The sequence below is a fragment of the Periplaneta americana genome, chromosome 17 (assembly GCF_040183065.1).
Source record: "Periplaneta americana isolate PAMFEO1 chromosome 17, P.americana_PAMFEO1_priV1, whole genome shotgun sequence".
NCBI classification, from domain to species: Eukaryota; Metazoa; Arthropoda; class Insecta; order Blattodea; family Blattidae; genus Periplaneta; species Periplaneta americana.
In genome coordinates this window covers 11969173-12033668 of record NC_091133.1, presented here as the reverse complement: position 1 = coordinate 12033668, position 64496 = coordinate 11969173, and the positions used below count along the sequence as shown (strand labels likewise).

At 35.5% G+C, this 64496-nt stretch overlaps 1 protein-coding gene across 3 annotated transcripts; it reads left to right on the top strand.

Annotated features, from left to right (window-relative positions):
- The first annotated feature begins 22011 nt into the window (after nt 1-22011).
- On the top strand, nt 22012-61433 carry LOC138692670 (zinc finger protein 271-like). Of its 3 annotated transcripts, none has more exons than XM_069815790.1 (5): nt 22012-22224; nt 22848-23024; nt 28643-28740; nt 39984-40121; nt 50897-61433. In XM_069815790.1, exons 3-5 carry the CDS (start codon nt 28648-28650, stop codon nt 51950-51952), a joined length of 1287 nt encoding a protein of 428 aa, XP_069671891.1. In that variant the 5' UTR covers nt 22012-22224; nt 22848-23024; nt 28643-28647; the 3' UTR covers nt 51953-61433. The 3 variants fall into 3 exon arrangements, with proteins under 3 accessions (XP_069671891.1, XP_069671890.1, XP_069671892.1); XM_069815789.1 differs by having other exon boundaries at nt 22012-22723; XM_069815791.1 differs by lacking the exon at nt 50897-61433 and adding an exon at nt 40662-40872 and having other exon boundaries at nt 22012-23024.
- Nucleotides 61434-64496: the final 3063 nt, after the last annotated feature.

Sequence of the window (64496 nt, the reverse complement as noted above, 5' to 3'; positions counted from 1 at the left end):
TTATAACATGAATATTGACCTGGTAGAAAACATTGGAATGTTTTAAATTAGAGGAAAAGAGTGCTTGCTGTAAATCCACGCACACAACAAGAAGATTCGGATCTGTTTCTGCAGCAACCTTGTCAGCACGTAAAGTACTGTATCCTTGATCTGCCCTCATGATGAACAATCATTTCATTAGAAATTTTGTTTTTCGCATCTTCTGTATCAGCAGCACACAGTTTAATATACATTTTATCGCAGTATGCATAAGTGTCTGACCGGGGCACCCCAAATCTCAATTTGAAATTATCATGGAAAACTGCACTGTACATATGTAGGGATATATTAGTATCAGGGAATTTATCTCTGAAAAGGTTGTACATAATTGTGATATTTAAATCTGACGACAAACATTATTTGGTTACTTTTCACGAGAATAATAACTTTACTGTTTAGGAAAGGAAGAAATATGTGTCCTTATGTCTTCCCGTATTTGGTAGTTTATCAGCAAGTATTTGGGTGTCACTTTCAATATATAGCATAATGTCCTGCGACAAACGCGTTCTATTTTGTTTTGTAGTGACATATGGTATGTTATTCGACGAGACATATTCTCAGGAACTTTCCTTCTTTAAGGTTCTGTGATTTTCAGATACTGATGTGCAAGGAATTCTGACTTTTCATCGTACGATAAAGTGCGAAAATGGTCAAACAGCTGCCCTTTGCGACCACAAAATTGTTCGGAACTATTGTACTATTAGGGTCAATATTTAAAAATAAATTGCTTCCTTAACAGTATTAGCACTGAATATTTAACGAATTTTAATGAGCAAAAATAATGGAGGATCGCAACATCTTTATTACAAGCAATAAAGGTAAATATATATATATATATATATATATATATATATATATATATAACGTTGTTCCACCCACCTCATTAGGACGTGCTAATGCTGGTTTAATGACGCTCCTTGGACTTATATATTCTTTTCCAGCATCTCTAAGTTTCTTCCTTGCATTGCACTTCCACTCTGCAACATTTTGTTTTCGTTTCCTGCCCCTGTTATGTCTTTTACTGCAGATGGGACAAACACACCTTACTGCTGTCTGCCATCTGAGGAACACGTACAACGTTGTTCCAGGATAGCAAACTTTTGAGTGGAAAAATTTCACGTATTGCATTGATGGACAGTTGCAAGCCAAGGAGTATAGCAAGGTAACATGACATATAAAGGATAAATCGTAAAACAGCGAACGCCAGTAGGGAAAGTTATTCCCACCCTCGCCGCTCGGCACCTCGCTCGCCTGCTCTCTCTCTCTCTCTACTATCTACTTCGCTTCCGTGGATCACTGCCTACCGCTTCGCACGTATTTAATATTTTACAACACAATACAATACAACCAAATTTATGTGCATTAGACAACAACCACATGTAATGTGCATTAGACACTATGTTTTTTTTTTTTTCCTCGAACTAACACATACTTTGAATAAAACAACACTCACCTGTTAACTCTGCACTATCCTCGAAGTAACACAATAGTCATCAGAGCCTCGTTTGCTGTAATCATGACCCGCCACGTGACGGCTCATCACAACACGTCGTTCCGTCTATACTCGAAGCTGGACACGGACACAATGAAGCTCTACCAGCGCGCGTTAACACTTATGCCACCCCCGCAGTCAACCCCTACCAAGCTAAATTCACAAGCCCGCCACTTTCTACCCACGCTATTCGGTCATTGTTCCCTTGAACATAAATAGATCCATTTTTCCTTCTACCACCAACTCGCTTCGGTAGCTGAGAGGTCTAAAGCGTGAACAAAAAGCGTGCGTGCGTTACGTTAGGAAGATCGACATATCGAATACTGCCCTCTGCAAAGTCATAAGACAAAAAAAAAGAGAGAGACATGAAGCAAGGAAGAGAAAAGGAGAGGCTGGAGAGAGAGAGAGAAAACGAAGTTCGTCTTTTGCTTCGTAGATGCCGCATTCACTCTTTTTGTTCCACCCTAAACCCCTATTTCCACTCTTTCCCGCTAGAGTGTGTGGTGAGCTTGTAGGGGAAAAGTGGAAAGGGATCTTGAGCGGAGCTTAGCGTTCGCTGTTTTACAATTTCCCCCAACATTGTTACACAGAAACACGCCGAATGAAAATTTTGTAACTTACAACGTTGTTCCAGCCGACGCTTCAATTACCATGCAAAGTGATTATTTATTATACTTCTTCCGTAGACATCTGCATTCCCTTGTCTGTCAACTCGAAAGTCAGCAACGGGAACATCACCAAAAAATTGTTTTCTTTGTTTTCCATGTATTCACGTAGAACTATATCCTCGGGCGGATTCCCATCACTTCACAGTGTGCAATTTTCCCGATCTTGGTGAACAAAAATCAAATTTCGACTTGTTGAGTTATGCATAGGTGAATATGAATTCGTGTTCTTTATTTGAAGAAAGTTGTGAGTGATAGCTTTTACTGATTTTACTATATTTAGAAGGGTATAAACTTTGTTCTTCCTGCCACTTCTAGCTCCAGTTCTGTCGTAGAGAGAGAGGCTCACTATGTGGGTGAAAAAGAGCCAAATGTTAGTGATTTATTGTGTTCTGAAACATGGAATTTGTTCAGATAGGTACATTCTTACTAATGTAACTTCAATTACAACTTTATAAAGTATTTTCCTTCCTACAGTAGGGTTTAAATATTACAATTGAAAACTTATGTATATAAAGTTCTCCAAATATAACGTGAGTTTTAGTATATCCGGTCACGTCCGGTTACAACAATTCTTTTACCATTTAATACAGCATCATTTAGAGTGTTGAATCCTTGTTTTAAAGTTTGCGCGTTCTTGCGCATTTATCATTAATTAATTTTTTTCTGTGGTGGAGCGCACTGTAACTGTTCCATGTTTGGCCTAACAGCATAAAGAATCATTGACTAAGGAAGTTTTTAATCACTGTGAAAGTGTTTTAGGTCTACAATATTATTCACATGATATGGTATAGGCCTATCAGTTTAAAAATACATTGGACACATTTTTATCATATCTTAACAAACGCACAGTGAATCAGAACGCAAATGATTAGCTGGACAAAATTAATAACTTCTCTGCAGTCCAACGCATTGTTATGAAACTTTGTACAGGACTTACAGATAGCACATATGATTTGTGTACAAACTCTGATTACGTTTACACAAGAAGAACTACGGTACCCCTTTATAGTGGGTGCATTTAGACAGAATTAATAACTTCTTTCCTACCTAAAAGACTTTTATGATATATTGTGCGGAAGTTACAGGTACCGTAGCATATATTTTTTGTGCACAAACTATATTTACGGTTCCATAAGTGGAACTACTCCTTTTAGGAATGCATTTAAACAAAATTGATAAATTCTCTCCTATCTAACGGATTTTTATGAAACTTTAGACAGAAGTTTGAGGTGGAATATATTTTTTTGTCTACAAAGTATGTTTTATAAAAGGAATTGCCTCTTTATAGTGATGAATTTAGACAAAATTAACAACTTCTCTTCTATATAATATATTTTTATGCAAATTTGTACAACTAGTACTAGGCCTACAGGTAACATACAGATGTAATCGGAATGTGTACACAAAAAATATATGCTACCTCTAACTCCTGTATAAAGTTTCATAAAATCTATTATGTAGGAGAGAAGTTAATCTTGTGTAAATGCACCCCCTGTAGAGGGGTACTTCCTCTTTTGGAACTGTAAATATAGTTTATACGCAAAAAATATATACTACCTGTAACTTCCGTACAATTTTTCATAAAAATCTGTTAGATAGGAGAGGTCACTATTTTTGTCTAAAACCACCCCTTATAAAGAGTTAGTTCCTCTTACACAATCGTAGTCAGAGTTTGTACACAAAGAATATGTGCTATCTATAATGTCTGTACAAAGTTTCATAACAATCCGTTGGAATGCAGAGAAGTTATGAATTTTGTCCAGCTGGATTTGCGTTATTGTACACTGTGCACTTGTGTGGACAGCAATATTGTGTAGAACAGCCATTGCCACTATTATATCCATGGCAGTTTTAAAATAGGGAACCTTCTTTTCCATAATCCATTCTACCGTATATCTTGTGGCTATATGTGACCTATTGTAGTTTCTTTCTGTTGGGGTGACAGGATTGAGCAGAGGCGTGAGCAAGTATGGTTTTGAAAGGTAAGCACTGTCACCTAGAAGTATTCCCCTGGGTATTCTTCCTGTTTCAAACATCATTCTTCTCTCACACCTTTAAAATATCATGCTGTCATGGACAGAACCAGGTCATCTTACAACAATATCCCTTATTCTAAGATTGACATCCGAAATGATCTGCACATTCAATGAGAAGAATGACTTTCTGTTTCTGTACTTTCACCCAACCGAATGCCAGGAGATAAAATAGGTATGTGTGTGCAATTGATGGTTCCAATTATTCCAGGAATGTGAGCTATGTTCTAAAAATTGTGAATTGCCTGAATTTGCTCGTTCTCCATTAGGAATGATACATAATTTGGTCGTAATGATGAAGTCACATCCGAAACTTTATGTACATACCTACAAGCAGTGGCTCTAGGAACACCATTCAGGTCTCTGGCAACAAGCTGATAACTTCCAGTAGCATAGAACCGAAGCATTAATAGCAATTGCTGCAATGGCGTTAAAGGATGATTTCTGTTTGTAGGATATTCTAACCTCTGATCAATTTCTTCTAAAATTTTGAGAACCACTATCTTCGAAAGACAGCATCTTTCATGAAATTTTGTGTCATTGAAATTTTTAAAATGAACTGGCTCGTGTGCATCTACTTTCAGTATAAGCCATGGGGGGGGGGGCGATCGGATATCACAACATATAAACAGTGAAAAAACGTAAAAGAATGGTGTGTGCAAGTGCTTCTAGCACCTTATTGACTAATTTTTTAAGTGAAAGTTTTGTGATAACGATATGAAATCAGCAGCTGTTGAAGGAGCGGTCGCTTACCATATTGTCCACCACAACCAATCTTTCAGATCAATGGACTGTACTTCTAAACTTATCCAATGTACTTTTGAACCAAAATTTACTTGTGGCCTTAGCAAAACCGAGGCAATTATATTAAATGTTTCAACCTTTTTTGCCATTTCTCAACTAGTATCTGATTTACAGAAAACTAATTTTATTTCAATAATGACGGATGCATCAAGCCATAAGGACGTAAAAATATTTCCACTGCTTGTTAGGTACTTTACTCCTACTGAGAGGATTCAAATTGAATCGGTCCATACAAAAAGGGCCTCAGTCACGACTTTGCAGAAATCGAGTTATTGCCAGAATCCTAGTCCTGGAGGAATCACCAACCTTCTGTGATGAAAGGAACTCAGTCCCATGCTCTTAACGCGGAGAAATCGACGCAACAGTTTCACATATCCATGGAGAAAGGGACTCAGTCCGTGACTGAGGCCCTTTCTGCATATTGCACCCACAGTCTACTATATACAGTCACGAAGCTTGAGTTTTGAGGGTGCTAGAAACGATAGACTGTGACGGTTCTATTTTGCATTGTCTGTAATGAGGCGATATTAGCGATCCTAGTGGTGAGCAACTATCTAATGTTTGCATATTTACTACGTATTGAGCTTCGCGACTGTATATCCTAGACTGTGATTGCACCATTGGCAACACTGCAGACAATTGACTCGCAATATGCGTTTCTTTCTTGTTCCCGCCGAAACTCAGCTGATCTTATATTAGTACTGTTTGTCGTCTGCTAGTGAAAGGTTTATATTATAGTGTTTTGCAATGGAAGCACATGGTGCCAGGTTCAAGAAGAGATTGAGAGATACATCATCATGGAGGAATAACGTAATTAAACGTGCAAGAGTCAAGGGTTTGGAATACATTAATTACAAAGGAGCTAAAATCCAGGCAAAGAAAACAGGACCCTCTTGCAGGTAAATTCATTACTATTCTAAATCAGGTTACGTGGCCATAGGATCTTGGGGAAAAAATGCAAGTGGAAATTCCCCTTCCTGGTACAACTGTAATGCTAATCAGGGAGCATATACAAAGTTTTTCGACCAAGGAAAGTCACTACGCGGGAAAAGCAATGACATATTAGGATGCAAGACTTAATGTTAAAATCATGTATCAGATGTAAAGGTCAGTTACCAATTCTATCACAAGTTCTTCACAGAGAACTTTCTTCTGTCATTCGGAAGGCCACAAATTGACTATTGTTCTGTTTGTGAAGAATTGAAGTTGAAACTTCGTAGTCTTAACCTGAATGACACTGCGAAGAGATGTGCAGCTGCTGAACATTTAGTTCACAAACGAAGATCTACTATACTTGTTTTTTTGAAATATGGGACATGACAGGAGCGTTGTGCTCGGAAAAACAACTGAATGTCACATAGCGTGGTAGGTCTGTTGCTATGGTAACGACGGTTGAGTTGCCAAACTTCCGTTCCCAAGTGACGAGTTCTTAATAGCTCTCTTGGCAACATTTATTGTGCACACAATGTTAATATTGGAACGTTTTGTCTTTGATTCTCTGTCGATTTTTGTATTTTTTTTTTACCTTCGCGTCAATTGTCAATGAATGTTTTAACGTCAGACATCTTAACGTCAATTGCTAACTTCTATCAGCTGGCGGTGTGGTAGTCCATATTGGCAACATAGCACTGTAGTTCCAAGCTCGGCCGCTTAACTGTCATGTCCCATCTTTAAAAAAAAAAAAAAAAAAAAAAAACAAGTATAAATTTTATTCCAAACTACAGGCAGATATCAAACAGAATGATAAACCAAATGTGTTACCAATTCTTTTGACTTCATGCAAAACGTACAGCTACCACAAATCCCAGTTCAAGAGATATCTTATTTGCGGCAGTTGACCGTAAACATTTCCTGCATACACAACATGAAGGTAAACACAGCCAAGGTGTACCTTTACCATGAAGGGCAATGCAAGAAAGGGCCTAATGAGGTGTGCTCTTTTCTTCTTGACTATATTAATAATGATATTCCTTCAGAAGTGGACGAATTACATCTGTTCTCGTACAACTGTGGGGGACAGAATAAAAATCATGACTTGGCTAGAATTTTCCTTAACCTGACTAACACTGGTCGCTTTCAGAAGATAGAGCACAACTTCCCTGTTAGGGGTCATTCGTTTCTCCCTTGCGACAAGGACTTCAGTCTCACAAAACGAGCTCTAAATAAGCATGACCGACTCTGCAGCGTACATCAAATATCAGAAATTATTGTAACCAGTAGCAAAAAATATAAGTTTCTCGTCAAGGAAGTGGAGACATCAGAGATCTTTGATTTTAAACCATCGTGGCAAACCGTCTAAAAGAAGACTTGCCTATCAGAAGAAACTGCAAAGAGAAGCATTTCTAGAGACCAGAAAATGAAATTTAGCAGTAGCACATTCATGCATTTCACCTATGAAGCCCAACTGCCTGGCTGCATTGTAGCTAGAAATTTTATTGACTGTATAATCAAACATATGTTCCAACTGTCTCAGCCAGGAAAACCAGTGCCTGTTCTATCTACAAGCCTTGCATACCCGGCAGGATATGTCCCAATGAAATTAGCTACGTTAGTGACATAAAAAAACTGTTTAGATACATACCTGAGGAACATAAGGAATTGAACGGTTGGATGGAAAAAGGGCCTCAGTGAGAAAATGGCGTTTTGAGAAAAAAGACCTTTAAACATTTTAAAGTACTGGTCCCTTTCTCTTTACTGTGCAAAATAACACTCTATGCTTTTGGTAAAAGAATTTGCAACGTTTAAATAATATTTTAGAAGAAAAGCTGTATTCAGCTGATTGATTTAAAAGTTATTGGTGTTTGAAAATTGGCTCTCTCAGGCCCATTTTCTTAAAAACAGAAAATAAAATGTAAACTCAATTAGTTATTTATTATTATGGATAGAAAATTATGTGCTTTTTTGCATAATGTAATGAAAATACAACAGAATACAAAGGAACTCAATATATACTCACTTTATTATTTTATTATTAGACCGCCTACGCACAGAAAATTATATGCTTTTTCTCGTAATTTAATGAAAATATAATATAATAGAAAGGAACTCAATATTAAAAAAAAAATTCTGATTAAACGCCTCAATCACATCACTTTAGAAACTGTCTACCCTAGCTACAATGTCCTCATAGTCACTTGCTTCAACTGATAAGTTTTCATGCCATGCTCCTGGTTCCTCAGTGGTGTTCTTAAACTGTTATTCAAACCAGCTACTTCATCTTCTTTCAAAATCTCATAGAGACTTGTGATATCTCGTATCTTATAAACCTTGAATTTTTTCTTGGGTGCAACAGGAACAGTATCACTTAACTTTAATGAAAACCTGATCGGCTTCAACACAAGTGGAAATGGTTCACAGGTACCATTGTAGGAAGTGCAAACCAAAACATCACTTGTAGTAGAGTACATTAACTTACAATACTTCTGTAATGTGAAGACTTTACCTTTAGACTTGGGTTTTCTTTGAAAAAATGGATTCTAGGTTGATCCCCAACTTTTCAGTGTCCCTTTCCCATTAACAACCTCAGCACTCTTACTTATGATGTTATCATAATCAGGTCCAGTTGCAACTTTGCTTTTTCTCTTCAGTTTCTTGGAATGAATGGCAAAATTCCTGTCGCACTGACAGTACGAGTGATCTCAAACAGGAAAAATCTAAGAAGCACGCGTTTTAAGTGATACAGCAAGATAGGAACAGAACATAAACATAATCAAATTTTTGTTTTGTCCCCCAGCATTGTCCGAAAACAAAATAATGTCTTTATAATCAACATGAGAACTTTTGAGTTTCCTTTCAATAAAATGGTGCAGAAAAGATGCAACACTTTCTGAATTTTTTTTTTTTTTTTTACTGTCTCAGTGTAGCAATACATCACACTATTTTTAACATTATGACAATACACGTTAAATACATTATACCATAATAGTCTTTTATAAAACTGACTATTAACATTCAGTTTAGGTACGGGTAGATTTTGACCATAATCAAATTCGATGACCAAACATTTAGAGTTTTCATTCATTGTGTCCAGAACTTTATCCTTTACCTTTTGGTATTCAGTAACTTTCCGCTTGTGAATATCTAAATCAGTCTTTGTTCGAATATTAGTTGGATTTGCTCCTAGCTGCAGTTAAGACTTTTCGCAAAAGTCATATAATTCTATCAGTTCGTGGTCTTCGAAATGAATATGGAGACATCTAAGAACTTATAGTATCTGTAGTATATCTTTTCCGGAAAACGGCCTTTCTTTTCTTTGTAAAGTTCACGAAAAGATCCATACGGACTTGTTACATCCAAAAAAGAGTCAACAAAGTAGAGCCGTAATTTCAACAGATGTAATAGGTGCCCAGTGTTAACTAACAAGCAACCAGTCATCACCAGATATTTTGTTAGGTTTATTTCGGTGTTTTCCTCTACTTTATATAAATCTGCTGCTATCCTTAAGTTTTTGTTGAATAATACGTAACTTCTTAACCTTCCATTTGTATGACAGTTGCTTCGAGACTTTTGGTAGAACGTTTTAAACACAACTAGTGACACGTTACACGTTTGATACAGCCACAATGTGTTTGGAGGTTTGACAGCTGATGTCTCCACATTTATCAACATTTATTCACACAGCTCTAACACTGGCAATATTAATGTTACTTTCATGAAATTTCTGAGGCACGTATTTCAAACCCTAAGGACTCCGAGAAAACATTTTACACAAAATGGGCCTGAGTGACCTGAGGCCTCTTTTCCATCCAACCGTTCAATTTTACCAAGAGATGACTTGCCAGTGCGTGAATAAGTGGAAGACTAGTGAATATCTGCAGTATGTTCATTAATAGCAGCGGGAAGATTGCGTTACTAGTACCTCAGTTTGCAGAATATTATTTAATTATGTGATTTCCAGATGACTTAAAGTGATACCTATGTAAATATTAACAAAATAATAAGGCAATACTGCTTCATTGTGAAATAAGTGCTGTTATGTGATCAGTAATCTAGACTTTGAGACATCTCTAGCAACACAAGGACGTTTAATAAAGTGAATTTGAACTGATTTATAACATTTATTATTCACTTTTGTTGTCTCAACATAGTATTTTTGTTTACTTGTATAAACAAGGGAATAAATAAACAAATTATTTCAAGAAAATATCATAGCATTCAGAAAGGGCCTAAGTCCCCCACATTTACTTAATTTTATAAAGAGGGAGAACATTCTAATATCAGGTTCTGTCATGAAATAACATTGAGAATGTTGGACACTATAATACGAGACTGTTTTGTGTCATTAGAGAGGGAGGCAAAGAAAGTTAAACTTTTTTTTTTTTCATTTTTCTCGAAAGTGAGGTATTTGGACTAAGGCCCTTTCTGTATGGACCGATTCAATTAAAGTATTGGATCTTAAATCTTTACCTGGAGAAACTTCAGAAATCATTGCTACATTTTTGAGGGGGTGTTTGAAAAATAATAACTAACAAAAAACAATCGCTCTTTTGTGCAGATAATACAAACTGCAATTTTGGAGGTGTATCTAGAAAGGGCGTCAACAACGTCTTTACAAAACTGAAGAGAAATCTAGGTCATAACTTACTTGGGGTTGGGTGTTCTGCTCATATAATTCACAATACTATCCAGATAGCTGCTGATGTCCTTTCTATTGATATTGAAGGCATTGTTTCTAAAATATAGTCTTATTTCTATGTGTATACTTGTAATGAGTTTTATAGATAAATCGACCATATACATAATGATCGATTCTTCTGTTTTGTTTTGTATATGTATCCAAGGTATTTGTTTATGTAACCTAGTCGCTAGATTTATATGTTGAATAAAGCCAACTTTGGTTCTATAAATTGCAACTTTATTACAATTTATTCGACATATAAGTAAAACAAATATTGTGCTGATTAACTTCTATTAAGATCTGTACTTCAACAAATTTAATAAGTAAAAAGGGAAAGAAGAACATGAAGAAATTTTTGTGTCCAGATCGATTACATTTGGACCCTGCATCGCAATCATCATCTCAGGAATGGGAGTACTGGAAGAATACTTTTACTAATTTCTTGGCAGCCAATGCAGGAGAACAACTTACACAAGAGCTACAACTTCAGCTGTTAATAAATCACCAGTGACGGCTCGTACCTGATAATAATAGCGTGCTAAAATATTTTTAGACTCTGCTAATTTTTTAAGGTGAAATCCATCCGTCGACTTATGAATCGAGTTAGAATTGCCTTTAAACACTTTGTTATTTTCAGTGTATTCTCTCACTACACTGTCCACGCTGCTTATCAGATTAGTAAGACCTATGAACTCACCGAGATTATCTGACGTTCCCGTCTCATTGTGGCCACGTAGCGCTAGTTCAGATATCTCACAAAATTTAATACAATCAATTATTTTCGATAAAATATATCGATTTTTTTTTACTTTCTCAGTATGTTTCTGTGGTGATTCTTGATAAGCTCTATTAGCGGTGCCAAGCTTACAAAGATGAAACGAGTTTATGTTTTTTGCTGTGTGAATGTTTCTTTACATATTCATTCAGAGACCAAGATCTTTGACACCTGTCATAGACATGAATCACCACTACTAAATAGGAGGCAAGGGAAGCAGAACAGAGCATTTCGTATTTCGCATCCACATATTCAGTCACTGTTGTCATAAACTGTTCTGTTACATTTCCTAGTGTACACATAGTTTTTACCATTCTTTACTTTCTACACAATATTGGTGTTGGCCGCCCTAGATTTTTAATTCTAATTTAATCATCTATGGCTGCTTGGAGAAACCAGTTTTGAGTAATGAATCGATGGAGTTCATCATGATATAACCACAGTCTAATAGATACAGTCACGCAACTCATACTTATAAAATATGCCAACATTTGACAGCTGGCGCGACAGTAGCCCTCTAGCGGCATGCAAGTTAAAAGTGTGCACACTACGTATGATAACACATCAGAAAACGGGTTTTGCGTAATTTATTTTATATTTTTATCATCATCATCATCATCATCCTTCACGAATCAGGCCTCTGTAGACCTGTTTCGGCCCCATCTAGCAGTCTTCTTAACGGTCTTCCTGGTCGACGATGTCCTCTAGGTTTATATTGCATCATAATTTTTGGGATTCTTGAATTTTCCATTCTTCTTACATGATCTAGCCAATTGAATTTGTATATGGTGATTTTTTCTTCTACTGACTCTACTTCTAATTGTTCTAAAATTTCTTCATTCCTTTTTCGGTCTAAAAGAGTATATCCTGCTGTTCTCCTGAAAAATTTCATTTCCGTTGCTTTGATTCTGTTCATGTCTTTTTTCTTTAATGTCCAAATCTCGCTTCCGTATAGAAGGGTGGGTAATGCTAGTGTATTATATATTTTTATTCTTGTAGATTTTTGTACTAATTTAGCTTTTAATGTATTGTTTATTATTCCTAGAATTTGTGTAAATTTGGTAATTTTCTTGTTCACATCTTTTTCATTTTGATAAGATATTTCACAACCCAGATAATTGAAATTTTGCACTTGTTCGAGGCATTGGTTATTGTGTATTATCTTACTTCTCACTGGGTCTTGTCCTAAAAATGCCATTACTTTTGATTTTTGTGCTGAAATTTCCATCCCAAAATCTTTTAATATTTCATTTAATGTATACAATCCTCTTTGTAAATTATCCTCTGAATTGGAAATTATGACTTGATCATCGGCATAGAGTAAGGTATTTAATGTTAGAGCACTGGTTATTTTGATTCCTGATGTGTAGATTTGGTTCCATTTTAAAATAATTTCATTTATATAAATATTAAATAAAGTTGGTGATAATGGACAACCTTGTCGAACTCCATTATTAACTAATTTTCTTTCGGATATACAGTTATTTATTTTGACACTTATTTTGCTGTCCGTGTAGATTTCTATTATATTTTGGAATAGCAAATTTGGAATATTTTTTTCTTGTAATATGTCGAATAAAAGGTCTCTTCGGACTTTATCAAAAGCTTTCACAAAATCAATAAAAGCTATATGGGTTTCTAAATTAAATTCTCTTCTTTTTTCCAACAATAGTTTGATACTAAATAATGGATCTACACATGATCTTCCTTTTCTAAAGCCATTTTGACACTCCAGAAGGAAAGTTTCAGCATGTTTTTTTAATTTTTCATTTAAAATCCTACTAAATATCTTATAACATGTGTTGAGGATACTAATCCCTCTATAGTTTTCAACATTCTGTTTATCTCCTGTTTTATATATGGGAATAATTACACTATTTTTCCATTCTTCCGGTAAAGTGGCAGTCAGATATATTCTGTTTAGAAATCTTAGTAATCTTTCTTGAAATAGATCTCCTGCATATTTATACAATTTATATTTTTATGCTATACAATAAGTGTATATGGTTCTTATTAATTCTACTTTAGAATCCTGGAAGAATTTCACACGCAGTTAATCTACGTAAACGTAATTCTTTCTGCTCCCTACAACTGAATCATGGCCCTGATCACGTATCATGGTTTGAAATAATATAATTGTTCGTGCGTGGTCGGTTAATTCAATTCATTCCTAAATATATTTATGAATCATTGGAACTTTGTATTTCCTGTGAGAAAAGTAAAAATTAGTAGCTTCAAAATTGTAGGGCGTATCTCGTAGAGTACATCGCGTGGTGAACTCCTCTCCCAATTTCCTGAGAAATTAACGATTTTGCATACCGCAAATTGAGGTAAACTCGGCCGCTGAGGTAAAAGGTAAAGGTAAAGGTATACCCGTAACATGCTATGAAGGCACTTGGGGGGCATGGAGGTAGAGCCCCATGCTTTCCATGACCTCGGCACTAGAATGAGGTGGTGTGGTCGGCACCACGCTCTGACCGCCTTTTACCCCCGGGAAAGACCCGGTACTCAATTTTATAGAAGGCTGAGTGAAGCTTGGGGCCGTTCTGAAAGTTTGGCAACGAGAAAAAATCCTGTCATCACCTGGGATCGAACCCCGGACCTTCCAGTCCGTAGCCAGCTGCTCTACCAACTGAGCTACCCGGCCGCCCGGCCGCTGAGGTAAACTTGAAAATAAAAAAGGGGAAGATTTAAACATTAATATGAAGTTCATTAATTTTCCATTTCTTAAGAACCGGTATTTCCTTTATTATTTTGAGTCACAAATAGTGCTGATATTATGGTTTAAATTTTTATAGCAAGTTTACCGCATTTTACATTACATTTCCAGTTTTCACACATAATGCCTAATTTTAACTTATCCTACCTATATAATACGTAATTTACATGCACTTACTGTTAATATGACGTAGGTGAGAACAAATAAATGAACACACAATTTTGTTGAAAAAATTGTAACTTCAATTAACTCAGAAAATGTAGGCCTAATTTTATTTTTCAGAGCAGAAGTGGTGTAAGTCAAAATGGGTAATGAGGGTTAAAATAAACATTCTGTAAAATACAGCGCAAAGTAGCAGTTAATATAGAATGTATTTAAACTATTAATAGTCAGTGAATAGCACGAACGGCTCAAATAATCACTGGGAATGTAAAATCAACACCAATAACAGTCATGCAAATTATTACAGAAAAGATTCCTTTTTATATTAAATTTAAAAAAGGTTCTTTTATTTCTTGAGAACTTAATACGTCTGCCACATGCATCTGCACCAACACATCAGAAATTTATCGACACAGTCTGAATTTATTCAAGAATTAAATATTTTGCGAAAGGATTACTCTACTCCATGAATTCTTGCAAAATTAACACCATGATACCTACTTGCACGCAATATAACATTCAACTTTTGAAAAATATAAATGAAAAAACACGAATACAAAAATTATGGAATTACTTGCAATAAAAACTGTAGATACATTATCCAAAATCGGAATGGTTACACATTTACACATATGATCTCTGCAAAAAAAAAATATATACTGTAACTGGTATTTACTTTGTTTTTATTTAAACTGTCCTTCCTGACATACAAATAGGTAACTGATAAGCAGGGAACGGATTTATATGGACTAAAAATATATGAAATATGTAAATATATATGTAGTTATTTTTACCAAAATATGGAATTAAATATGGATTTTTACCAAAATATGGAATTAAATATGGACTTAAAATTATAAAAAAATGACTATGTACGTTAAATATTGGTACATTTTAATCAAACTAAACAAAAAATATAATGGACGTACCTTATCTTCCAATGTAGTTTCAACAAAACACAATTTTTATTGTCTGTTACCATAACAATAGGTTACAAACATTTCTTTCAAGTGCTGAAAAGTGAATCTTCTTCTATTGTCTCTGAGGATAGATTTATACTGACTAAAAGAGCGTTCGACGTCACAAGAAGTAACTGGTACATAATTCAATTTCACAATGTCTGCTGGGGATAAGTCCAAGTTAATCTTCACTGTTGATTCACCACTCATCACAGCAACAACCTTTTGTAGTTCTTCATATCCAGGGTTTTTTGAAAGTACAGTGTCCACCTTAGCTCTTACTGCATCTGCAACTTTACCTCTACCACGATTCAGTTGTTCCACAGTACTATTTATAATTTCAAAACTTTCAGATAGTGAAAGGTGCCTATTTTGGAGACTTTTGAGCGTTTTTATGATGCATGAAAATGTATGCTGAATGTGAGCTAAGTCATTCTTCACACTTATGTCACAGGTAACTGTTTTCGCAGTATCAATTGAGACTGCATCTTCAGAGTCCAATGCAAGGAGAACATTGTTAATAGAGTCTATATGTTCGGCATAATATTCAACTGCTTCTAGCCATGTACCCCATCTAGTTAAAATTGGCTTTGGTGGCAATGGAATTTCAGGGTACATTTCTTTCAACACGTTAACTCTACTGGGAGCTTTGAGAAATACTTTTTTCACTGATGAAATCAACAAATCTACTTTAGGGAAATTGTCTCTGACCACTTCTGCCACACGATGAAATGCATGCGCCACACAAGTAAAATGAGTCAATTTAGGATATACAACAGATAATGCTTGTCCAGCTTTGACCATATAAGGGGCAGCATCGCTAATAAAGAATAACACATTATCGTACATAATACCCTTTGGCCACAGGATACCCATAGCTTCGTTGAACAGTTTAACTATAGTTTTGTTATTGCACTTTTCTAGAACATCACAATGTAAAAGAATTCGTTCAGAATATTGTTCACTTAACAAACCGATAACTACATTACCAACAAGTCTACCTTCTTTGTCGGGAGTCTCATCAATGGAAACCCAAATTGAACTATCTTTAATTTCATCTCTTATCTTCTGTATTGTCTCATCGTAGATGGATGGAGCATACGTCTTCCTAAGTGTTGACTCATCCGGGATTGTATGTTGAGTATATTTTTCAAGGAATTCCCTGAAGACCTTATTCTTTAGTTTGTAGAGAGGAATATCAGCAGAGATGAGAGAACGGCACAGGTCGATGTTAAACTCAGATCTTACATTCGATGTTGTTGGTTGTGTTAAAAACAATTGTCTCTGCTTGGAATTTAGTTGTTTGTTGGCCTGATGTTTACTAGTTGTAATGTGTTGTTGCACCAGGAACTTTTGTGTAGATGATACTGCACACTGACACAAATTACAAAATAATATTTTATTGTCAGTTGATAAACCATCTTCTTTAAATTCTGAAATGTAACTTGTTAGTTTTGATTTTAAATTGACTGAATGACGTACTTTTGGCATATTTACCGTCTTTATAGTATGATTTACAAAACTGAACCTATGTGTACTCTGACTGGCATTTAACTGTTGAGCTGCACAACTGAAGTCTGTTAAAAATTTTAAATTAAATTAATACAGTTTTGTAACTTACTTTCCCATTGTTGATAGGACTGCTAATTTTCAAATAACTCTGATGTTAAAGGGATTACTGAACATGTGTTTAAATCTCTATTGTTGAAATGTATTTTTAAAAGTTAATGGAATTTTGTTTTGTTTTATTGTTAAACCTAATATAATATGGACTGTTTTATATGAAATATGGAAAATATATGGAAATTAACGAAAATATGTACTAAACTCTAAAATATGGAAAAATATGGAAAATAAAAGTAGGATTTTTCAACCCTACACATTGTGAAACATAAAGATAATGCAAAATATAAATTATATTAGCTTTATAAGTAAATATGTATTTACATATAAATCCTATCCCTGCTGATAAGTAATAAATGTTTTATAGAACACAATGCGTAGGCTAGCTACAACGTGGATTATTGGTTATGACTGAGTTATGATTTTCTCTTGGTCTTTAGGGAATCTGAAGAACGACAAATTCGGGATTTAAACTTGTTGTTACTGCAATTTTCGTCATTGCACACATTGCCTTTATTCCGACGCATGATTAAAACGTTATTATAACATCTCGCATACCTTCAAAGCGCGTGCTGGCTGTATCAACCCTATGACCAGTGCCTTGCGTGACTGTATCTATTAGACTGTGATATAACCACAGTCTACTATATACAGTCGCGAAGCTCAATATGTAGTAAAAATGCAAACATGGATAGTTGCCCACCACTAGGATCGCTACTATCGCCTCATCATCGCAGATCTCTGTCCTAGCAGCCGACAAAATATGTTACACTTTCGTTGTCGTGTTCTTTTGGAAAAATTAACACCTTCCTTCCATTATTGAAATATTAAATGCATAAAGCTAATTTATTATTTTAATGAAGTATATTAAATTCCACTATAAACTCGAAGATACCTGCAAGAAATAGGTTAATATTATTTTTGTTTGTACAAAACGAATTGAAATTTACTATAAATGCTTCACTCATTCAAGATTATAGCGATAATTAACTATGAAACCAATAAATATTAATTTGCATTTCCCTTTACAACAATAATAATGGAAATATGAATTAATGGATTAACTTATGTACGTTTACCGGTACTTGTAGTGTAGGCTTACGTAGTTGAGGTTAAGCAATAATAATCACTCCAGAATTGGAAATAAAACGTGATTGATACATTTTATTATAACAGACTTTTTCTACGTCTCTAATAAGGTAACAAATAAAAATAACAACAAAATTAACAGCTATAATTAAAAACATATCCTTTGAAAAAAGAAAGTAGGGCTAAGCAATAATAATCCCACCAAAATTGAAAATAAAACGTGATCAATAAATTTCATTAAAACAAACTTAATTTTTATACGTCTCTAGTAAAATATAATTATTTCAAATATTGTATTTTAGCCATTAACATTTTCATTACAACCAATAACGAACATTTCACAAGCATCAATGTGAAATACGCAACGAGCTAGCACTCGATGGAAATACGATTCAGTCCAAAGTCGACCGTGGACAGTCTATTGTTTCTAGTTGCTAACCGCTAGGAGCGCCTTATCACGAGATTTGCAAAAAATCACCTCAAGCTTCGCGACTGTATATAGTAGACTGTGATATAACTACAGTATATTTTTGAAACTGTTTATAATCCCAGTATTAAAACCTGTCTCTGGATTAACATGCACATTATATTTATATTATATATTTGAATTACACTAGGCACAAAATATAGACAGACACACAGTATGAAAGGTAATGAATCCCATAAACCTGCACACACTGTTCTGAAAGTGGAAAATAATCCCTATTTTAACAGACTCCCGCAAAAAGGCATACGAACATAGACCCGTAACACGTAGATAATAAACTCAAAACTATCTGCTGAGATTATATAAACCTGAATTCAGCTATTTTCTAAGCCTTCACAAAGCCTGAGAACAACAGAAAGAGGTGATTCCAATTTGAATGAGTCTTACGGAAGAAATGGCGAGACTAAGTCAAACGAGAACAATATACCGTTATCTCGTTCTGGCAGAGTAATGAAACCCCCGAGTTACTTACAGGACTATATTCAATACTGATCTGGGGGAGAATGTAATGAGTTTTATAGATCGACCATATACATAATGATCGATTCTTCAGTTTTGTTTTGTTTATGTATCCAAGGTATTTGTTTATGTAACCTAGTAGCTAGATTTATATATCGAATAAAGCGAACTTTGGTTCTATAAATTGCAACTTTATTACAATACTGTAAGAGTTGAAAGTCTTAAAGAATTTTGTGAATTTGTAGACCTGGAGTACAAACAAGTTTTAGGGTATACGGTACCAAAACTAGGTGACTTGCTTTACTCCCTGCTGTCGAAAATCTTCTGACTATGTTTGTTCCTCTGAAATCATATTTTGAATCTCAAAATAAATGCCCATTTGTTATCAAATCATTCTTTGAAAATCCTATATCAGAATCTTTCTTCACAACCGTCAACTTTTCACACTGCAGTTCAAAGATTAGAGGGTCAAGCAATTACAATTTTTAAAGTGATTTCTGTGTTAAATGATTTAAAAGCCAATTTAGTTTCCAAGAGTGAAGATTGTTTCATGACATCAGCTGTCAGATCAATTCTTGGTAAATTGGAAAATGAGGGTTTATCATCACAGACTGCAAAATTTAAACAGTATGTCCATAAATTTTGTGAAACTGCAGCTGAATATTTAAATAAATGGCTTGAATGCATTGAGAGTTTGCGGGACTGCAGTTGGGTAACACTTAAGGCAGGAATACCCCAATGGGAGGATATACAAAAAGACTGACGATTTCATTCGTGAAATGGCTCCTTCAACTATAATAGACGATACTGGTCTGTATGATGAGTACCGTATTTGTATATTAAACAATACACATCATCGAAAATATTGGAAAAATGGAAATTGGAAAAAAACATCACCAAGCGACTGTTGAGTAGAAATTATTTCACATATTAATATGAATAATGTACCTTATACCAATTTTCTTAAAATGCTGGGGTAATTTCATAGAAGACGGGCACTTGGTTGAATGTAGTAAGCATTACCAACTTTTTTACTTCAGAGTTAAATGTTACTGATCTTTTAGTGACTTTTATATGTTAGTTCTAGGTTTTTATACTAGGTGTCGCCGTGATTTTTCTTTTAATTTGATTGGTTATAGTTGTCATTTGTTCTAGAATGTTCATTAATTTTGAATGGATAATGACGGTGTTAGTTGTTCTTGGTTGTTTGACGTGAGTGGTGTTATGTCGTGTCTGATGGCTAAAGGTACTGAAAGTTTTGTCATTTTATGATTTTCTTTCGATTTGATTGGTTATAGTCGTCACTTGTTTTAGAATTTTCATTAATTTTGAATGGATAATGACGTCAGTTGTTCTTGGTTGTTTGACGTGAGTGGTGGTTATATTATGTCTGATGGCTAAAACTATTGAAAGTTTGTCATTTTATGATATTGTGAAAGATGTGTGAATTCAGAACAAAGTATTAAATTTTGTGTCGATTTTGGTTTAGTTCTTTCGCAGGTGAATAAGAATTGTGTTGAATGTTGAGGAGAAAACTGTTTTTTATGTTGTTTAAAGGAATTATTTACTGAATTTTCTGTATAAGTTAAGGTGTAATAAGTGTTCGAAGAGAATTTCATTTAGTGTAAAGATATGATTTATTTATGCGAAGTTGACTGTACGACAAAGTGTTGGTTCAGTGTTTTATTGCCTGCATAGTTTGTTTAAATTGCCTTAAAGTCTGTGTCATATACTGGAAGTGAAGTGGTTATCGTTGAAGATTTCAATGAGAATTGACGTCAATGAGAAATGAATTTTATTTGATAAGGTGATAAATTATGATTTGTTTTGTGTTTTAGTGATTTTTGGGGGTAAAGTGCGGACGAAAACTGCCAGAAAAGTACTGCCAACTATGAAGTTCGAATGCCACCAAACGCCAAAAAATCAAAGGTGAAAAATTAATTATATTTAAATTTTTTTGGAGGGCTTTTTCCTCTTTAAAAATATAGATATATATTTGATTTCCCATCTTTTTTTTTTGTGATGTTTGGTGACATTTGAGCTTTATAGTTGGCATAACGTTTTTGGTAGTTTTCGTCAGCCATGTTGGATTTTGCCCGTCTTCTAGGAAATTACCAATGCTGGAATTTCTTCTCTGTTTACCTGGAACTAACGCCCCCATTGAACGAGTATTTTCTCATATGAATGGTTTGTGGACAAATGACAAGAACACTTTTTCAGTACAGACTTTGAAAACTATGTGAACTTTAATCACACTTGTGTAATTTTTTTACAAAATGCTGTGTGGTTAAAGTGGACTTACTGAAGAAGATCCATTCATCAGCATAATTTCAATGGGGAATGAGTCCTGCACTAATAATTCTACAGGATTGTTTGGCTTGAGTAAATTCAGTGCTACTATAGGAAGTTACACATACATTTATTTATTTGTTTCGAAACCTTCGTATCTATGACGAAACAATTTTAAGCTTTCTCGTTTGTCCTTTGCCTAATTGAGAAGAAACTTTAAAATGTCCCATTTTCTTGTTTTAAAAATATGGTCAACTTAAGCTACTGATGTAATTATTTTCGTAATTTTACTAACGATATAAGCAGTATAACGCAAATAAAATAAGAAAAGAAATATTTTTTTCTGGGAAAACTATAAAATATATATATAAGTTAATCTGGGTTTTATCATGCAGCATATTAAGGCCGTGTCTCAAAGCTACATTTTCAGCTGATGTGAACTAGATTATTAACTAAATAGCCGGCCGGATATGACATCAGAAGTTACGATCCAAAGCTACGTAGTGAACAAGAGGAACAGTCCTCTTCAGTCATCGGTCTGTCTCCGTGAAGTGCAGGCGTGTTCACTGTCATCGTTTATCATCCACAACTCATTCATGGTTTTTTTTTAAATAGTTAGTCACCGGTCGGTGCGGTACTTCGGTGCTATTTATTCAGTACATAAGACAATACAATTTTACATTAGAGAATTTAGCTGGCTACATGGGATCATTGAATTGAACCCGAGGCCAAGAAAGAGAACGAAGAAGAAGAAGAAGAAGAAGAAGAAGAAGAACAGTCCTCTTGGTAGTGAATAGCGATCAAGTCCGTAGTGGCTAGTAAACGAAAATGCTTGCTTGATTGTAGACTTGTTCACTAAACAAACATGGATATCTCATCGGCAATTGGGGTTATGATATCTAAGATGCTTTGGAAGTGAAATAGTGAAAAATATAATGTAGATAAAACGTTAACTTTGAAAATTGGATGAAAGTTTGGAGTTTGCAAATTTTCATGATAACGTCTTACGGTAATGTTTATGTCAATGCTTATGTGAATCATTGTGAATGATCCCATTTGGTAGCCTGGGCGCAAACTGATGTGTTTATGTTACGGTTAAGTTTAATTTTCATTGAGAATGGGACTTTAGTGTGTTTCCGTGATCACGGCACACTTGATGGTAGTAGAAGCTGTTAATCTAATGTAATCGTGCATCCTGAATTCAGGACTTGGAATTGAGGACATCGCCGTGTGGTTTATGTCCATTCTTAGGCCGTGTCTCAAAGGTCAAGTACAAACAACACACTAGTGACTAGCAACTAGGTGACTTGTAAACTACACACTAGGCAGCTGTGGAAATGTATGCTTGAAAACATCACCTTCTTCACAGTCTATTTTTCTAAAAACCATAACATCACGGTGTAGCACTGAATTAAGAAGGCAGTGTCCCAATGCATTTTCATTACGAGTTATGTGGAAAAGATAAGGGCTTAATATATTACAATAATGTGTAAAACATTGTACAGAAGGTACTAACAATGTCAGTGTTTAAAGTTAACGTGTTATTCTCCATTATGTTTACATTATTTCACTTCCAAAGCATCTTCAGATTTCATAATCCCAATTGCTGATGAGGTATCCATGTTTGTTTAGTGATCAAGTCAACAATCAAGCAAGCATTTTCGTTTACTAGCTACTACGGACTTGATTGCTATGCACTATGTAGATTTGGATCATAACTTCTGACGTCACATCCGGCTATTTAGTCAACAATCTAGTTCACTTCAGCTGAAAATGTAGCTTTGAGACTCGGTCTTATACTTCATAGAGGTAAGTCTATATTCGTAAATATTGCCAGTTTTTCGAGTCGGTGTAATTATCGGGCAAATCACAATATAGCGAACGTAGAAGCTCCACTCACGACCCCTTCCACTTTTCCCCTACTAGCTCATCAGATACTCTACATGATAGGCAAGTGTTGTGTTGAATGCACATTTCATGTGGGTGGGGATAACTTCCCCTACTGGCGTTCGCTATATTGCGATTTATCCTATTTATCATTTTCAAATTTCCAGTAAGTACTCCATATTATCAATCTTAGCTTTTGAAGGTATTTCAGGAATGGTTTTTCTAGTGACGCGTACATAAAGAACCTCCATCAAGGAAAAATAATGATCTACGAATCTCCTGTAAGGGATGCTTTTATATGCTAAAAATTCTTTGGAAAATATTACTTTTAGTGAAAGAAATATTTATATCTTGGAGATGTGACCTTTTCGAACAAAGTGGTTATTTAAGGGCTGCATACATTATGTAAAATACATAACACCTGTTATATTATTTATTATGCAGAAACATTGTGCATAAGTATGTGCAGAAATGATTACAGCAATAATAACTAGCATATATAATTATAAACAGGTAAATTTTATTAATTAATACTACGTAGGCTATTATAGTGCTGACATGATAATGGAAAAGTAAATACAGACTGACAAGTAACCCAGACAGTGTCTATCATAATGGGTACCTACATAATTTAAGAATATGACAAAGTAAATACAGTACAACATTCTTCTATTTGACCAGTTAAGCAATCAATTAGTTTAAATGTTGTTTTATTTCTTTAATGAGATTTAGAAATATTCTTCTGGAAGTTCATCATTGGCAGTACCGGTAGTAGTCCATAATAAGATCAGTTCTTAAAAGTAACTTAACCAACCGGTTTCCTGATGTCTTTACTTTCTTTTCAATAATGACGAGTATTGCGAGATGAAGGCAAATTTGGGCTAAATATAGAAAATATTCTTAATGAAAATTTTAAAGAAATGCATTCACAACCCATTGGGTGATAAGTGTCCAGAGAATTTGAAAATCATATTCATAGTCAAAATATTGAGAAATTAGGAAAGGTGTTTTCTGTGTCCTTCGCTTATTACCTACTTTTATAATTAAATGACACGATTTTTATACTCACTAATATCTTCTGGTCTGCTTGTACAACAGTAAACTGTTGACATTTTTCTATCAGACTGTTATATTCTTCTAGGGTATAGATTCTATCATGCTTGCGAATTTCTCGTTCCAGAACTCCAGAATCTCTAAGAAGGCAGAAAACTGTGACCCCTTACCGGAAAATAGTGAAATACTTTATTGAACCTTTCACTATAAGGAAACGAGTTACTGTGTTATTCCTATTTTGGTCTTCTAATCCAACCGAAAAAATATGCAGCGCCTCAGTAGTTTAATTTTTGATATGAAGGCTTAGAAAACTTCGATGGGACTATGTTCCCTTTTCTCTAATGATACAAAAGAAAAAGAGTTGCATTTCTGTCCTTAGATTACGTTTGCAGAATTTATATGAACACAATTCCTGATCACATGTAACAGATTGAGCAGCCTTTGGGCTTTCAAGACAACTTTTATCAGTTTCACTATGCTTCCATCTAGCAATTGCAAAATAAATCACGTTAGAACCCTGATGGAATTGCATGGAGTAATAGTTCACACCATTACTTACATCGAGCAGTCCTTACCAAAAAATTAATTTTCGACAGTTGAGGTCTTGGTGGTTCTTTTCTTTTTATGTTGCCATTTCATAACATGGGAATGGTGAATCTGATATATTTATGTGATCAGGCATTCAACTGACGGAAATAGAATACTTGGTGTCAGTGATATGCGAAATAGAAAGATTCTGCATATAATCAATGATTATACCAATAACATCATCTCTTTCAGCAGAAAGAATTTCAATCTTCATAGTTTTCTTGTAATAAATGTTTGCTGAATTTTTTATGAATCATAAGTTCTGCGACAGCTACACGTCTTGCATTTTCATTAAAAAAATTGTCCCTATATTTTCTGTACGAGCTCTTTCACAAGTGGAATATAAGTCTGAATAATGAATAGTTGTAATTCTCTTGAAAATATTTTCGATAGAAATGGTAAGATACTTTGTAATCAGCATATTTTTGTAGAAACATTCTGTGCTTAGTTTTTGTATCCAATTTGGTACACCAGTGTTTTTTTTATTGATATTCTTCGAAGAAAGTATCTCCTTAACATTGTACGATTCAACATGCTCCATTAACTTCAAATACATCACATATAGAATAACATGTCTTGAACCACGGATTTGTCTCTTCCACCTTTACGTCAAGTTCTGCTTGGCAGCGAACTGTGTAAGTGGCAAACTCATTTTCTCCAGTGCAATGCAGGTGTAAAAGTGCTTCTTTATATACTTCCCTTTTCTCTATATTAATGTTGACTGGTAGATGAAATTCTTGCGTCTCTGATGTGGCCTGTTAATGTCTTGTTAACTTCAGATGCCACATTTATTGTATAAATCGAAGAGGACAATGTTTAGATTTACTCATAGCTCATAGTGAAAATAATGTTGCGGCAAAGCTTGTATGAAAACATTGTTTTGCTGATATACACTGAGAAGCAAAAAAAAGCAGGCCACCTAAATTTTTTTACGTATAGAACTGATTTCTAGAAGTTTGTACATTTATGTATGCCGAGCCAATTATGTAATATTTAAAATTTGGAAATGTTAACAACAATTCAGTTTATTATGCAACTGGTAAAACGAGAAAAAGTCTGAAATTAATGAAAATGAAAAAGTGAAATTTTTTTATTCAAAGTTTTACTGACCCTAACAGTAGTTTCTGTGCTAACGAAGGAGTTTTTAATAACACATGTTGCCTCCCCATGCTCTAATTACAGCATCTAACTGGGAATTCATGCCAGCAATTTAGTTCTGGCTGTCATTCTAATCGATGTTGTCCCACTTCTCTGTAAGCACATTCTGGAGCTCATGAAGGCTCCTGGGTGAAGGTACACGACTTCTAACACGTTTTCCCAACAAGTTCCAGATGTGTTCTATTGGGTTCATATCGAGACTTCGTCCTGGCCATTCCATTTTGTTCACCAACCTCCTGAAGGTACTCATTCACACATCTTGCAGTATGAGGATAGGCGCATTAGTAAACAATTTTCTCCTATACTTTCTGACAATTCCTTCAATGTATCGGTGTGCTGTCAGAGAACCTCCTTCAATGAAAACGAGATCTGAGTGAGCTGCATAAGAAATACCAGCCCACACCATCACTGATCCACCCTGAAAACTTAGTCAAGTACTAAAATTACAGGCAGCATAGCGGTCTCCTCGTCTTCTCCAGACCCGCTCACGTCCATCTGGATTCGTCCGTGAACAGGACTTGACTCCATTGCTCCAGAGTCCAATCGACATGATGACGTGCAAAGTGTAATCATGCGACACGATGTTGTGGGAACAATTATTATAGACGTGTTACTGAGTCTTCATCTTACCGGTTTTTTGCCCACATTGACATTTCTCACTTGAGGGTGTTCCGTGTCTCTACTGCAGTAGACTGGCGATCTCTCAACATGTTCATAATGATGAAGCAGTCATCGCGAGCTGTTGTTGCTCGTTTTCGTCTCGAACCACGTCTTCTGCAATACCTTCCAGACTCCATCTAGTGCTGGACACTCTCTGTATGGATGATCGTATCCTGAGAGCTGCAGCAATGTATCTGCTGGCTTCTTCCGTTTTCAATTGTAGCTACAATTTTTGCTGCGTCAATTGTACTTAATGGCGTTTCTACACAAATTTAGATAACATGCTGCAAGAATAAGAACTTAAAATTTTATACAGTTGGATGGAAACGTGAAATTTTCACCAATGTTTAAAGATTAGAACGTGATTACAAATAGCTATTTTACAACAATGGTATTCTGTATTATTCTTTTTTTCTTTAGATCTGCATTGTTGTCAGATCTGAAGTCTCTAGACATTGTTTCACTGTTACTAAGCAATGAAGTATATTGAAAATAAAAAAAAATCTTAATTTTTAGTTTTTGTAGGTGGTCCGCTTTTTTCCCTCTTTGTGTTCTTTCTATTTCCCTGCTACTGGCTGATTGAGTGAAATAAAAGACCATTCCTACTAATAGTGTTGTATTAGCGTGCCTGAGTAATACCCAGGAAAGGGAAAAGGATCGTAGGCTTTAGGTATTTTTGGCTGCCTTTCACAAAAAATATAAAGCTAAAGCCATAATAATTATAACAATTTAATATAAACAAACTGAGAGAGATAAGTTAATATAAAAATACAAAAAACAAGGAATTATAAATCTAATAACAATATAAGCAGCGAGAGAGTGAAGAGAGAGAAAGTTAATGTCTACCATCAAAATGAAAGTAAGAATGGCGATGTATCACAGAGTAAATTAAAAACTCATTGACAATACAGTCCAGATAGATTCGGGCTCTAATAAGTCATATAAAGTTGTAGTCTCAAACCTTTAACTGAATTACAGTTCAAATCCTTGGGAAGCACACCATAACAAGTGAGCCGCTATGTACATCAAAGGCGTAGCGACATCAGAGAGTCCACACCTGTGGAGTAACGGTCAGCGCGTCTGGCTGCGAAACCAGGTGGCCCGGGTTCGAATCCCGGTTGGGGCAAGTTACCTGGTTGAGGTTTTTTCCGGGGTTTTCCCTCAACCCATTACGAGCAAATGCTGGGTACCTTTCGGTGCTGGACCCCGGACTCATTTCACCGGCATTATCACCTTCATATCATTCAGACGCTAAATAACCTAGATGTTGATACAGCGGCGTAAAATAACCCAATAAAAAAAAAAAAGACATCAGAGAACTTCCCTGTAGGTTTATGGACGTTAACGGTCCCTCGTAGTGTAGAATATGCAAATTAGGAATGCTGGCCAGCGCGCTGTTAAGAATGAAACAGACCATCCCTTAGTCTGTAAAGCGATGATATCCAAACGATGCTCCACCAGTGAATTATACCACACAGACGAAAGTCGTAGCTATCCAAATCAACGGGGTCACCCGACCACCGCGGGGACGTAATACAATGAGTTGACGAATATCTCAGCCGAGACGGGAGACTACCCGTTTCTCTCTTGATATCATAACTCGCTCGAGTTCTCTCAGCAACTGCCCGTTCGCCCGGTCTCCCAGCCGAGGCCGGCGATGCGTGTCGTTCCTCCAATCAGCGGAGGAGAAGATCAGAGTACATTCAGGAAAAATAAACCAAACAGTACAGCCACCATAAACAATAAAATTGCCCACAGCATAAACTACATCACAATAGTGACCTTGAATAGTGCATAATTATACTGTCATGCGCTTGCTCATATATAAGCATACCTGGACTCTTAATAGGAAGTGCCCAAAGAGTTTATACATGACTGGGATCTTCTTGTAGACTAATACTAAGGTATTCTTCTTCTTGTACAGCATTTAATTAGTTCAGAAGAAATTCGGAACTTCCACCAAGTGTATATATATATATATATATATATATATATATATATATATATAATATTGTAACTACTATGAATAAATTGGTTTCATCATCTTGCAGATGTGTCAATCACTTAAATGTCTGTTACAGTCGTGATGGATATGATAAAGAAGGAACCCGAGGTCGACCCATTGGGTATAGAGTCGAGTGATGACACTGATACAGATGAGAAGAAGCCCTTTACAGAGGTAGGCTACACTGAAAATCACTGATTTTCTAATTTTTGTGTTCCACTGAATCACAGTGTACAGTGTGACAATGTTATACATACTGGGTTCAAAAAGTTTCCGGAATATATTTCGCCGAAATGAATAATGTTATATGGCATATTTCTGTTTATCGTGTTGGCATAATTCTTGACGTTATTTTGGTAGAAGTTTCATGATCATAGTTGTTGTTGTATGGCAACTAGCTGTTGTTTGTGTGATATTCGTTAGTCACATGTCAGAATGTGGAATACAGAGCAACATACAAATATCAAATTTTGTGTGTGTGTTTTTTTTTTTTCTTAATTTTTGCAGAAATCTCCTTCAGAGACATTAAGAATGCTTGACGGAGCTTATGGTAAAGCAGCAATGAAAATAACGCATGTCTATGCCTGGCTTACACGTTTTTCCCAAGTTCGACTGGAGTACTGGTCGTCTTTGATAATGTGACAAACGAATATCACACAAACAACAGCAGCCAGTTATCACAAAACAACGAGCATGGTCGTGGAACTTCTACGGAAGTGACTTCATAAATGATGCCAACACCGGAAAACAGAAACTAACCACATAACATTAATTTCGATAAAGAAAATATATTCTGGAAACTTTTTGAACCGAGTATTATATCTGCTAGTTTACAGTTAGCAGATTTATAGTACCATAGCCTATAACCATCATAGGGTGACAGACTGAGGTGAACCTTTGTGAATGTCACTTCTTGATGAAACAGGACATATTTTTACAACCGACCTACATTCCATACAAGAGATAATTTACTTACAATTTCTAATAATTAATTATGATTAGCAGAAGTGAAGTTTAATGTTTCTAATCTGTTACTATCTCTAATTTTGCTGGGCAGGTTCGTGATTTGCATTCGATATAAATTCATATAAATGCAAATGTAAGAAATAAATTATTTGCAAGTGAAACAATGACAGTAATAACGTGTGTTACACTACAGCACAGTACATGCATTAGTGATCTGGTTCTCTGCTTGAAGAGCAGTTGATACATATTACCACGTTAGTATGTTGATGAGGCATAGTATGACATCTAAACTCTAGTTGATATCCATTCCACATTTTGAAAGGGATATTTGAATGTAACTAATCCAAAAGAGACAATAAAAGTGTATTTAAAATAGTGTCCTCATTTGCAAGAATAGCCTATCCAAGAGTTAAATCATGAGCAAGAAGTCATTAAAGCAGAGGTAAAACAGGTGATGTGCTAAGAAGTAATTAGCTAGGAATTATATTTCAGTATTCCTATCTATCTTATTACACTATTACAAGCAAGTGATTCCATGCTGGAATGGCACCGATGGCCTGCCATTAGGATTCGCCAGGTATTCATGTCAAAACCAGAAAAATAGTCTAAATAAATGCTAGTATATATTTCAGTTACATTATGATTTCTTGCTTTTAACATATGACATGAATTATCCTGCACTACTATTAAAAATTAATTTGTTATTTTGTCTCTAGTGGACTGATTTATCACTGTGGCAAATTTCTAACATGTGTCTAATAATACTATCTAACATTCAAAACTGTAGTCTTCAAAAGACGATGTTACCATGTATATATATGTGAGGATCATGTAAGAGCAGTTCCTAAAAGGATAATTTGGCCGTCTATTCAGCTAATACCAGATATCACCAAAGAGGGTAAAATCACGTCATGTACAATAATAATGGTGGTGGTGGTGGCGGTAGTGGTGGTGGTGGTGGTGGTGGTGGTGGTGGTGGTGGTGGTGGTGGTGGTGGTGGTGGTGGTGGTGGTGGTGGTGGTGGTGGTGGTGGTGGTGGTGGTGGCGGTGGTGGTGGTGGTGGTGGTGGTATACTATTAACAATAACGATATCTTGCTTATTTTCTTATTTGCTACCTCTCATCTTTATGTTGGGAGTAGGGTGATCAGATTTCCAAAGTAAAAAAGGGAACTTATTAAAGTTAAAATGAATCAACATTTTAATTAAACATTCATTATTACTTATGTTAATATAATGTCAATGAGCAATAAGGTCCAGTTTTACTTATTTAAAAGCAATAAATACTACACGTTTATAATAACTAGGCTATAATAATTATGCAAGTACATAATACAGTAGTGTAGATACTTGGCTTTAGTCTTTGTTAACAATTTTTTATATTGCAACTAGTCTGAGTAATTAGGTTAACTTATCTTTTTAAAAATACTTTAGGTTAATTGGACTTTACATATCCATGTCACTGTATTCTGAACTTGTTTCACAACAAAAATTTTTCCCCTACTATTACTTTCCAACTATTTTAGCATTCTCGATGAAGATCAACTGTACAATCTGTATCATATGTCTTTGATGAGTGAATTTGCTCTAGAAGTGTTGGCCTTTCCTTCAGGAAACTGTAAAGTCCATGCAAGAATCATTTTTGAAAAGACATTTTGTGATTAACATGATTTTTATGGATTTAATTGAAAACTGATGCCTTTCGTCAGACCAATTCAATTCCTTAATCTAAATTATGTTTGTAAAACTAATGTCTTTGCCTTTCATAATTTGTAATGTTTCAGTCCACCTCTCAGTAATTTTGACATTACCCTCCTTCTAATGTTCAATGTTTGCTCCATATATGATGGTAGAATTATCAAAAGCATTTGATTATCTTTCTAAATTCTAAGGTATCGATTATTGAATTGAATTCATTCATTCATTCATTTATTTTATTCCATAGATCTTACATGAGCAATGAAGCTTTAAGATGTGGAACATGTCAACATTTTACAATATTACAATTACAATTTTTACAAATTTTTATAGTTTTACAATTTAGTAATTTTCTACAATTTTTACAATTTTGTACAATTTTTTTACATTTTTTTACATTTTTTTACATTTTTTTACATTTTGGCGAGATGTAGTGAGATGAGATGAGGTCCGAGGATTCGCCAAAATATTACCCGGCATTTGCCTTTTCGGAGGGGGAAACCTCGGAAAAACCCAACCAGGTAATCAAATCAAAGGGGGTAATCAAATCAAAGGGGTTGATGTCAAGGACTCGCCATAGACCATCCGGCTTCAGTCCCACGGCTGGGGAAAACCTCCGAAGAAACCAAAGTCCAAAGGGGGGTCCAACCCAAGCCCGAACGCAGCTCCGGATCAGCAGCCCAGCGAGTCTGTCGACTGACCAACATCGATGGCTCTACTAAAAGTATACAATACATAGCCAATCAGATTATTAAATTTACAAACGCAAACGATCATTCATAAGTTGAGCTATATTATAATACAAAACAATTTAATTAAATTTAAGGCATAAACAATTCAACCAGTTGTGATATACAGAAATTGATAATACATATCATGCAAACTTCTTCAAATTACAAACAAACAATTTATCAGTAGAGCTATATAGATTACTATTCAATTTAAAGCATATACAATTCATCGGCCAAATCTATACAAATATATACAATACAAAGTAGCATACTTTCATTAAGCTATACAAATTTGTGCAATTAATATCAAGTAGATTAATTCAATTTATAATCATAAACAATTCATCAGTTGAGCTATACATATTACCATTCAATTTACAGTAGGTCTGTATACAATTCATCAGTAGAGCTACACTGACTAGTAATCATTTAAGAACATATACAATTCATCAGCCAAACTATACAAACATATACAATCAAATTAGTTCAATTTACAAACTTATTTTCGTTAAGCTATACAATTCATATGAAGTAGATTAATTCAATTTATAAGCTTAAACAATTCATCAGTTGACCTATACAGTATACTATTCAATTTACAGTACATACAATTCATCAGTTATGCTAAACAAAAAATACAATACATAGTAAACAGATTAAGTCAATATAAAAACATATTTTAGTTGAGCTATATAAAATTGTACATGTCATTTAAGTAGAATAATTCAATTCACAAGCATAAACAATTCATCAATTGTGTAGAAGGTATGAGTATGTAGAAATTTGGTTAATTCTTTTCTGAACCTTTTCTCGTTGTTCTTCAAATCTTTAAGATAATTAGGCAGTGCATTGAAGACTGTTATACATGAATAGCGAACTCCTTTTTTAAAACAGCTTAGACTAACAGAGGGTAGATGAAGATCTGATTTATGTCTTGTATTAAAATGATGAATGTCTTGATTAGTACTGAATTTATCTTGGTTCTTAATATACAGCATCATTACGGAAAGAATGTATTCACAAGGTAAAGTCAAGATTTCTAAGTTTCGGAAAATATTTTTACATGAGGTCCTTTTATGCACACCGGCCATTATTCTTATAGCTTTCTTTTGTAAAACAAAAACGTGTTTAGCTTCAGACGAGTTACCCCAGAATATTAAGCCATATTTCATTACAGAGTGAAAATATGCAAAGTATGACATTTTGAGTAAGTTTATATCACCAATAGTAGATAAGGATCTTAATGCATAACAGGCAGAGCTCAATTTACGAGTAATACATTCTATATGCGTTTTCCAGTTCAAGTGATTATCCAATTCTAAACCAAGAAACTTTGTGCTTATAGATTCTTTGAGATGAGTTCCATTTAATCGAATACTGTAGGAAACCTGAGCACTATTGTGTGTACTAAATTTGACTGCACTGGTTTTATCAACATTAAGTGCTAGTTTATTTGCATGGAACCATTCATTCATTAGATTCAGCACTGTATTAGAAGTGTTTATAAAATGATCGTATTGTTTGCTTGAAATAATTACACTTGTATCATCTGCAAATAAAATTACATGGGATGAATTGTTTATGGTCAAGGCTAAATCATTAATATAAACTAGAAACAACAATGGACCTAAAATTGACCCCTGCGGAACACCATGTTTAATATTTCTAAATTCTGAATAAGTAACTTTATGACTATTTGGTACATTTATTTCTACTTTTTGTTTTCTATTTGATAAGTACGATGTAAACCAACCCAACATCTCATCTTTAATGCCATAAAACTTCAATTTTTTTACTAATATACTATGGTCTACACAATCAAATGCTTTAGCCAAGTCACAAAAAATCCCACCTACATGTAGTTTCGAATTTAATGAATTTAGTATTTCATCCACCAAACTAAAAGCAGCATTCTCTGTCGATTTTTGTTTTCTAAATCCAAACTGTTCTAAAACTAATATATTGTTGGACTCCAGATAATGATATAATCTATTATACATAACTTTCTCAAACACTTTTGAAAATGTTGTTAATAATGATATGGGTCTGTAATTAGCAATAGTACATTTATCTCCCTTTTTGTATATTGGTTTTACTATTGAATATTTGAGTCTTTCTGGAAAAATACCACATTGCATTGACAAATTGCATAGATAGCTTAACGGAGGGGATAATATTTCAGAACAAGCTTTCAGAACCTTACTTGGAATTTCATCATATCCAGAGGAATATTTTGTTTTTAGTTGTTTTATCACATGCATGATTTCTGCTGCGGTAGTGGGAATAAATTTGAGACCTAAAAACTCAGTGTTAAATGCATCAGTTAGGTAACCAAGTGCAGCATCTTCTGCACAATCTTGAATGTTTAAGTTCTGAATAATATTTATATAGAAGTCGTTAAAATGATTTGCAATTGATTTTGGGTTATCTATTTTACTATCATTGATTTTAATGCAAGTAATATTTTCACTCTTTGAATATCGATTAGTTTCATTTTTAATAATATCCCAAATAGTTTTAATCTTATTATCTGAATTTTGTATTTTTTCCATTCAGATACATTTTCTTTGCATCTTTTATAACTTTTGTCAAAGTTTTACAGTAATTCTTGTAGTAATTAAGAACATGAGGATCATCACTATTCCTACTCATTAAATATAGATTCCTTTTTCTAGTACATGATATTTTAATTCCCTGAGTTATCCACGTGTTTTTACTTTTACATTTTTTCACCACCTTGACTGGAAAACATTCATTGAAATAATTCGTAAATGTAGTGAAAAATGCATTAAATTTAGTATTAATATCAATGGTATCGGTACTATATACATTTTCCCAAGATTCATTTTGTAGACATGTATTTAAATGATGAAGAGATTCAGCATTTATAATCCTTTTTTTTATTTTTAGATTAACACTTTGGAATTTTTCACTCATATTGAAAACACTTAGAATTTGTGCATCGTGATCAGACAGGCCATTGACTAATGGTACTGTTGAATAGGAATTCAATCTACTTTTATCTATAAATATATTATCAATGGCAGTACTACTTCCAGCTTGTGTTCTGGTTGGAAAACTTACTGTGTGACTAAGATTATAAGTTTCAAGAAGTGAGTTTAATTTTCTTTTACGTGAGCTTTCTGATAGATAATCTATGTTTATGTCACCACAGATTACAAATTCGGTATGTGGTTTATAAAGTCTTTTCAATAATGAATCTAAGTTAGTTGTAAATTTCTTATAATCTCCCATTGGCGCCCTATAAACACATAAGATAATTAAATTTGATATCTCATAACCAATTTGTATTCCACAGATTTCAATATCTTGTTCAAGGCAAAAATCAGATATATCAATTTTACTAAATAATAGATCCTCTCTGATAAAAATACAGGCACCCCCTTTTTGGAAGACATGTCTACAGAAATGGGAACCTAATACATATCCATGTAAAGACAGTTGTAGTATTTCCTGTTGCTTCATGTGATGTTCAGTTATACATAATATCTGAGGTTTATGCTTTTGAGTTGCTAAAGAAGTGATCAATTCATCAGTTTTTTGTTTTAATCCCCTAATATTTTGATGGAAAATAGTGAAGTTACTGTGTTCATTACTAGAAACATCAGAGCATTTACAATTTAGTTGAACTTGTTTCAAACACCTTACCGGTGGGAGGTTTAACCTAAAAAAGGAGAAGCCCTAGCATTAACTAACACAGGAATATTACAACTCTGCTTTTTAACATGGCTGCCTCTGATGCTATTAGCAATAAGAACCGAAAGGTGCTCCTTGCCTCTACCATTCAGATGCAGGCCATGTGACGTATATTCATACCTTCTTATAGGGCTTACATCTATCAAACCAATGTGTGATGCCCCAGGTCTCATCAGAGCCCGCTCAAGCCGCATATTCACGCTCCGCACCCTCCTGTGAAGATACGGCTTGTCGTACCTGCTGAAAAGACTGAGAAATCCCACATTGGTATGGCTGCTCATCTCAATTATGTTGTTGACATCTTTCTCAATAGAATAGTTACAATCGTTATCAATACTATTACCTGGCCCACCCACTATAACTACATGATCCCTCTTAGAAAATTCTGAACTCAATTTCATCATATCCTCAACAACATTCTTGAGAGGAGCATTAGGCTTACATACACTAGACACTTCAAACTCATCGCCCAGTTTCGACTTCAAAAGTGAGGAAATACCTCTTGCATGGCTGCTTCCTAAAATCAATACTTTACTCCTACAATCATTAACCTTATCTGTTTTCTGACTTACCTTTACTAGTGTCGATACTGGGTCTGAGTTCTCCTGATCAACATTCATTGCTTGAAGAGCACTGAATTTGTTGGTCAGTTTGATTGATGCAGCATCATCCGCAGAGAAACGTCTACTCCTAGATTTGGAATTCTTCGGTTTCATCCAAGTGTGAGATCTCTCTTTATTCGAAACACTAATGCTATCCTTCAAAGCTCTCAATTTATTAATTTCACACTTTGCCTCATCTAATTCCAATTCTAGGGCTCTGATTCTCTCCAGTTGATCGCGCATCTTTCTATCATATATACAATCACTACATTCCCAACTACCTTTGTCAACAAAATTATCAGGATCTATATCTATACATTTCCAATGAAAACAGAAATTACAATTATTACATACCAATCCTTTCACTACAATCCTTCTACAACTACGACAGTTTCCAGACAGAGCAGCCATAGCACACATTATGTATATACTGTACCTTATTTACAAATTCAATTTCACTCACTTTTCAATTTAATGTACTTACGTATATTAGTTTTAGGTTATTTCTACCCTTTAGTATCACCACACTATAATATTTCAATAGGCCAACACTACACTTTATCACTTCACTATACCACACTTTTCGACGTTGAAACTACACGACACGTCACTGCACTTATATTTCGGTCTAGATGAAACTTCACTATTTATGTTTTAAATTATTTCTACTTTGAAGTATCACCACACTACAATATTTCAATGGACCAACACTACACTTTATCACTTCACTATCCGGTACAACACTTGTCGACGTTAATCTACACGATACGTCACTTCACTGCACTTATATTTCAGTCTTGATGCAACTTCACTATTTATGTTATTTAACACACGCAATTTCTTAACCAACAATAGTATTTATATTGAAATGTGCTATTAATAATTTAGCCTAGTCCTTGTTAAAATATGTAAACACGTTCTATATTAGTGTTACAATTAAGCCTACTTATGTATCAATTAAATATTTCAACTTTACAAATAACAAAGAGCCTTAAAATTAGTCAACTTATGAGTTAAGAATTACTCAAGTTAAAAGAAGAAAAGGTCGGGAATAGTGACCAAAGTGTTGATTTGAGGTTAACTGTTTACAATATGGTAACATCTGATGGAAACAGTGTAGAATTAATCAGCGTTGTACGTGATTATTAAATAAAATAAAATAAATATTTTAACAATAATTTAGGGAAACGGGACGTCATTTTCAAAAAATGGAACATTTGGCATCCCGAGCATACTTTTCTCGGGACAGGGGACAAGAAGCTGGAAAAAGTGACAATCCCGTTAAAAAGAGAACGTCTGGTCATCCTAGTTGGGAGATGTTTTCTAAATGGTTAAATAATTTGAGAAATGATGCCTATATTTTCCTCCTGGACTTCTCGCACATTATGTTGGAAATTAGTAGATTAATATGATCTAATATTTATTTATTTAGTTGGTTATTTAACGACGATGTATCAACTACTAGGTTATTTAGCGTCAATGAGATTGGTGATAGTGAGATGATATTTTGTGGGATGAGACCATAGATTACCTTGATGATCTAATATTAAAATGTATCTTTTCTGACAGCATAAAATTCATTGCTTTAACTGAACAGTTTACGATTCACGAGCCCTACTCTAAAATGTCTTTTGTTTGATCACATGAAATGATTAGTATAAACTCCGAAAACCGAATGCCTGTTCCTGCTGCCAACATAACAGTTAGAAAATAACTACCAGTTGTACTATTTCACAGTATCGAAATTCGAAACGAAGTTGGCAAAAGAAAATTCAACCTTCAAACTATAAAATCACCATAATCCACTAACATATGTAGTAATGGGGGAAAAATGGTTAGGTTTCACCCTTACGGTATTAAGTAAACTGATCTGGACTATATACAGGGTTAATACTAAATGCCGTCTTCGAAGACCAGGGCGTAATAGACCAACACAAAACATGCATAAATAATATAAGAACCAGTACTATATATTGCAATTATCCCATATGTCTAATGGAGCAAGTATTATTTCTGTGGGTAACGCTTCTTTATGCATGGATTTCAGCTCAAACTTAAATCATGTCAATGTCGAACATCCCTCACTTTCGTCATTCCGAGCACTACACACACAGGTTTGCTAGATTTAGCTCAATACCAGACAACAGGTGGGTGATGCAGCATATTTTGAAACTGGTGTCTGCTTGACGTATGCAATGGAAACATCATGTGCTTACCTTACTTCACAATGTGGAACAGATACATATTGTAAAATCAGTTTGAACTGGGACACAGCACAGAGAATTCACAGTATGTATGTATGTATTTATTCACACTGCAATGGGTATATACCCGGTGGCAGTGGTAACTAATTACACTCAATAATGACAATAATAAACTTATTGATTAAAAATACAATTAATAATAATACTAATAATTAATACTAACAATAATGAATAATAATAATAATAATAATAATAACAGGGAATATACTAAATTAAATGAAACGATCACTTAAAATAACATTTGAAATAAATCTAATTTGTATCTTAAACCTGAGATCGAACTAAAACCCACGAGTATGATATGTTCATATCTACACAAGTACCTTTCAACATTACACTCATTTCGCTGTCAACTCACTCACTGCACTGGAACTACGACACATTTCACTGATTCTATCCTGATTTCACTAACACTTCAAAAACATTTCGCTGTTCAAATACTTTGCACTGCCACTATAAACTATAAAGCTTCACTGACAGGAACACGTTTCACTTACCAGCACACTTCACTGACACGACATACTTCTTCACTGATACAACACACTTCACTGACACAACATAATTCTTCACTGATACAACACTTCAATAACAACATATCATTTATACCCTTTAAATACTGTGTATAATTACGGTCTATTAGTAAGGTCCTTAAGCCTATTTTTAAATACATTTTTGGTTGTTGGTAAAGCCTTTAGTAAGTCTGCAGGTAAAGCATTCCAGTCCCAGATAGTACGATTGAGAAAAGAAAACTTTCCAGTGTCCGTCCTCTGCCTTCTTTCCCTCAGTTTATATGAGTGGTCGTTCCTTGAAGAGTTCCAGTAGGCCTACATTACTTGAAAACAAATCAGCCACAGCTATTTTCTTCGCAGTGTTTATGCTGAAGTCAATAAATTAGACTATTTCAGAAACGGATACATGTCGCACACATCACATCTTTGTTTTGTTCTTGACATTTAACTTCAATTACTACGTGCAATGCTACCACATTTGACTTCTTGGTATTGCCTCTAATATTTCCATAGCTAATCATAATATGTTGGTTCCTATCTCGAATGTCATCATCACAATATCCTCTATCCTGCTTCATCTTCGAAGAGGCATTTAGTATTTATTAGGTTATCATTATAATTCTGAAAACATATGTTTAGCACAATACAGTGATGTTCTCTGCTTTTAATACCAATTCTACTCCTGAAAAATTATTCCGATATGGTTTTCATTTTCAATAGTACTGGTAAATATTTTCAGTTGTCTGTCTTATCTAGCTGTTAATGTCTTGTTCTTAGATCACTGTCAGTTATTTTCATAATACACTATATTGCGTGTGCCTTAAGTCGTAATTAATCCTTATTGTGAGGACCAGAGTGCAACATTAGCACTTAGAATCACATCTTGCAAACTGTTATAAGTGTGACATGCATTATGTCTCTGTCTTCTACAGGAAGGGAATTTATTGGATCTGCATGTGGCTGGAATAAAGACGGAATGCGTGGACGACAGCTATGATCTCATATCAGAGATTAAAGTTGAGGAAACTGCAGTCCCAACTGATTTTGTTTCGAAAAAGTGTAAAACTGAGGTAAGTGGAGCCCATAGGGTGTGCTGATTTTTCTTCTTTCAATATTATTTTGTATTCTTTTCGTCGCGGACAGATATTAGTATATGACAGAGCCATTATCATTTTATGTGTAAAATCATTTTATCTCAATATACCGAGGCTACATTTCAATTTGTACGATATGTTTATGTATAAAAATTAATGTCAGTTCATGCTATATTACTTTGTAAGAGACGCGCGAAGATGTATTGACCAGGAAACAGTTTGATTTTAGTTCTACAGTTTTATTCTTTTAGCCAGAGTTCTTGTTGTTATATCCCATTAATGAATTGTTGCTCTATGTGTAAATATGAAAACATCATAAATCGCCTATCAGCTTACTTTTTTTTATATTTCAGTCAATCCACGTAAAGTGGGAATTGTAGTTAAAAATGTAAGATTTAGAAAGAAGTTTTATTTCATAATACAAATATTTTTTTGAAACACATTAAATTTCAAGGTTCCACCTTGATTTCCTCAATTTTATAGAGATAAAATAAGTTTTAGACATCTTTCTTGTAGGTACTTTTCATGTACCCAACACTGATTCCAAAATATGTGGGTTGGGTAGCATGTAGCATTAAATCTGATCAATTGATGTCAGCCATTTTTGTTGTAAAGCATGGCATGAAGATTGTAGTTTCTTGAACTGATTGTTACATTTTCAAGGTATGTACCAAATTATATTGAAACCTTATTTGAAACTCGGTTAACCAATGTAGCATCCATTACATGAAAAGTGTCTTTTTTTTACTGTAGCATTGTAAGTACTACTAGGAACAAAACCACATCTCATGAAACTAATTATACAGTTCTAACATTGCCTTTACATATATTTTTACATTTATAATGCGAATTAAAAACATAATAGACTGTAACAGATTCTACACTGTAACGGATTCTACATGACAACCTGTTTTCTTTTTTTACAATTTTGGCCTAATTTTCTACAGAATCATGGCAGATCACAGTAAATACAATAATCGTATGGCTAAATGTAGGCTAAGAAGAAAGAAGATCAAGAAAAATGGACTGAATATCTGAAGAAAGATCGAGACAGGAATAAAAGTAAAAGGGACCAATTAAAGGTAAGGCGTCAGTCAGATAGAATATTGGATGATATGCTAAAACGGACAAAGAGACAAGCAATGAGGAAATATAAAAAAAAGAAAGCAGCAGAAAATAAGACAACAGATGGATCAAAACCAGAAAAGGTTCTTGGGTCTTATCAATGTATCAGCACATGAAGAAAAGCTTTAAAAAAAGTACAACTTGTACTTCCATTAAGTCCTTCAAAGAAAAGGACAGTGGTACGTCAATTAGTAAAAGACACTTTCAGTATGCCTGAGTGTAAATGTATGTTTAAAGTAAAGAGAACCCATTCAGGAAGTGCACTCTATGCACATATAGAGAAAAGAGGTTACATATTTTTATAACAGTGATGAAATAAGTTGGCTAGCACCAGGGAAACGCTGTTTTAAATCATTCAAAGTTCCTGAAACAGGAGCTAAAGTGCAAGCACAAATAAATAATATGGTGATGAAAATTGACGAAGCTTATGCTCTCTTTAAAGAGAGATTTAATGATCAGTGTGTTGGCAGATCTAAGATTTATAGTCTGCGTCCAAAAAATGTGCTCACCTATCAAGAGATCAGACATAATATTTGTGTATGTTACATGCATGCAAACTTTTTTTTTCTAGTTGAACCTTCACTGAGTTTTCTTTTGATGCTCATACCCATAAATCAATTATTAAGGCCGTATGCTGTGACATGAACAATGTATTTTGTATGACAAATAAATGCAAGGTGTGTCATTATAATGTATCTGTTCTTATGAAAGCAGACTGTGATATGATGCAACAAGTCAAGCGGAAGAAATAGGCAAAAGTAGTTGGGACATTGAAAGTTAAAGATAATCAGTCAACTCTTGCAGAAATGGTGGAGCAACTGAACATATCACTTAAGCTATTCAAGATGCACGCATTTATTAAATCCCAGTAACTGAACTATTTTGACCAGAAGAAGAAAAGCCTGATAAAAAATGAGGCTGTATTCCAAGTTGACTACGCAGAAAATTACAGTATCTTACTTTAGGATGAGATACAGAGTGCGCATTGGAACCACTCGCAGGCAACTCTTTTTTACATGCTGTGTATGGCTCCAAAATGAGAAAGTGATATCATATGTTGTGGTAAGTGATGACCTTACACACTCTAAAGAAACTATTTTATCAGATATTAAATGTGTATATCAAGATCTTGACAATTTATACATATTTTCTGATTACTGTTCAGGACAGTTTCGTCCACACCTGTGGAGTAACGGTCAGCGCGTCTGGCCGCGAAACCAGGTGGCCTGGGTTGGATTCCCGGTCGGGGCAAGTTACCTGGTTGAGGTTTTTTCCGGGGTTTTCCCTCAACCCAATATGAGCAAATGCTGGGTAATTTTCGGTGCTGGACCCCGGACTCATTTCACCGGCATTATCACCTTCATCTCATTCAGACGCTAAATAACCTAAGCTGTTGATAAAGCGTCGTAAAATAACCTACTAAAAAAAAAAAAGGACAGTTTCACAGCAGACACACTGTTTTCAACAAGTTTCATCTAGCAGATGACTTAAATGTATCCTCTGTAGAATGGAATACATTGCACCAGGCCACAGTAAAGGTCCAATAGATACCATAGGTGAAATTGATCTAGATTCATTTTCCGGGCTGAGAGGCCGTGGTCTATTGGTTGGTTTTATACCAGACGTTTCGTCTGCAACTGCGGCAGACATCTTCATTGGAGTGGTATCCGAGGTCGCAAAACTCTTCTCGGCGTACCAGAGGCAACTGATCCTGTGGCTGGTTGTGCGGGCGTATTTATGGTGCAACTAGCGGGCCGAGGCCTGTTGTCGCTGCGGTCCGTGCTGTTTTGTTCGCTGCTCCCGTTGTGGGTTCCGTCCTTTTGTTGTAGTGGCTTCTTATCTGTTCTGTTTAGGACCGGGTACCAACACTTTTTTAGCTTTACGCCTTCTTCCTTGCGATTAAAGTTGTTGTCATGTTTGTATATTTCGATCGCTTCTCTATGTAGACGGGGGAAGAAATGCGACGAAACGTCTGGTATAAAACCAACCAATAGATCACGGTCTCTCAGCCCGGAAAATGAATCTAGATCTATAGACTCCGGCCGTGAAAGCCTACACTACAAGATTATAGGTGAAATTGTTAAGAGGAATGTGTGCATGAGTGTTAAGTCCAGAGCAAGGAATGTGAGTACAGCCCATGACTTATTTGTCTATGTTGAAAAAATCTGCAAAAAGACCCAGGTCCTATTTGCGGGAGAGGGGGGGAAGAGAAATGAAGAAACTGCAGAAAGACTCCTTTCTAAAAGATGGAAAAACGTACATGAGAATTATAGGCATCTGTAACTATCACTACTTCAAGAAAAGTAATGAAACACAAATGTTGGTTGGTCTTACTGCTGAATCTGACCTCATAGTCATTGACATCTCCCCGAAACAGATTTTGTGCGGTAACAAGTGCCTGAAATACAGTGATGTCTATTCTGACAACTCTTCAGATTCCAATGATGATTCGAATGAAAACTATACTAAAATTGGTTCTTCAAGCCAGCCATCAACTCTTAAGTCACGCCAAGCATCACCTCTTCGATCAGAAGCATTGTCATCTCAGCATCCCTCAAGTGGAGAGAACCTGTCTCCTCAGGAAGAAGACATTGAACTTGGTTCCCATATTGTGGTTAACAACATAAAAAAGTCAATCCCCCCAAATACGCAGCTATTTGCCAGACCACTTGTGAGAGTATAGGTGAAGTGCGGGTTGTTTTCTTGAAGAGGTTTGGGGAAGGTAGTCGAGTGTTTATAACAAATGCATGTGATGAAAAGTACAGTACATTTGCTTCGAAGAAATTGTAGAAATATTGCCAACTTCTGATTTCAAGACTCAAGGACATAGAGTAATGTACGAGTTTCACAAAGACGTTAATGTTAATGTTGTAAATATTAATGAGACTGTAAATATAAATTAAAGCCACTTTTAGTATATGGTATATGTTTATAACAACTGTAAGTGGTAAGTGCATTTTTTTTTAAATTGTAGAAATATTGCCAATACCTGATTTCAAGACTCAACAGCACAGCTTAAATGTACGAGTTTCACAGTAACATTAATAATGAGAAATAACCTTGAAAGTATTAATGAGACTAAAAACCATCTAATTCTTTGTAAACAAAAATAAAACCCTTTTTAGTGTATGCTATATCTAACCTACAGTATTATCTTGTTTTCATATAGATTTTTCTTTAAACTTTATAATTTAATTTATTGTCAGAGTTAATTTATTTCATTTAAAATAGCAAATATTAAACTACTACACTTTCAAAATGAATTATATACTAACTTATGCTTCATAAAAGATCCATGGCTACATATCAAAGTGACTTGTTAAATCTGTTACACTGTATAAAATACATTAATAAATTAGCTTATTATCATTTCTAAAAAAAAAAAAAAAAAAAAAATCTTGTAAAGAAATGAAGTGCAATTCTTAATATATAAACAAGAAAGAGATAAATTTGTTACTCTCATCCTAGAACCTGAACTTTCAGTGAGAATAATGGTAAGTCATGAATTTAACAGAGAGGCAGTAGCATCTGTTACAACTAAAGTTACTCATCTTTATAACTAAGAACTGTAAAACAAAATTTTTCAGAATGAATATTTGGCTTCCATATAATCAGAGAATTATGAAATATTTTTTGAAACTGAATTATTTTTCAGAAGAACAGGGTTTTAAGGTGTGAACATGTAGAATCCATTGCAAATGGATTGGCTGATTTGTAATACATTTGCAATGTAAACGAGTTACGGGTTATAACATACATAACGTTAACTTATCACTTGTTCGTGACTGTTTTCAAATTTAAAATATTTTCAAGATGTTTTGATATAGGGAGAAACGTAATCCCTCCTTTGTATCTTGGTTTACTTTCCCATTTCATAGCGAAGTGTATTTATAGTTAATACATGTTAGAACACTTGAAGCATGTCAGTGCTTTCCAGTCTTAATATTACTGCCAATAAAACTTTATGTACAATGTCGTTATTCTTAATGTTACACTACTATGTTTGTGCAGTCTGTGAATTGTCTTACATTTACCTTTATTGGACTTAAGTTGCATTGATTAATTCCAGTTCTCGTAAATTATAGAAAAATTTACCTACTCTATCCATTAGTTTATAGTTGTGGTTGTGGTAGTGTTGGTGGTTGCAAATGGCTTTTAAATACTCTGGAAGTTCATTGCTGCCCTCACATAACCCCGCCAACGGTTTCTGTCTTGAGCAAGATTAATCCATTCTGTACCATCATAGCTCTCTATCAAATCCATTTTAATATCCTCCCATTTACGTCTCGGCCTCCCAAAAGATCTTTTTCCCTAAAATCTTTCAACTAACACTATATAAATTTCTGGATTCACCCATTTGTGCTACATGCCCTGCCTATCTCAAACGTCTGGATTTAATGTTCCTAATTATGTTAGATGAAGAATACAAAGCGTGCAGTTCTGTGTTGTGTAACTTTCTCCATTCTCTTGTCACTACTTCTCTGTTAGCCCCAAAAGTGAAAATAGTAGTAGTAGTAGTTTATTTAACGACGCTTTCAAATGTAGACGTTATTCAGTAGCAAGGACCTTTTAATTCTGTCGCCATTGGCCAGGATAGAACCCATAAAGACCAGATTCGACTGCCAGTATCGTTATTCAGTCTGTTAGATATATTGTTGTTTAGTCAACTGTCCGAAGACAGGTTTGAACCTCACAAGTGATACAACATGGCACTACTCATGAGGCAGCTAACCCAGGAGATAATGGATAGGATGACCAATTCCTTTCCCCCACTATTGCATACTGAAGTGGTCGTAACTATATTATTGGTATATTAAGGTTGCCTAAGATACCAGAAACTCGGGTATATTCTTAAACTTTAGATAAGCAGTTTATCTCAAATTTATTTCCAGCTCAGTAACTCAACATTAAATTAGTAGGAGTTATTTAAAAATGCTGGAATCACATTCAACAATACAACCCTCTTCAAACTCCAAAATATCTCGATTAAAACCAGTCACATAATATTGAAGGCAAACAAGTAAGATATCAAACATCATTATAAAACAACATGGAACTCACACTTACAATTTTTAACAACAACCTCAAGATCAAATTCAATCACTTAATATTATTCATCTTGTATACATGGTACAATTAACTCTTAATCTTTACTACTCTATCAGAATGATTACAAATTTCAAGTAACTATTGCAGTGTGCAGCTTTCTGATGTGGAATTGTTTAAACCCCCAAGATTTTAATAACCCCAGACATTAATTTTGAATTTGAAAACTTTAATCAGTTCCAATGTACGCCAAAGAAACTCCTGGGGCTATAATTTAACAAGTCTTGAGGAAAGCCCAAAGTACAGTTACCCAGACTACCTTTATATAGCTGGTTAAATTATGAGGTTCCCAAGGAAGGATAGGAAAGTCTTTCAGGTAGCAACTGGTACCTGGAGCTCCAATCAACTCCCCACATCACTGTCTGTTCCCTCGAGCTGGTGACCTAAAGGATGATCAGCGCATGTGCGGAGAAAAGAGATCAAAATTTGCCACATGAGAAATCAAATTTCTTAACGCACATGCTGCAAGATTACAAAGAAACTCCACTCATACAAATCATTACATCCTGCTGGATTACAAAGAAAAACCACTCATACACATACCGTTACAATACTTCGCTGAGTTATTACATATTACACTAATCAGACTGCAGATGTATACAAAGAATTGTTTTTTCTCTGACATATCGCCAAGTGAGATGCACTGCCTGCTAATAGAGGTACATATCAGCCAGAACCTCAATCAGAGGTAAGTTAGATATTTAGATTATATTTGAGCAAGATGAATCTTTCACCATTGAAGAATAAATTAAGCCCTTACTACTAGGAAATACATGAAGTTATTTGGGGGGGGGGGCGAAGAAACAGTACGAGTAGAATCTTATAAAACCAGCTACAGAGGAGTGACTGACATTTAAAAACTTCTTCATGGAATAATTTAATAGCAACTTATGAAAATATATTAATTAATGACATCTCTGCATTCTGCAGGAAGGAACATTTCTGGAATAATTTGTCATGGATTCATAAAGAGAGACAAAATCTTTTACTGACATTTTTTAGAAACAGTGGAAATGTTTCCTCTTATCATCATCATCATCATCATCATCATCATCATCATCATCATCATCTTCTTCTTCTTCTTCTTCTTCTTCTTCTTCTTCTTCTTCTTCAGTGATACTACAGTCCAATGCGGACCTTCGCCTCCTGCACTGACTTCCTTCAGTCATCTCTATCCTTAGATCTTGTGTTCCACCTTGTGATTTTACATTTCCTTATGTCATTATACACATCATCCCACCATCTAGCTTTAGGTCTCCCTCTCTGTCTCTTCCCTTGCTATTGATTAACAAAAACTTGATAGGGACGTCTGTTTTCCTCCGTTCTATTCACATGTCTTATCCACTTTAATCTCATAATTTTTATAAATGCGACCAAATCCAAAACCTTATACAGCTGCTTTAGTTCATTGTTGATCCTTATGTTCCATTCATCATTAACTTTGAGTGCTCCCATTATTTTCCTCAAAATTTTTCGTTCAAAAGTGGCCAGCCATTTACTGATGTCTTTATATAGGGTTCAGGTCTCTGCTCCATAAGTTACTATAGAGCTTATAAGAGATTTATATATTTTTAGTTTCGCATTTCTATGTACCATCTGGCTCCTCAATATGGGCAGAAAAGCATAATATATGCTCTGTTTGCTACACTAATTCTAGTATCTACTTCAGTATGAATTTCATTATTACTTGTCAACCATGTGCGTAAATATGTGAATTTATCCTTTTTTTTTTTTTTCCAAAACTATATTTACCTATTTTATTATCTAATTTTGTAGATGGGAGTTCCTTGACATAATCATATATTTACTTTCTTGCTCATTAATTATTAATCCCAGTTTACTAGTTTGTTCACTATGACTGTATATGTTTCACTAACATTCTTTTGTCTTCTTCCCGGTATGACAAGATGATCGCATAGGATAGAATCTTGTTCCTTTAGTTCGGATGGAGGCCTTCCTAATTGCAACTTCAACTACAATATTAAATAATAAGGGTGCTATTGCATCCCCTTGTCTCAAACCTGTATCCAGTTTAAAGCAATTTGATAGATTCCTGCCTATCTTCACTGTTGCATGTACATTCCTATTGAGAGCTCTGTACATCGTAACTAGTTTTCTGGGGAAACCTAGTTGATGCATACCTTCCCATTCTTCACTTTTATCTTTCCACACACTGTCATACACTGTTTTAAAATCAATTAACAGTCAGTGTATGTCTGTGGATTGTTCCCAACATTTTTGTTGTATGTGTTCTTATTATAATAATTTGATCAGTTGTAGACCTACCAGTTCTAAATCCCCAAAGATTTTCCCCTATTATATTTCGGCATATGGTCTTAATTTGGTATATGCAATGTTAGCCAGAATTTTGTGTTCAGTACACAATAATGTAATTGCTCTATAATTCTCACAGTTCTGGGAATTCCCATTTTTGTGTATTGGATTGAATTCGGCGTAGCTCAGTGGTCAGAGCGCTTGGTATGTAGAATCAAGGACCCGAGTTCGATCCCCGGCGCTGGAGCGAATTTTTCTCCTCAAATATTAAGTATCAATATTACAGATAAATTCTGTAGGACAAATTAATATATCTATAATATTCTCATAGCTAGCAGTGCATTAATAACTGCGGATTCCCTGCCAACAAGTCACTCAGCTGAGTGCGCTCCTAGTATAGGGTGCGTCAGAAAGAACGGATGGATTTCACAGGGCAAGAAAATTGTAAGGATTCATCAAATCAAAAATTTATTGTTATCAACAGATTCACCAATATATGCAGTTTACTTATGGTATACAACATCATCCATATAATGTCCTTGGCTTTCGATACAGGCATCGAGGCGTTTTCTGAAGTTCGCCATCACTTTCACAGTCATAGTTGGTGGGATTGCCTCGATTTCTTCACGAATCGCCGTCTTCAGTTCATCCAGTGTATGTGGTTACTTACGCCTTCAAATGGTCCCAAAGAAAGAACTCGCAGGGCGCAAGATCTTACCGTAACCTCGGACAATCTCAGTGCAATAGCATGTTTACGGGCTGATCGTTGAGGTGGCCGTACAACCTACTGTCTGTTTCCACATTTGCAGGTGTACACGCGCTCCGTGGTTGTCCAGGTGATTTCTTCTTTAATGTTGAACCTGTGGTACGAAATGAAGCCACCCACCGCAAAATTGTATTCCGAGTTGGAATCCTATCCTAGCGTGACGTCCGATGTCGAAAAGAATCCTAAGTGGCGATCACAGACTCTTCATTTTTCAAAAATGTCTCTGCGATGAAAGCACGTTGTACACCAGACCAACACCATGTTCTCAACTGAAACTGCATTCTCTCGCTGACCCAACAGTCGTGGTCCCCCTCACTATATCCCTCCCCTCGCTGCGTATCGATAGTTTGAAATCCATCCGTTCTTTCTGACGCACCCTGTATAATGGCAGTTGACATAGGACATAATTATATGTCAACATATATATGCCTAACTTGGAGTCATGCCACAAAGGGAAGGAGGAAGGTTCGATCCGGTGCAGTGGATTGAATTCGGCGTAGCTGAGTGGTCAGAGCGCTTCGTACGTAGAACCAAAGCCCCGTGTTTGATCCCCGGCGAATTTTTCTCCTCAAATATTAAGTTTTCTCTTATGGTTTACTTCTTTTTAGAAGCTCTTCGCCTGTCTATTGTCAAATGATATTTGTATGGTTTGTAATTTTTTGTTCAGATATTTTCTCTTTCTCAGCAATTTATGTGCTTCTTTTCTGTCCTTATATTGTTATTCATTCCTTCTTGTACTTGTGTTGACCATCTTTTTATAGAAACTATTTTTTTTTCTATCATATTTCCACACTCTTCATGAAACCAATCATTCCTCTTTCGTTTATGCTCTATCCAATTATCTTCCCTGCAGCTTCTTCAATCCCTTTTCCTATTAAGTTCCATATCTTATGAATAGTCTCCTTCTCTATTTCTAATTTCTTCATGTTTTCTGCTATTGCTTCCATATATTTAACTTTGATTTCTTCTTCACTCAATACATTTTTGTTCCATCTCTCCACTTTTCGTGCTTTTGTCCTTCCATTCATATTAATCTTTAATCTTAATGTTTGCTTCATGCATACCAAAAAATGGTCTGATTCTACGTTGGCTTCTTTCAGCCGTTCCATATGCAAAAAACGTGCATATTAATGTGATACTAGTAGATAATTAATCTTCACGATATGAAGTAAATAGTTGAAAATCAGAGTATGGTACTCTCTGTCGTAATCTGTAGAGAAGTACAGGATTATAATAACTTTTACCAATACTGCTGTGTGTGATCTTTTACTTTTAAAAGAACCGATTATTCATACAATGATAATGGAAAGCTGGAAGGAAAGAGAAGAACATCATGACAGTGTGCTTCAAGAAATGAACTTTCCTACTGAGTATTAAATGTGAATTTGAATCCTATTCAGTTTTGGTCTCCAATCTAGAAATTCAGTGCTCTAATTTTTCCTCTAAAGATGTGCCATCTCTTTTGTTTCCCTCTTTGCAGGAAGAATCGTGTGATGTCAGCACAGTGGAAGAGGATCTGATGCCCAAACCATTAAAATGCTATGACTGTGGAAACTGTTTCTCTGAGATGGAAGATCTGAATATTCACGTGTGCGTGCGTACATGCGGGAAAGCATTGAAATACGATGTTCGTGAAAAGTGTTTCTCGAATTCTTCAGAACTAATTAGGCATGGTCGCAAACGTAGACGTGAGAAAACTTATAAATCCGACAACTATAGAAAGAGTTTCTCACAGTCTTCTAATCTAAACACACGTGCATGCGTATCTATGGGCGAGAAATCATTTAAGTGTACTGAATGTGAAATGTTCTTTTCGAGGTCAGATTATTTAAAGCGACATTCACGTGTTCACACACGGGAAAAACCATTTAAATGTGACATTTGTGGAAAAGGTTTTACCCAGAATTCTAGTCTAACCATGCATGCACGCGTACATACAGGCGAGACACCATTCAAATGCGACATTTGTGGAAAAGGTTTTTCGCAATCTTCTAATCTGACCACGCATGCACGAATACATACGGGCGAGAAACCATTTAAGTGTGATAAATGTGAGACGTGCTTTTCGACGTCGAATTATTTAAAACAACATTCACGGATTCACACAGGGGACAAACCATTTAAATGTAGCATTTGTGAAAAAGGTTTTTCCCAGTATTCTACTTTAATCATTCATGCACGCCTACATACAGGTGAGACTCCATTTAAATGCGACATATGTGGAAAGAGTTTTTCGCAGTATTCGAATCTAACAATGCATGCACGCATACATACTGGTGAGAAACCATTTAAGTGTGATAAATGTGAAATGTGCTTTTCGAGGTCGGATTATTTAAAACAACATTCACGCGTTCATACAGGGGACAAACCATTTAAATGCGACATCTGCCTAAAGAGTTTTTCGCAGTCTTCTAATCTAACCAAGCATGCCCGCGTACATTCGGGGCAGAAACCATTCAAGTGCGATGAATGTGATATGTGCTTTAGTAGATCGGATCTTTTAAAGAAGCATATACGCGCGCACAAAAATGACTAACCATTTATTTGCAACTAGCCGTACCCGTGCGCTCCGCTGCATCTGTTAGAAATAAATATAAGGTAATTACATAATTAAAATAGGACGTTTGATCCAGGGAACAACTTTTACAACCGCAAGATAATCTGCTTCGTCATTACCCAATTTTTTTTTTGCATTGCATTTATTGCATATATATTTTATGTATTTTAACACGATTCAATTGAGCATAGTTAAAATTTGAATTGTAAAATAATGGATTGCTAAGCTAACGTACTATTACTGCATACTAATTCAATACACTCTCGTTGTTCGTTAATTCTCTGAGATTAAAATGAGTGTACATAAATATTATTTTAAGAAATACAGAAAACGAATGTACAAAATAACCTATCAAATTTTCTGTGCATAAGAAGATATTTTAATCTTACCTGTCCTCGATTTACTCAGACGTTACTGCAATAACATTATAGCATTATGTCCATCTAGAGAAACTACACTTTCCAATGGTGAAATAATAATTAATTATACAAATCGGTTAATTTAGCTTCTGATATTACTTCATACAAACACAGAAACATTCTCTGTAGGCTATGTTTAATAGCTTTCGATTGTTGATGTCCAAGGTCCCTGTTTCGATTAATGTTGTCCAAGGCCCCTTATAGACGAAGTCATTTGTTCTTCATTCATTGCACCGTCTTAGATGGCGTTATTTTAATTTTAAAACTCATTTATCTCATTAAATATCAGTCCTATCAAACTTTTGTAAAGAATAAAACTTATCGGAAATCATTTTTAAAGAAACTTTTGTTATGTAACATTTTTCACAAAAATCAATAATAAGCGAGATATTTCGATTTATTTAATTCAGGCCCCCTTTTAACCTCCCTTTTAAATAAAGTATTTTGAATGCCATATAGCCTAAAATCTAAGTTACAACGAACTTAATTTATATTCCAATTTTCATATAAATCGGTTCAGCCATTATCGCGTGAAAAGGTAACAAACATACAGACAGACACAAACAAACATTTCAAAAATACGATTTTCGGTTTCAGGGTGGTTAATTATATATGTTAGGACCAATTATTTTTGGAAAATCGAAAATTACCAGAAAAATTTCGGCTACAGATTTATTATTAGTATAGATAATAGTTTGGGATTGCGCACACTGTGCATAGATACGGTTACACTATCTCCTGTATTGTTCCCTGATAGATTTCACACGCCTTCTACACTCTAGAATGTGATATCTCTCGCATTGGACCCCGCACAGTTCACAGATACACATTTCGCTTGCAACTCTGTGATGATACCCGTGCATTGCTAGCCCTGTGGTCAGCCATCTTGTGTCGTAGCCGGCATTCGTCCAGTCTCGCTGTATCATTGCATTGGTTGTGTAGAAATCCTCCGTGATCTCCTTCCGTTTCTATCTTCTTTCTTCCACTACTTTCTTGTGGCTGGTAGCAGTCTCCTCAGTCTCAAGTCATCCAGAAAGAAAGTTTCCCGTGCTAACTCGTAAGCGTACCTTGACAATAATTATTTGGAGAGTCCGAGTGCCCTCTTCAAGTATCTTGATTTTATACTTTCCAGATCCCTCATTTGTTTTTCACTTAGATATTCCCATATCATTTCCAGACCGTATGTGCAGGTAGGCCAGATTTTAGCTTCAAAAAGTTTCATTGCTGAGCTCATGGACATATCTGAGAGATTTCCAATACTGTTGATGCTCCTTATTGCGGCGATTTGTTTCTCTTTTAAGTGCACAGTGAATGTCGTCCCTATTGTTTGTATGGTTACTCCCAAATATTTGAAGGCACTCTTTCGGTTGACTATTTTCCCATTACACATTATTCTCTCTCTCCGTGACTCCTCCTCCCCTTCTAAATACTATTAAACAGTATTGGACTCATAGGATCGCCCTGTAATACGCCGTTTTTTTGACTGATCCAGTTTGATTCGCCCACACTATCGTTTATCTGAATGTAATTTTCTGCCATTATGTTTCTAATGAGTCTTGTTAGGGTTGATCGTCCCAGCATATCCTCCAGTTTTGTCATAAGTAGTTGTCGATTCACTGAGTCGAACGCCTTCTCATAATCGATAAACGGAACATATAACTTCGTCTGCTTTTCTGTAATTGCATTCTGTATTTCCTGCAGGAGATTGTTCACAGCCATTAGGGTCAATCTCTTCTGTCTAAAGCCGAATTCTTCTTCTGGGAGTAGTTCTATTCCTCTGATTACTCTGTTGGCAATGGATCCGGTAAGAACTTTAAGTCCTGCGGACTCAAGTGCAATCCCTATTTTTGAATCAGGATTGTTAGTATCCCCTTTCCCCTTATATAAAAGTGTCAGCTTGGATTTTCTCCATTCTTCCGGGATTTCTCCTTCTTCCAGGCATTTGTTCAGCAGGGCTGTCCATGTTTCCATCAGAATAGGTGCTGCCATTTTCAGGTGTGCATTACATATCCCATCCGGACCTGGGGCTCTGTTGTTCCTTCCTGTATCAATAACTCTATCTATTTCGTCTACTTCGAATGGTGGTTCCTTGTTTATCATCTCATCATTGCATTTCAAGGGTCTTGCTTCTCTTTATATCTTTTATGTGATTATCCCACGTCTCTATCGGGATATCTGCTGGGAATCTAGGTTGCCGGGTACGTATATTTTTTGGTGTTGTTTTTCCTTATACTCCGCTCTTTTCTGTCTCAGTAGTTTCTTATATTTTTCTTTGATGAGTGGTATGCTTGCAATGCGTCCTCGGTCCTTTCTTTCCGAACTCGATGTAGGGATGATATGTCTCTGACCTGCTTTTGTAGCATGCTTTATCAAACCATATTTTTGATCTCCATTCCTTCTTTTCAGGCATTTACTTACTTACAAATGGCTTTTAAGGAACCCGAAGGTTCATTGCCGCCCTCACATAAGCCCGCCATCGGTCCCTATCCTGTGCAAGATTAATCCAATCTCTATCATCATATCCCACCTCCCTCAAATCCATTTTAATATTATCCTCCCATCTACGCCTCGGCCTCCCTAAAGGTCTTTTTCCCTCCTGTCTCCCAACTAACACTCTATATGCATTTCTGGATTCGCCCATACGTGCTACATCCCTGCCCATCTCAAACGTCTGGATTTAATGTTCCTAATTATGTCAGGTGAAGAATACAATGCGTGCAGTTCTGCGTTGTGTAACTTTCTCCATTCTCCTGTAATTTCATCCCGCTTAGCCCGAAATATTTTCCTAAGCACCTTATTTTCAAACACCCTTAACCTATGTTCCTCTCTCAGAGTGAGAGTCCAAGTTTCACAACCATACAGAAGAACCGATAATATAACTGTTTTATAAATTCTAACTTTGAGATTTTTGGACAGCAGACTGGATGATAAGAGCTTCTCAACCGAATAATAACACGCATTTCCCATATTTATTCAGCGTTTAATTTCCTCCCGAGTGTCATTTATATTTGTTACTGTTGCTCCAAGATATTTGAGTTTTTCCACCTCTTCGAAGGATAAATCTCCAATTTTTATATTTCCATTTCGTACAATATTCTGGTCACGAGACATAATCATCTTTTCAGACATGGCTGCTTTAATCCAATCTTCAATCTCTTTTAGTGCTTTATCTATGCTTTCTTTGCAGATGTCTTCCTGTATGCCATTGATCACATGTGCTGTTGCGTGTAGGTTTTCCAGATCCAGTTTCTTCTCTGATTTCTCCGTGTTTCTGATGCTCGTAATTTTACTAACTGCGTTTCCCAGTGTTGCTCTTACAGGCAGGTGTCTCCTGATCTGTGTATTAACCAGTGTGCTTGTATTTAAAACATTAAAGCGCGTGTGAATATTAGGTCTATGCAGCTTCCTCTGTTATGACATATATATGTCCACTCCCTATTGTTCACTAAATGTAGCCCCTCACTTTGCAGGTATTCCAGCATTCTCTCTGAGTTCCTGTTTTGTTTCTCTATATTGCAGTTGAGATTGCCCGCCAATATTATGCAGTCTGTTCGGGGTGCGTTGTTCAGTGCTTGAACTAAGTTTTCTATGATGTCTACTGCACTGCACTCTGGTCGGAAATATGCACCTATTATTGTTCCTAATGCTGCCTTGACCATTATTAAATTATCGCTATTGATTATTACTTTGAACGGTGATATGGTTGCCTTTAGCAGGCATGTTACTCCTGCCGCTGGTCTCCCTCTGAGTTCCTGAGTCGCAAATGTATGCACATTGTAGTGACCTTCTACGTTTACTATGGTTGTTTCTGTTAGAAATGTTTCTGTTAGTATACACACGTCGTAGTCGCTAAATATATTTTCTGGCATCGTATTTAGTACTCCTCTTAGTCCTTCATGAGTTTAATATTGCATTCTCCGATCTTGGTACTTCCATGGCTGACGAAAGGGCCGACACATTATGTTAGTCGGCCGGAATGATTCATTATGCACGCGCTCTATATCTTGTAGGTGAATACCTATCTTGAAGGCTCTGCTTACTTCTCCGTCGCTTACCATGTCGCAGATGATCCTGCTGGTGATCCCGTTTTCAGCCATGTATTCTAGGATGTCGTGCCTAGTCGTTTCTTTACTTAATTTTCCTATGTACAACCATCCCATTCTCTCCGCTGCTTGAAGTCTGTGTGCACCTTGTTTAGATCCTCTTATGATGTGGCCATTAGTGCCGTGGTTGTTGTCATCATCTTACTATGCAGCTTGTATTCTGCTAGGCCCTTGCTTGGCTCCTCTCATGATGTATTCATTATTATCGCGGCTACTGCCTACATCCCGAGGCAGATTTGTGACATCTGCGAAAAGAGTTTCAGTATTATTGTCTGATATTTCATGTACGGATATGTACGGGAGAGAAATCATTCAAGTGTGGTGATTGTGGAATGTGGTTTTTCTAGGTCAGATCATTTTAAAAAAGATTTTCTGCATGCACATAGAGGACACCACTTAAATGTGACATGTGTGGGAGTAGTTGAGGCCTTGCAAACCCAAAAGAGCTAAGTGACAAAATTGTGTTTTTTGGGAAATAAGTAAAAACAAATTCATGATTCAGGGTTTTAATATAACATGTGGCAAAAAATTATTAACATACTTTGAATCATGCTTTACTGAGTATATGCGTTTTTTTTATTATAATTACTCATACATCTCAGAAAAAAAAATATTTGAAATTGAGATATTTGGAAAGGAGCTAAGTTCAATCTGAAATTTATATTGAACAGAGCTAAGTACCTTTTTATCTTCGGAAACTATGCAGATTAAAGTGTGACTGGAATTAGAATAAAGGAAAATTAATTTTATCAGTGCTATTAATGTTCTAAGGTCATGAACTTTGATGGCAGTAGGCATACAAAACTTGGTAGAACCTTCAACTTAGGCGAAAAAGTATAGAAAAAATTCTCGATTTTCTTGGTATATGTAAGGAAGCATTTTCCGTAAGTCTTCTTTCTTCATAACAGAGAGAGCAGCTGTTGCCAGAAGAGCTTGAATTTGTATCTTGGCGATGTTTTCCATTGTAACTCCTGGCTTTCATTGAAACTCTCTTTGATTTCCACAACACTCGGTGCTGATTTCTCTACCATAATTCAAGCAGTCTTAGAGATTTTCAGTTTGGATGTATAGATTGTCAGAGATGCTGTTCCATCTATGTCAAAGAATTTTTTTTCCCATGTGGAAAGTCTTGAATGGTCTAGATGGGCTAGCTTCTTTAACGGCTGTAGCAACGTGTTCCAGAACTTGATTGTTATTTGTAACTTTCCAACGTTGTTCTATTAAACTGAAATCACAGTCTCCAGAACCAAAACTGTGACCCACCATGACAAAATTGTGTTCTATCTTATCAGTGAGATAAAGGCACAGAAATATCATCATGCGGTTTTTAAGCTGACCGCAACAGTTGTCACTCCAAATCACCATCTTCTTTTTGGATGTGATGAGATCCTCGTTGATTGCACGCAGTAAACACGATGCCATCTAATTTCCTCCACGTCATGACCGACCTTCATGCCAGAGACACATGACTGCATCTGAAGTAACGGATGTGGATGCCAAAATTATAGATGCCAAGTTTTTATAATATAACCATAAATTTTCATGCTGCATAAAACTACTGTATATGTTATCAAGAAAATATGAGGTTACGAATATCATAAAGGCCCAGACGTAAGTGCAAGTTTGAACCAATAAATTATTGAGATTTGCGATAAAATAATGAGTCTAGGAAATTGTATATTTAGTATGTAGAACTACATTTGTTTATAGATCTTTTGTTATATTATTAAGTTTTGTACTTGTGAACTATATCTATAAATCAATATGTCAGTTAGAATGGTCACAGAATATCATAAAGGAACTGTAAACTGACAATAGCAAAAATATCAATGAACCAGTAGATATCATAATATATTTGGAATATAAAATAAAAACATATTAAATAAATATGAAATTATGTTGCCTGACCTTATATTTGCCACTTCCAGTTAAATATGATTTCCCACTCACACGTGCTTTGTGCATTAACTTCTTACTGGAACCTTTTATTGTGTTAGGTCATTAAATTCAGCTAGTTCCTCGATCATTATTAGCAGAAAGTACGCCAGAAATACAACAAAACAGTCATTACCCCGCCTTCCTCTCAATAGAATCAGCTGCACATAGCTCCTTTAGAATTGCAAAGGGTTCTTGACATAACCCCTATGCCATTTTTTGGTCACTAGTGGAACTGCTAGAAAGTGGTAAAGAACATATCTCTTTTAGATGTGCATTGACGCTGGTTCATAGATTACTTAGGGTTAGAAAACTCAATTATGAAAAATTTCTCACTTAGCTCCTTTGGGTTTGCAAGGCCTCAGTTATTCGTAGAAATCTCACCTGACCCTACATGCACTACGACTTATTGGCGCGAAACCATTCAAGTGAGATGAATGTGAATTGTCCATAACGAGATCTGATCTTTTAAAGAAGCATGCACGTGCACACAGGACAAACCATTTATATACGTCATTTCTGAAAAGAGTTTTTCGCAGTATTCTAATCTAACAATGCATGCACGCGTTCGTAGAGGCGAGAAACCATATAATTTAAAGAAAAACTCGTGTACTCGGTCAAGAAGTCATGCTAATGTGTTGCATCAATAGTAATATGCGTTACAAGAACGGTATGTTGAAGTTTTCATGTTCGAGGAAAAGTTTGAAAAAGCGAAACGTAGTTGAGCTTTTTTTAATTTCCGAGAATTGAAAGAAAAATAACGCTCGTGTATCGTACATTATTTTGTGCGAAGATCGTTTATTACATACCTGAAAGAGGAATTTCTAATTAGTTGCGATGAAATCTCCATCTTGGTTTCTGTTCAATGACGGCAATTTTGGAAAACAAAAATATCTATCTTCAACATTGTTGCTTTAAAATGTTTTCTGTGTTTACTATACTCCAGCAGGCTGTGATATACGTCTGTCTTTTTTTTCCCCAGTCTATAAATGCGAACTTAAAACAAAGGTTTCCTTAATGTTACATTCATCACGAAATGCAGTAACTTTAGTGGAGTTGTAGAGTTTACTTAATTTTTGTAAATATTTAAAAACAATAATTAACAATGCAATTTAGGTGAAATTGCAGTGGTAAGTTTCCAATTTATAATTATTATTATATTGAACGTCTCTAAAAATAATATGTTAAAAGCCTAAAGCAGTAAAATGAATATGTCACTTAAGCGGTAAGAAGAGGGAAATTGTTATTTGTGTTCGGTTGGGAATACTGAATGTGGAATTTTAGACTTACCGCGGGTTGGTTTTGTGCAGAAGCCAAGCAAATACGCACGATCTCGCACAAAAGTTTTTTAAGTTCCCTTCTTGTCTGAGAAAGCATGCTGTAGTGCACATAGGCGACAAACATTTGAATTGCGATGTTTGTGGCTAATGTTACTCGCAGTGGACACACTTAAAGAATTTATTCTCGTAAGCTCACAGGCGATAAATCTTTAAAATCCGATATTTGAAAATTGCTTTCAGAGCTCCTTACAAATAGAACATAACCACAATTCTTTTAAATGCGACGTTTGCGATTACCAGGCATCGCAACTTGTTGCCCGATGAAACAGGTTTGGTGTTCCTTTACTATAGATACGGGTTTGTTTACTTCCGCGTCAGTAGAGTCATGGGCAATGGTGGAGTGCTATAGGTAGAGATCACAGATTTTTTCATAATGACGATGTAGAATTGAATACAGTAATTTCTGGTAATGTATTATTACTAATTGGTTATTTTATGACGCCGTATGAACATCTCATGTTATTTAGGAAAATATCACAACCAGGTAACTTGCCCCGACGGGGATTCGAACCTGGGCTACATGGTTTTGCGGTCAGACGCGCTAATCGTGTGGACTCGGTAATGTAGGGGAGTCGTTAACTAGTTGAGTTTGAACTTATAAAACTGAGGATAATTACATCATGTCAGTAAACTAGTGATTCAGAAAGTTGAAAAAATATGAGTTACATAATTCACGTTCATTGTTTGTATATTTAAATGAATTAATTATTCAACTCACGAAATATTATACAGATAAATGTTGGTAATGTTAATGCACTCACAGAAAGAGTTAAAACAGCAACTTACTTCAAAGATATAAAAGTACAGATTCCAGTGTGCCATTTATTACTCTGAAAGAAATAGTTTTGAAACTGTTATCCAACACGTCCAATGTCAAAATTGACGTGACTTAGGGATTACGAGCTCTCATGTTGAATTACCATGAACTTAGATTTGCTGTCTTGAAATGTGTCTCGGTTCCTTGTGCACATGTTGACGCAGAAAGGTTTCAGTCAAAGTTTAATTTCATTGTTAGTGGCCGTAGGTGCAGAATGAAGGAAAATAATATTGTAACATCTCTTGTGCTTTCGTTCCACAAATAGAAACAGCGGATGTTACGTAACGCAAACACAGTAGAACCTCTATTATCCGTGGTAATGAAGGGGATGGACTGAGCGGTTAATTAGAAAAATCGGATAATCCGTACCATGAAAAATGTTGTAATGTCCTCCGCGGTTTTGTATTTAACTCGCTAGGTAATGGATCAGAAGTTCACTAATTTAGGTCTGGCTGTCAACGACGGGATTTTAATGGGAAAAGAAAGCCCTTGTAATGGCTGTCTCAGGAAAGATAGGAATAATGGAGGTCGTATGTTGTAGATTTACATATTTTTTACAATTTATCCTTGCTTTTTTTTTATTAAATCGCGCAGTTGTAACTCCAATCTCATATTCTGATGTGATATGAGCCACAGTTTCCCTTTCCCAAAAGATTCAGTTATTTGCATTTTTTTTCCATACTTAGCAAAACACGTTTCTGTTGACAGCAGTGGCAGACATTTTATATAGAATTTACGAGTATATAAAACGGCAATTCGAACAGTAAGCAATATTATGTAAAGATGAAGGCTTGTAATAACACTCTCTAGAAAAAAAAATACATAGGACCTACTAATATAATGTACTCCATATAAGTTATATTATTTCTGAAGCAAAAAAAAAAAAAAAAAAAAAAGGAGGGCGAGAAATAGACAGTCGGATAATCCGCCAATCGGTTAAAAGGGTGACGAATAATCGAAGTTCTACTGTAACGTTTTTTCTGGGTTATAGAGTTTTGTTTAATTTTAATATGTAGAAAAATTTATATATGAAACATTTTTTATAATGATTTTGACACCTATTACGTAATATAATGTTATTTTTACACTTAATATTCCTATCTATTTTTAACGAAATTATTGCAATTGTCTTGCAACTAATTGCGATAAAACGCGAAATATTTTATCATGATTTTTTTTAATTAGCTCGAAATTCAGTGATCTTAAGCCCATGATGTAACTTACTCGTCGACTGCAACACAAAACAAGTAAACAGCAAGTGACGCCGTCCTAGGAGTAGCTAAGCATAGTAGTTCGAGGCACGACCCACGCTGCCTTGTATTGTACACAGTAGAGGAACTCAAGAACACAGTTAACTGAAACCACTTTCCTCTCTCCCATCGTGAACGAAATTTAGCTGCCTGGTGATTACCGTTTCGAGATATTTATGAACGCGTACATACAAGCGAAAACTAATGAAATGTGAAGTTTGTAGGAAGTGTTTTTTTTTTCTGTCGGCAGCATTAGACGGCAATACGAGGATGCATATTGTCGAGAAGCAATTCAGGTGCGAAGGCTCAGATACTTCTGCTCTACATTATACTAGCGGGAAATGATTAAAGCAATTTTTACGGAAATTGGACATATACCGTTTATAATGTGTTTGTACTAAATTCCTAATGAAATGATAAATTGTCTATATTGAAAAATTTAAATTTAAACATTTGAGAAAGAGACAAACTAGAAAGTTGGAACAAATCTAAAGGATACGAAGAAGACTGTCTATAGCTCTACACGAAATAAAATGGAAATTGATTTCATTTATTAACTTTTTAACGAAATGAATGACAGCACACGGCGAGAAGCCGTTTAAGAGCGAAGTCTGTCAATGAGTTTTCTCGTGGTCATATTTAAAATTCTATAATGTGCATAAAGACAATAACCCTGTGAAATGTAATATCTATCATAAATTTGTTTCAGAAGTGTTTGTTGTTTTCCTAAAATCTAAGAATGAATAACATCCTGTATCCTTGAGAAATGTTTCACATGTGAGTCTTGTGGTAAATGTTTCTCGCGTTCAAAATACTTAGCTACACATTTATGCAAGTTTATTGGTGAAAACCTGTTGAAATGCAATGTTCGTGAACACTTGTTCTCAGTGTGAGAATGTGTCAGACGGCAGGGATAGTATATCTACATAGGACAAGAAGTCATTCATTTGGAGGAGCAATGGTGGAATTTTTACCTGCAAACCTACACTGACCACAAGAATTAATGAAGTCACTAACCCGTCAGCGACAACCAAGTGACTCTTACCACAATAAGTTATTTGCCTTTAGTCCCAAGTTACTAAGATCTATAATCTGCCCTCTTATATTTGATATTCCGATTACTTTCATATATAGGACAATTTGACACATCATACAGTACACTGAGCACCTGAAGGTCCTAACCCACGTGTATATTATTATCAGAAAATAGATTTGATATTTTGCTTAATAAATAACTGACTTAGTCTTTTGCATAACTGTTTTCCATATTGCTTCAAATGTTGCGCAGCATTTGTTATAAGATGTTCTTGGAGTGGTATGATTAAATTTTGACGATTTAAAAAAAATATATTGCTGCTCATTTGACTTCATCATAATCATATGTCCTTCTCTTAATGTGGCGAAAAAGTTTTCATATTGTTATTAAAAAAAGAAAAAATACGCAGAAAACACTTGGAAGGTAATGAAGGAAACAAATGCTTCTTAACGGTTTTGATACTGTTAATCACAAGAAACTCGTAGAATAATTATTAATGCAACCCAAAAGCATAAACGGTCGAGGTGGGTTCCTCCAAGTTGGTGACTGGGGGGTGCAATGGTGGCTCTCGTGCTCTTCTTTTCGGCCATTTTTCGTCTTATCACCAATCACCCCTTTACGTCCTTTCGTCTCTTTCATCACTCTGTTTCTCTTCGCCTCCACCATTGCATGCAGAATGCCCACCACATCATCATAGCCATTTTCACCTCTCCATCCCCGCTGTTTTGTTATTGCTACCTCCATCTACATAAAGGGATTTGTTAAGAATGCCTAGTGAGGCTACATTATTCTTCCTCTTCTAGTTCATTATATTCATTCTTAGGTTAAGGTTCTCAGACTTATAACTCCCGTCTCACCAGCGGGGATCTTTCTTATCTCCATGGTCCTGATTCTCGGTTTCGAGCGCGACTTCCGACTTGTGTGGCCCGACAGGGTGCCCAGCAACGAAGCAATAGTGGACCCTTCATACTGCCCCTATATTCAAGTCTAGGTGCGGAGCCCGGACCTGTAATCATGTACATTCTCGTAGAGCCCGGGGCGATGTACACGTCCCGATGACCGACTCTGCTCGTCGGGGCGGATATATCGCTCCGACGTGTTACCGCTGACTTATGGGTGTCGCAGTATAATCAACCAAAAGTCTCCTGAAGTTGCGTGCGGTCTCGGATTGCTCCGGCTTTGGTGGGTGGGTCGGAGTTAGCCGAGTAGTGCGGCGGTTGTGTTCAGTGTAGAGTGGGGAGTCACGGGTTGTTATTCCCGTGGTAGGAGCATAAAACTGCGACATGCCTCTGGTGTAAGATTTGACGTTAGGTGCGTAATGTCCTGTTTGAAGGGTAACTTGCGTGAAGTGGGTTGCTTGGGATCGGGCTGTAGGGGGGTCCCCATGGCCGGCACAGACCGTGAAGAAATTTTAGGTGTCTTTTTCTTACGCCCTCCCGGTGGCAGGGTGACGCCGACGGTTCAGTAGGAGGGTCCAGTTTCACAATGGCCTCTTCGCGATCCTCTTCCCCCACGAATAAAAAATCAAGACGGAAGAACCTAAAAAAGATACAGTGACTGGTGATCTTATGACGAACACAGCAATGGATCTGGTTCTCGAAAATGTGAATGTTTATATGCCGC

Coding starts and splice junctions, on each gene's coding strand:
- LOC138692670 (XM_069815790.1), top strand. CDS start 28,648: ATGGATATGATAAAGAAGGAACCCGAGGTCGACCCATTGGGTATAGAG. Junction 28,741..39,983: donor AGAAGAAGCCCTTTACAGAG/GTAGGCTACACT, acceptor TGTCTTCTACAG/GAAGGGAATTTATTGGATCT. Junction 40,122..50,896: donor CGAAAAAGTGTAAAACTGAG/GTAAGTGGAGCC, acceptor CCCTCTTTGCAG/GAAGAATCGTGTGATGTCAG.